Consider the following 71,519-nt stretch of genomic DNA (forward strand, 5'->3'; position numbering starts at 1 on the left):
AACCATCACAGAAATTCTAATGGTCTCCACTACAAATACCATTACAAACCATCAACTGTTAACCACTGTTAACCATTAAAACCATTACTGAATGGTTTCCATTATGTAGTAGGATGTGTTAAGGACTCAGGTTAATGGTATCCACTAAACATAAAATGCCACCAATATAAATTACCAGTAGAGACCCACAGGGTCCATTACAGTTCCCATTATAACCATTAAAACCATTACAAATTCTATGAGGTTTTCAGTTTTTTTTTCAGGGAACTTTAGTAATAGTGCCAGCTTCAAGACGAATCACAGGTTTATATCAGTGCACTCCTTCAAATAAATCATAATTTCTATAGTAACAACTTTTACAGGGACTTGGACTTAGATACGTAATCTAATGTTAATAATAAATGACAGAAAAACATTTGTTGATATGCTGTAGAAGCAGCCTCGGGTGACAGCGTTTTGTAACCGTCTGTAAGTTTTCCGCCACGGCAGAGACGTCAGGACAGAGGACTTTGTGCTTTCCAGTTAATCAGTAACATGACAAGCTGCAATTTTGTCTCTGTTTGTTTTATTACTTTCAAGAGAGAAAAAACACAAGATCTGTGAGGGAACAAAATTTTGTATCTGCTATGGCATAAGTGATAACAGGAACTAACTTTTTGCAGATGTTCCACATGTGACTGTAAATGGTTAAAATGTAGGATTTGTCATTTATTAATAATTTCACTTACTCACTCACTTTCAGTAACCGCTTGATCCTGATCAGGGTCATGGCAGATCCAGAGCCTATCCCAGGAACACTGGGCGTGAGGCAGGAATACACACTGGATGGGATGCCATTCCACCGCGGGATACCATGCACACACACACACACACACACACACACACACACACACATGTTCACACACTCATTCATAACTAGTGACAATTTATCTTAGCCAATCCACCAACTAGCATGTTTTTGGGAGATGGGAGGAAACCAGAGAACCCAGAGAAAACCCATGTAGGCACAGAGAGAACATGCAAGCACAGGATTGAACCTAGGAATCTGGAGCTATGAGGCAGCAATGCTACCACGCTGCCCTTGTTAATGAGTTAAAATTTGTAACTGTTGGCAAATTGCTGTGGTACAAGTAGAATAAAACACTTTGCAACATACTGTTATAGGATAATAATAAACTTCTGCGGTGGTAACAGTAGCTCTGCTTTGTGTTGGGCCGCATCACAACACCCCATTATTTTCCTCTCATGCCCACTCACATAGATCCACAGTGTTTTATTTCTCACGTATTGAGAGGTTATGTATGTAACTACACATGTCCGATTGCATGGAGGACAGCTAGAGTGGTTTTCTGTGGATCTAATGAATATTTTCCATTCGCTTGTTTCCCTGTGGAGTGCAAATAATAAAGTTGCCACCTTGTGACCGTGACCCCAAGTGGTAGTCTATGAAAGGTGCCTGCAATGTCATGTTTGTCTTCTGGACATTCTCATCAACCTGAGTGACCAAGGTGTCATGGCGGTCCATCACCATGTGTATAGACTGTTTTACTTTCAAGTCACCATAATGAACTAGTGAAGGTTGCATATCAAAGTTGTCATGAGGAATCCTGCCAGATAATAATGGACAGCACTTACAAAGAGTGACCATACTTTATTAAGGATGAGAATCATAGTGCTGATGTTGTTTGATTGATTTTAGGTGAGAATCACTGATACTCATCACAGAGTAGAGGTGTGCATGAGATTTTTAAAAAAAAATCCCACTTCCACCTGCTCCTGAAGGAATTCTGACCAATCTTGTCCACTCACGTAGATCCCCAGCTACTGAGAGTACTCTAAGGTCTCTGTATACAAGGCAGCTGTACTAAGCTTCCCTGAATTCTTCACTTAATTGCACTGCTGCATCATCGCCAACAGCTCATGCATTTATCTCATGCCTGCTGCCAACTTCCCTTCGTTCCAAATCCTCTCATTCCAGAGGGCTGAACAGCCAAGCCTTCTGCCCCTTTCTGCTCCTGCTGCGACTATGCAGTGAAGGAGCTTACCTTTTTTCCTCTGCCATGTTTACTGTTCACTTCACTCCCTTCAATATACACTCATTTGACTGTGCAGATTTAACAATTAGCAAGAAAAACAAAGGATTAGTGCACAATACTTAGCCTGTTTAAGGACTGTTGTTTCACACCCTGTGTAGCACAGTAGGGAATAATTTGCAATTTAACCAGCGTAACTTCTTTAAATTTATAAATCTGCAGCATATGTGCCTGAAATGCACGTGAACTGTTCTCCCAATTTATATTTTATTTAAATTCCTTAGCGCAGCAGCATTTTATGCACACTTAAAAGTACAATACAATCAAAAACAAACCTGTCAACATTCTGACTATCCATAATACTTTCAAGTGTATGCCAAACATGATACATTGTGGAGCAAAGACAAATATGTGGTCACTCATACATGTAAAACTCTCTAAATTCACAAGAGCCCATGCAGCCTGTCGTATTATTTCTTTTTTTTCTTTTTTTACACACACTTAAAAAATTACGGCTCCTTCTTTCAGCACCGTTCATAAAATATATTCACCTGTACAGTCTCACTAATGAGGATCTCAAAGCCATGTTGCCTTGTTCACTGATTTCCATCACACTTATTATGTCTAAAAGCATTTGCATGTTGTGTGAAATTTGAAGGCCTTCATTTGAACAAAAAAAGAAAAAAAAGAGCACAAATAAAAGATGAAAGATAATGTAATACAACAAACTGTGCTGGTGAGCAGAAAAAAGCAGAAAACAGATTTAGACATCAGAGGTGCGTATGTGCATGTCAATGTCCATGGCAAAGTGTGGGTCTGTGGCAGATTGTTGAGGCTGAGAGTGATGTCTCTGGCGTATCCTGGACTCCGAGCTTTCCCGTGCGTCTGAGAGAGAAGGCAGCGAGCAGAAAGTGCTCTCTCTTAACTCTTCGTCTACCGAATGAGTCGTTTTCTTTGGGACAGGGGTCCATGGCTGCCAGGACTGTGCTGTGGAGCAGGATTTTATCAGGGGTGGTTTCGACTGGCTTGAGCCGAAACGATAACTCTGTCAGAGAGACAGACAGAGAGAAGGTGAAAATGGAAAGGCTAATCAAGAGTCTTTCAAGAGTCACTGGCTCTTATTAATTAAAGTTAAATCAAAAAGCACAGATTCTGCAGTGCAGATAACAATGTGTGAACTGTCTCTCTATTATGTTACACAAAACCACATCCATCATTTCCTCATACACATATTTGTACGACACACCCCAACACCCTGTACTACATCCTGCAGGCTATGCATGATACACGAACCCCACCCTAATTTATGCTGGCATAGGGGTACTGAGCAACAGCATTTGTGCACTGTTTTAAAAATAAACACATATGAACAAAGTTGTAGTAGTACTAGAAAAAAATGCAGTGTTTCTTCTTCTTCTTATTTGTGAATTTCCCTCTGAGATAAATGAAGTGATATATCTATTATTATTAAGGAGGATGACAACCTATGGGTAGATATAAGATAAATCCTATAAACACAACTGTCTGTGAAGTTTCCCTTTACTTCTTTTTCTTCTTTTTTTTACTTTCTGCCTGAAGCCAATTTTGATGAATAAAAGCACCGCGTATACATGTACACATTACCTTTGACGGTCCTCTAAAGTCTTGAATTTTTGATGCAATGTCTTTTATCCAGCCATTCATTTCTTCAGGTGTGTCTGTCTGTAAAAAAAAAAAAAAAAAAAAAAAATACTTAATCATTCTGAGTGTAACTAAAACATTAAAATACATCATTATTATCTGTCCAAATTCAGCAATCACATCAATTTAAATTAATCCAAAAATTATCCTCAAAATGCTAAATTCGTTAATTCTTTAACCTCCAGTATTATCATTAAAGAAGCGAAATACCTACAATAAACATGAATAAAATCTGGCATACATTAGTTAGCTTTATGCATCATTAATCATGCAAAAACCCTTTAATGATAAATCTGCACAATGACATATGGCAAGATTTCACCTGTTTACTACAGCTTATTAAGCATGTTTACAAAATGGTTCACAGCTCAACTGAGTCATTGTATGATCTAAAAACAGGTGTTTACACCACGCTTGGGCAACAGTCCGTTTAGGCAGACATCATTCAAAAACAGTCACATTCAAAATGCGCACAGGTGCACAGAAAATGTACAGTCCGTTTTAGGAAGAACATGAGGAAACTTCAAACCAACCTGAATGTAGAAGGTTCTTGCATTTGTGATGATCTCAAAGAGGTTGTCACGTGACAGCAGATCCCTAACAATTTAACAGGAATGTCAGGAAAAATTAAATAAGCTGCAGAAAGGTGTGCTCTTAATCAGTCTCAATTATGATGATCCTTGGCAGGGTTGCCAGATCCCCAAAACAGCACAAAGTTCAATAAAACCATCTAATAGATACCAAACCTTACAACACAACATTGTAAGTCAGTCACTTCTAACACAGCAGTCTTCAGGACAGAGGACTTTGTGGTTTCTCGGCCACATGACAAGCTGTGTATTTTTATCTTATTAACTTCAAGAGAGAACAAAAAAGAGAGGTTGGTGAGGGAACTACTGTTTATAGCTGCTATTATGTAAATGATACCCAGAACTAACTTGCCTGCTGTACGTTCCTCACCAAGAAATGTAACTATAAACTGATAAAAAAGTATGACGTCTTTAATGAATAAAAACGTAACTGGTGGCAAATTGCTGCTGTATAAGAGGAATAAAGCACTTCGGGCTATGCTGTTTTAGGAAAATAATTAACTTCGGAGTGTTCATGTCAGGCTCCATTACACCATCCGGTCGTTGATTCTTTTTGTATCAGCACACCCTGTTGTATTTTATTCTTTACACAGCAACAGCTAATTCACAGGAATAGTTCGGCAGACTTAAAGTAAATTCTATAATTATGATAAATTAATTATTTTCCTTTAACTGCACACCCCAAAGTGCTTTACTCCTTACATACTGCACCATGTCTACTTACCCTGATTTTACAAGGCACTCATGAACCTTTTGTATGTCCCTCAACCGAATACTGCGTAATGGATCTTTATCCTACAAGCACAATGTTTTAATGGTTAATGTATTAATTTCATTTCAACTGTCTTAGTTGTTTAATAGCCAGGAAATGTTTACTGTGTCTCACCGTTTCATTTTTATAGTAACTCACAGTCTGGTCATCTAAAATGAAAAATCTTCTTTTCCAGCTTTTTCTCTGAAACAACATGTGGAAATGATCAGGAAAAGCAGAGCCTTGAGATAATTTACCTAATTTCATTAGTACCATAAAAGTCACATGACACATGTGGCATTACCACGTTGCCTTGTTTGACGCAGTAGCCTGATCTCAGAATGTTTGGCCGTAAACTCTGGCATCTTCTCAGAGTCACATGTGGAGCCACTTCATTAGTGAACACATCATCTGTTTCATTCTAGAAATACAGACAGCAACACAAATGTTCTGTGTTTTCTTGCACTACCACCTGATAATAAATCCTGTGAAAATGCGGAAAAACACAAAAGCAATAAAGAACCTGCTGGACCGGTGTCTGGACCACCACGCCTCCCACAATCTCTGTTTTGTAGGCCTGCCGAGTTGTTGACGGAGTCTGGCCCGTCACAGGGACAGCGTCTGTGCTCTGAGTAACCGGTGATGGGTTTTTGGGAACCTGAACATGGAATTAGAAAATGATGTTTTTCTGCCCTGGTGGGTTTTTTTTTTAAATCACAAAAATGCACCTAAAAATGTGCAAATAATTTAGCCTTCGAAAACCAGGAATTAGAAAGAGCATATTCAAATTTACAAATATTCTCCAAATACAATATGGTGAAGAGAGGAGCACTGTGGTCAGAGGGCAAAAGAGGAACGGTGCACATACGCGTGCGTACATGCACACACACACACACACACACACACACATAACATCCCCCAGTGCTAGGGAACCAAATTCAAATCAGCACTTTACTTCCTACTGTGCAGCCCTCACACACTGAGCCACTGCTGCGTCAGTATGTGTTCGTGTGTGTCATATCTAATGTAAAGTGCTATCTGTTTATTATAAATTATTATATGTTTACTGTAAATTACAATCTATCATGTAAATGAGTGAATATTGTGTATATTATCTATTTTGTTTTTGTTATATTGCATATTGTATATTGCGTGAATTGTGTGACTTGTGTTCTCTGTTGTTGACTCCAACTCCAAAACCAATTCTACAATCTTATAATCTTGTACTTGGCAAATAAAAGATTCTGATCCTGACTCTGATCCTGATCTGATTCTGGTATGTTTCTGATTTTAAACTGATTCTGGTTCTCACTCTGATCTGTTTCGGATTTTGAACTATCATGACTCTCATCCTGATCAGATTCTGACTCTGCCTCTTATCCTGATCAGATTCTGATTCTGGCCTGTTTCCGATTATGTGTTTCTGAAGGAATTGTGTTGCACCAATCAACAGCATACTGGACACATTTTAAAAGAAAACAAAGTATTGCATGCGTGTGTTTGTCTTACTGTAATTTTAGTGGCCTTATTCAGGGCAGTGACCCACTCCTTTAAGTCCAGAGCATCGTTGGCTTGCAGGAAGTACCGTCGAGACAAAGCATTTATCACTGCGTGTAACAACATGTGTTATTTATGTTAAATGAGTTCACACAAGAGACAGAACACAGAACTGGCACTCACCAAAGCAGAACTCCGTCTTGGGCTTCTGTTTGACGGAGACTTCGCCAACCTTTAAAAAGTGAAGAAGTTAAGAAGAAAGGAAAGATAGAAAGAAAGAAAAAGAAAGAATGTAAGGCTGCAAAACATTGTATATTAAATATTATGGACACATCTGATAACACACAGCGTAAAAAAGGCTTAACATTATGGAGTTTATGAGGTCATTCTTTGGAAGTAGACAGTATTTAAAGTGTAGGGTATTTTTTTGTTTCTTGGTCACTGTTTTAACACATTAAGCCACATCAAGCTGTTTATTATAATACATATATAATGGAAAAGGCTTAATGTGAAACTTGGTGCTTTATATTTATATCTTTTGATAGTATGCAGTAGTTATAATCAATCGTGGGTAAATGTGGTGTTTCTCATGATGTTTCTCACTAAACAGGTGTTAAACTGTTTCCTCACAGTGGGTTTCTACAGAGCTGAAAAAGCTTAAAGTGAAAATTATTAGGCTACTTTTTGATTACTATTTTGTCCTTTGGGTGGTGGATAGTTGTTAGCTATCACAAGGTAAGTGTGTGAGAGATTCGGTGTCTATCGGTTTCTGTTTTGGTATATTACGGCAGCTTTTTTTATTTATTTATTTATTTTTTAAAGTTAAGCCTTTTTGAACGTCCCATATTATCATAATTTTAACCATGGTCATGTGTAATGTGATGAATGCAAGTTGCATTCATTTCCATTTAGTAAAATTTTGCATGGATCAACATTAAGTCCAAGCAATAACCCCACTAGATGTTGAATATACAAATGAACCTATAGTTTTTTTGTTGCTGGTGCAGCTGTACAGTCTCATGAGAACAGCAACATCCTTGCTATGCATTCTTTTTTATATTGCACAGATAAATATAAATATTAATATTAATATTAATATTAATAATTACCTTTGAAATGTAACTGAGCCTCAAACTTCCAACACAGTCTGCTCCCTCTGGCAAATTCTGCTCTCAGGAAGACATGCAAAACAAGTAAAAAACTGTTTAGGAGCAACACAGAGTACACCTGTAGAGAAATCAGAAAACTTGCTGCATTATTAATAATACTGATGATTGGCGTTACCTGTGGATTATCCATGTACCAGAGGAGGGAGTTCCGCGGCGCGTCCAAGATGAAGTAGCGCCGGTAAAACTTGCCGCTGTTCTCATTTTCCTCTATGTCCAAGAATCCACAGATGCGATTGTGTCTGTCCAGGTAAGGCATGTCCCAGAACTACCGGAAGCACACAGAGCGAGCTGTTAACGCCTCCGCGCGCGTATATGCGTGCGCGCACGTGTGCATAAACACCTATACGTCACGCATGTACAGCGCGCGAGCTGCCACTCGAGGCCGTGCGTTCCAGGCTCGCGCCTGCCCAAAACCCCACTAACTAAGCGTCATGAACTCACTGGAACGCACGAGCTCGACTGGCTTATTGTTTTCATAACATGGCAACAAACAATATAACCAAATCCAGTGTTCAACAAATAATGTAATTTATTATTAATAATATTTGCAATAAACAATTCTTCCACCACGCGATAATATGTTGCTTAGCAACCAGAGTACGCTTGGTTGCCAAGCAACATAGCCTAACTATGGATAGAACATGGTTTAATGATTAGGATTAGAGTTTATTTCTAAAATAAGGAATAAAACACTGCAGGGAGTGATGTTATAGGAAAATAATCTACAGGGTGATGTGTCTTCTATCACAGCCAACTGCCAACAATTACAATTTTCAAATTTATTCATTTAATTTTAATTGGCTGTTACAAAGTGCTGAAACTGGAGACTCCTTCCCTAAAGGTTAAATAAACATTTCCTGACAGAAATCTTTATCATATTAGTGATACTTTTTCTTTACACTATATGGCCAAAGGTTTGTGGACACCTGACAATCACACTCATCCCTCCTGGGAAAAAAAAAAACAATAAACCTTCACAGAATTTGTAATTGTTTTAATGGTTATAATGGAAATTGTATTGGTTTTAATGGAAACTGTAATGGTCCCTGTGGGTCTCTACTGGTATTTTGTTGCCGTCTATTGGTGGCATGTTATGTCTAGTGGATACCATTAAGGACCAATAATGGTAATGGTTTTAATGGTTAGCTGATGGTTTGTAATGGTATTTGTAGTGGAAACCTTTAGAATTTCTGTGATGGTTTCTGTTTTTTTTTTTTTTTCCCAGTTGTAAGCACACAATTATATAGGATGTCTTTGTATGCTGTAGCATTACAATTTCCCTTCACTGTAACTAAGAGGCCCAAACCTGTTCCAGCATGACAATGCCCCTGTGCACAAACCGAGCTCCGTGAAGACATAGTGTGAAAAGTTTGGAGTGGAAGAACTCGAGTGTCCTGCACAGAGCCCTGACCTCAACCCCACTGAACACCTTTGGGATGAACTGGAACACTGACTGAACCCCAGACCTCCTCACCCAACATCAGTACCTGATCTCACTAATGCTCTTGTGGCTTAATGGGCATAAATCCCTACAGCCACACTCCAAAATTTAGCGGAAAGCTTTGATCAGAATCAGATCAGGATCAGAGAGGAGATTATTATAACAGCAAAGGGGGACTAACTCCACGTTAAGGCTATGGTTTTGGAATGGGCACATATGGGTGTGATGGTCAGGTGTCCACATACTGGCCTTTGCTTGTAGCCTGTCTATGGAGATTAAATCATGACAAAAATGTGAAGAACGTTTGATTCAAAATAGTAACTTCTTGCAGTTATGAACAGTAATTATATGCCTGCATTTCAGGCACTTTAATAGGAACAACTGTAGCCCTGCTCATTAATGCAATTATATAATCTTCAGGTAATCAGCTATGGAAATGAGGGGGAAAAAATGTGATCTCAGTGACCACGGCATGGTTGTTGGTGCCAGACAGGCTAGCTTGAGTTTATAGGCTTGATTTGCCAAACTAGAACTGGGTGGTCAGATTTTGGTGATTTGTCAGTTTGGGGATTAAAACACTATTTTAAAAAAATCTTTTGGCTCTTTTATTGTAAATGTTAATGATACAATAAAGCCTTTAATGAAGGCTTTAATGAACATGAATTTAACAATCTGTTACTTGTTAATTTAAAGATTAATATCTGTTAATTGGTTTGAAATTCTATTATATTGTCATTTTATAAATTCGATTATCACCAAATAATTGTAGCTGTGCTCAGCTTTGATTGCTGCTCATGTAAATGAAAAAGGTGAAAGCTGCAGGAGCACTGCTCCCTTGCACTCTGGCCCAAATTACCCTCTGGCTGTAAATAACTATTTGCACGTATGCAAACCATGCTTTGGAGGTAAGTGTTCAATACAGGGCACATAATGTTTTTTGCAGAACTTTATCACATACTTTCTGATCGAAGGTAGAAGAAATGTATTCGCAAATCTCTCATAAAATTCATAAAAAAATGCTTAGCATAAGAAGATGGAGGAAAAAAAAGAAAAAAATGTTTATAACATTTTTTATGTTAGGATTCTGGTGGGTTCCATAATAATGCCATGGTCACACAGACACTGTCTGAAATTGTCCACTATATATGCACCACTTTCTTGCAATATATACTAGGGATATACTGATCTATCACTGAATAATCATATTAGAGCCAATAATGTCCCGATGTGCTGGATTGATAATGTGTTTGATTTCATATATATTCCGATCCACTGACATATTTCATGCTGTACTGTTGACTGACACAACACAGAAGATGCACATGAACAGGACACAAGACGCCTTTAAGCACATCACCATTACACCTGAAAAGTTGTGCATAACTTACACATACGAGGTAGGTGTACCTAATAAAATGGCCACTAAGTGTACATTACTATTTAAATTCAACTATCCAAGCTTACATATTTTGTATAATACATAAGGAATACAATACTACAGGGCATGCTGTTATAGGAAAACAATCAACAACAAGGTGCTGTGAACATCGGTGATGTGTCAACCACAAAGATGATTATTTTCAAAGACCTGCACATGATCAAGAGTTTTATTCTTCTTACACCATAGCAATTTGCCAACAAGTACAATATTTAATCTATTAAGGAATGACGTGTCATACTTTCAACCGCTTATAGTTAATGTTGTGGAATGTTGTGTCTCGGTGAGACAAGTTCATACGTTCATGTCATGATTTATCTCCAGTGCTATACTTCCAAACAGTAGGCTGTTATAAATAGCACACTGCCATAGACTGCCATAGTTAGCACAGGTAGTGTGCGGTTTGGCACCCAGCCCGTGAAAGTGAGCGAGTGGTGAAGTATTTCTGCACGTCAACCAGGAAGCATCCTGAAATTTTCCTATCTGCTTACAGTCTATGCAAAACTGTTTGAGCTGCAGGTCTGTGAGCCTGTTGCAGAAACCAGACACAACTGCTGGATACATTTCTCTCAGAAAAATGGCTACTAAACTGTACCTTTCCTTGTCACTGCAGGGGTTACCCTCAAGTGTATACTTTTTGTACGTTTAGTATGTACTGTTTAACTAGAAATGCAAATGTAGTGTAAATTGAAACTCTGAAAACTAATTATGTTCTATTTCCATCCATCCATTCTCTGCACCACTTATCCTACACACGGTGACAAGGGAGCCTGGAGCCTATTGCAGGGGACTCGGAGCCACAAGGTGGGGGACTCCCTGGACAGGGTGCCAACCCATCACAGGGCACAATTGCATAATCGCACACACACCCCAGACAATTTGGAAATGCTAATTAGCCTGCAACGGTACCCGGAGGAAACCCCCAAATCACACGCGAACTCTGTGCACACAGGGCGGAGGTGGGATTCAAACCCCCAACCCCGGAGGTGTGAAGCAACAAGTCTAACCACTAAGCCATACAGTCTATTTGTGTACCTTAAATTAAATTACCTAAAATATATCCAAAGATACATATCCAATCTACAAAAGATGTACCCTTGAGTGTACCACCCCCATTGCAAGATTTAGTACTGTCTTTCAGAGAATGCACTCCGTAGGATACTGAGCTTGAAGAGACCAGTCTGCGGTTGATTGAGATACCTTCAACAAAGAAGCATACTGAAATTTCCTTATCTTCTTCCAAAACAATTTGACCTGATGTTTTATGAGTGTGTTGTTAGAAACTCTCTAACCTAATCTACTACATGGAAGCTGGCGGTTGAAGAGACCAGCAGTTGGTAGGGGCCACATCCAAAATGGCACACTACCATACTAAACAGTAAACAAGAGGTGCTTATATAATACAAGGAAGCATTCTACATGCTTGATTTGCTTGCTCTACTTACAGACTAAATATTTATGATTCATCTGTATTCAATTCCATGCAGTTTTATGTCAGATAACTTAGATTACCATACTAAATAGTAATGCATACTAATGCCATCTGGTAGATAGCTTGTGCCTTTTTTTTTTTTGTTCTTTTTTTAGGCTTAAGTTAAGCATCTATAGCCAAAAAAAGTGCCTGCAAACTACTAAGATTAAAGAGGAGGTGGATTTGTGACGTCACTAGTCAGGATTGGGAACAGGACTGAAGTTCCTCCTGAACCTCAACAAGTTCACGAGCGCAAAACTGCCACACCTTAATATCAGCTCGCTGCTTAGACACACACACACACACACACGGAGAGAGAGAGAGAGTCGGACTTACTGATTGTGCCCAGGTTTTTGAAGTCCTGGATCCTCCTGCTACACTGTTAGAAGTCGCGAGCGCCGCTGAATATCATGGTACTGAGGATTAAACACGAGTTTTGGAGCAAGACCCGGAGAGTTAGCGTTAGCACATGATAGCAGTGACATGGCTTTTTCCGGGTTGACTGCCGTTGAGTTAAAACCAAAACCGCGCATCCGGTTGTGTGCACTTCGTTTCTACACAGAAAGAGGAACACAAGCAGTGCCACAATGTGCAAACACACTGTAACCCCACACTGGACACACACTACAACTTAATGGCGACTTGAACAACAATCCAACAGTGTGGAATAAACAGAAACACATGGCCCAGTGCAGCCAGGCTTTCTCATGCATGTCATTTTACAGATGGAGATATCTAGATATCTAGGCTTTACTCCATCCCAATTACTTTATAGTCTCCTTTTCTGTGTTAACACTTGCTCGTGTAAAATTTCATATAAGATATGTAATATGCAAAAGCTGTCACATTGCATTGATGGATTTGCTTTGACATTGATGGATTTGCTTTGACTCAAACTTGGGAACATCTTTTACTTGAGATGTCTTTACAGCTTTTCTGGCACCAAACCAAACTTGTGTACACAATCTATCACAGCTAATAAGCCACCAAAATTTTCCTTTACCCTTTCATGCACAGTGTCCACATTTATGATGAGTCAGTTAATGGCTGTTTTTAGGGAAATATAAGATGTAAATCACCTCCAAATCACTTGAGACCATCACTGTAATTTAAAAAAAAAAAAATAAAAATCCTGATTTTTGTTTATCCTTAGACCACTTTTTCCCGTTTTCAGTCTCTGGGAAAAAAAAAAAAAAAAAAAAAAATATATATATATATATATATATATATATATATATACTGATCAGCCAAAACATTAAGACCAGCTGCCTAATATTGTGTAGGTCTCCCTTGTGCTGGCAACACAGATCTGACCCCTTGAGGCATGGACTCCACAAGACCTCTGGAGGTGTGCTGTTGTATCTGGCACCAAGACTTTAGCAGCAAATCCTTTAAGTCCTGTAAACTGCGAGGTGGGGCCTCCATAGACCGGACTTGTTTGTTCAGCACATCCCACAGATGCTCAATTGGATTGAGATCTGTGGAATTTGGAGGCCAAGTCAACACATTGAACCCTTTGTCATGTTCCTCAAACCATTCCTGAACAATTTTTGCAGTGTGGCAGCCCCATACACGGCAAGCTGTGATGCAATGTGTGTTCTGACGCCTTTCTATCATAGCCAGCATTAACGTTTTCAGCAATCTGTGCTACAGTAGCTTTTCTGTGTGCATCATTGAACCTTGGGTGCCCATGACCCGCTTTTGGTAGGTACTAACCACTGCATACCGGAACACCCCACAAGACCTGCCATGTTGGAGATGCTCTGACCCAGTTGTCTAGCCATCACAATTTGGCCCTATTCAAAGTCGCTCAGATCCTTACACTTGCCCATTTTTCCTGCTTTCAACACATCAACTTTGAGAACTGACTGTTCACTTGTTGCCTAATATATCCCACCCCTTGACAGATGCCACTGCAATGAGATGATCAATATTATTCACTTCACCTGTCAGTAGTTTTAATGTTATGGCTGATCAATATATATATATATAAAAACAAAAAACAAACATTGTAATCATGAAAATGTCAAGGATATTGCTCCGTTTTGTTCAACATTATATTTTCTATTATTGTGATCATCAGTTTTATACTGTATCTTTAAGACTTAACCATTTTTGTTAACATTATAAATATGTTTTATAAATACATTAGTTTGCACTCATGGTATACCTACACTCAGCAATCCACTTACTTTTTTAATATGACTGATTTAGAAAAAAAAAATCTAAATTCATATGAAATGAATCTAGATATGTTTTTTAAAAATAATGTCTGCATGAAAGGGTTAAAGAAACACCACAGTAGAAGGTAGATAAAAACAACGTCAGAAATCTCTCCATTACGAAACCACTTCCTCACTAGTGACGTGTAGAACGAGTCGGCTCTTTGTACCGACTCTTTTAGGTGAACGTTGAGAGCCGAGTCGCATATATGAGTCTTTTTTTATGTAGGCAATGCTGTTAGTCTTGGAGGGGTAATTTAATCAAGAAATTTCCAAGGAAACCTCTTAACACCATCTGAGCTGTTCATTATGTGAAAGGAGAGACGTGTGTTTGGCTCTCAGCTGGGTGTGTATGAGGAGTGTGTGATGGAGGATGCGCTGCACTAGTCACGTGTGTTTGGTGAGCCGAATGGAACCGAATCTTCTTAATGAAGCAGAGACACAAGCAGCACAGCTGCATTAATGCATGGATGTTTACTGCACACGTCACTGCACACATATAATACCCTCCTGATTTAATCATTATTTAAATAGTTTTTTTTTTTTAATAAAACGCAAATAATGGTGTTTGGTTAATTATATGGTAGAGTAAGATTTCATGAAACAATTTCATCCGTAGTTAAACGCTATCGCAGGTCATAAAATCGCAACCTTTGCCCGGTTTAAAAAAAAAAAAAGAGCCGTGTGGGAGCCGAAAGAGTCGACTCTTATCAGTGAGCCGAGTCAAATGATCTGACTCACTGAAAAGAGCCAGAATTCTTCCTCTGAGTACTGTGGTGGACGAATCGAACACGAATCGATTCCTAACCTATAAATGATTTCTTTCCAGATATGCAAATAAATATTATAAACATGCATTACGTTTATAATATACATTATATCCAATGTATACATATACATATATATTACATACACATTATATCCAATGTATACATATACATATATATTACATACACATTATATCCAATGTATTTGATAGGTAATGCATTTGATTTGATATATTTTCCCTTTCCGCTGTCATGTTTAATGCGTGTGATACCTGACACAACATAGGCAATGTACATGAACAGGACACAGCATGTCTTTATGCACGTCACCATTACTGAGATGTTTTGCATTACTTACATACTAGGTAGGTGGAGACTAAGTGTACATTACTATTTAATTTAATTACCAATCTAAGATGTTTTGTATAATACATAAGGAGTAAAACACTACAGGGCATGCTGTTATAGGAAAATAATCAACAACTGAGTGCTGTCATGTTCCACCCCTAAGTTGATTATTTGCCGATATCAGCCTATGCTGAAGTGGTTTATTCTTCTTACACCACAGCAATTTGCCAACAGTTAAGATATTTAATTTATTAAAGAACTTCAACCATTTATAGTTATGTTGTGGAATGTTGTGCTTCAGTGAATTAGTTCTCCACTACATTCATATCACGATTTATCTCCAGAGCTATACTTCCAAATAGTAGGCTGTTAAAAATAGCATTGTTTGCCTCTCAGCTGTGTGTATGAGGAATATGACGGAGAATCTGCTGCACTGTTTGCTTGTTGAAGATGCACTTTATGTACTCAAGTGTATTACATGAGCCGAAAGGAAAATGAATCTTCTTAATGAAGCACGGACACATAAACTGCATCTCAGGTGACTCTCTGTAATTGTTACGCTGCCATGGAGGAGACTCTGAAGATCACTCTTCCCCAAAGACACCCCTGTGCAGGTCTGGTTCACCTGTTCATGAGCTGTTCACAGGTCAGCAACACACCTGTAAAGATCCAGGAAGTCAAATTGTCACCTCTGAGCTTTACAGAATCTCCCCAGATGGCTCGTTAGCATGTGTTCATTAGAATTACATAAACTGCATCTCAGTAAGGGGATATACGTAAGTATTCAGACACTCTTGTTTCTGTTATTTAATATACTTCCAGTGCATATATCCACTTTAAATTTACACAGATAATCTTTTGATTTTTGATCAACAAACTTGATAGGGGAAAAATTATATAGACACTATATTAAAAACATGTGCAGGTTACATAAAAATTGAATCTGCAAATTGAACCTGGTATTATTATAAAAGACTTCGCCATTGGGAAGATTTCACGCAACAAGTAGCAATCATGGTGAAGGGGAAGGAACCTTGAAATTGTGAATCCATATACATACTAGAATACATACTTTTTTGTTGATATTTATAAGTACAATGTCAAAAGACATTGTGTGTATATTGGATGTTGAAGTATGTTAAATAACAAAACCAAAAGTATCTGAAGAATTATTTCCCCTCACTGTATATCAAGTCAACTCAAGTGGGGTTTTATTGTCATTCCTACATGTAGCTTGTATGCAATGGACTGAAATGTTGTTTCTCCAGGACCATGGGGCAACATATAACAGCATTCAAGACTACATAAAGTGCAAATACACAACAGAGTGAGATGAGTGCAGGACATTAAATACACAGAAGAGAATAATAAGTACACAGGACAATAAAAACACAGAACATGGGCTGTAAACTGTGAAGTGTTTGGTAGTGTAGCAGCAACAAATATAGTGTTCCATAAAGTGTCTGATGCAGCTTTGTAATGTGCGGTGAGCATTGGTACTGAGTCATGCTGGGTTAGGTGTTTGTCTAGCCCATTTAAGCATTGGGAGGCCGCAGGGTGTTGAGTAATCTGACTGCCTCAGGGAAGAAACTGTTACTGAGTCTACTGGTGCTGGCACGGATCCTGTACCTTCTGCCATCTGGTGAATATGCTTCTGTGATGTTATACTGTATATATTGTGGTTGATTTATGTGATAATTACATTGTGAACATTGTGATCACTCTGAGCAAGACTGCTAAACCTGAGACACAGCAGAAGTGAAAGACCTCTAAGGTTAGATTCCTCGAGCCAGTGGCGGATGTTTCAAATGTTGACCAAACTAAGCTTTCTGTGACTGAGGTTCTTCCTCACTCCGTTGTGAAGAAAGAAGAAATGGTGACCACATTGAGCAGGACCTCTGAGGACTGAAAGATCTCTAAGCACTGCAAAAAATGAAATCTTAGCAAGTGGAAATTTCTTGAATATATTCAAATTAATGTTATATTTCCTATTATAAGATTACAATAAACCAATATAAACCGTCCACTTTAACTGGAAAACCTGTACAGCTGCACATTCATGCACTTATCCAATCAGCCAATCATGTGGCAGTAGCACAACACATAAAATCATGCAGATACAGATCAAGAGCTTGGGAATGGAAAAAAAAAGTGTGATCTCTGTGACTTTGATCATTGCATGGTTGTTGGCACCAGATGGGCTGGTTTGAGTATTTCAGAAACTGCTGATCTCCTAGCATTTTCACACACAACAGTTTCTGGAGTTTTCACAGAATAGTGCGAAAAACAAAACACATTGAGTGAGTGACAGTTTTGCGGGTGGAAACGCCTTGCTGAAAAGAGTTTAGAGGAAACTGGCCAGATTGGTTCGAGCTGCCAGGAAGGTTATAGTAACTCATATATCAGTCTTTACAACCGTGGTGAGCAGAAAAGCATCTCAGCATGCACAAAATATCAAACCTTGAGGTGGATGGGCTGCAACAGCAGAAGACCACATTACGCTCCACTCCTATTAGCCAAGAACAGGAGTCGAGTATCTGAGGCTATCATGGGCACAGGCTCATCAAAACTGGACAGCTGAAGATCAGAAAAAAAAAAATTAAAAATCACCTGGTCTTTTTCCTGACTTCAGCTGTCCAGTTTTGGTGAATCTGTGCCCATGATAGCTGTTGCCATTCTCTTTCCCCATTCTGCTGTTTGATGGGAACATGCGTTGTGCTGCCACCACGATTGGCTGATTGGATAACTACATAAACGAGCATGTGTACAGTTGTTCCTAATAAAGTGGATGATGAGTGTATTTATATTTATTTTTTGAAACTATTTTCAACCTTTTTCCATTGGCAGATAATGTTTCTAATTTTAAGCATTTATTTCTAAAAAGAAGCAAAATTATCTGGCAACAGAGCTAGAAAATGAGTAAAAATGTCTAAAAAGAGGTCTTAATAGTCTTATATTCGATTTATTTATTGTAATCTTATAGAAAAAATTAAATAAAATGTGACTATATTCAAGATATTGCCGCTTGCTAAGCTGTACTTTTTTTGCAGTGAGGTTAAACTTGTCGAGACAGTGGTTGGCGTTTCAAATGCTGACCAAACTCTTCTTCCAGACGCTAATATCGGAATTGCCACCATCATGAAGAAAGAAGAAATGAGGACCACATTGAGAGGATCTTGGAGATGAATCAAATCAAAACCCCAAAGTCTGATGAGTTTGATTGACTTAAATAAGTTAAATCAGTACAGATCCCAGTGACCACCGATTTAATGAAAAACTGGCTTTCAGAGGATACTCTGCATTGAATTACATTTATTTATCTTTAGTAGCCACTTCATCCTGGTCAGCGTTGACGAATGCGGAGCAAATCTTTCGTACACTGGGTGCGAGGCGGGAAAACAGCCGGGATGGGATAAAAATGAGGATGTGAAGTTCTTGTGAAGTCCCAGATGTGCTGTACTGATATTTTCTCATCAGTGGAAAAAAATAGAAACAAACCACAATAAGTAATCAGCTGTTTTATTAAAATTGGTCAATATGATTTATAAAACCATATGAAAAACTGAGATACACTAAAATATCAGTGATTTTCTTTTACAGTATTTAAAATTAATACATATCAAACTTTGTACATAAAGCCTCCATGTGAAAGCTTTAATTGGGGATACAATATAAATAGTAACAGACATCAAGCAGAACATGTACATTGCAAAATAATTTACATTTATGAACAAAAGTGTACTCAACAACAGATAATTAGTAATTCAATTTGTACAAAAAGAAAATATGTAGGGTGTTCATTGTGCTACAACACCATTTTAGCCACCAGTTTATGAAACCGAGCACGTGTCATTTGAAAGAATCCGAGAGAACGTGTAAATATTCATAGTTAAAATCCCATTCTTCTCAAAAGAGTCATCCGGTGTGTCTAAACAGGGAAGACAGAGACAAACATATTAAATATTTAAAGTATGTATTTATTTGTAAAATCCTGAATGATCTAAAAAGAATCATAGACAATGCTGATACTATGAAACAAATCCTGATATTTTAATCTGGATTTTTTAACCAGTTAACCTAGCTCATGTAGAATCCTGTCCATGCAGGACAAGTGTAGCCATTATACCACGTTCCTGTTGAATACTTCATTCTGATTGGTCAGAATCAGACAACGCCTGCTGTATTTCAATCACAAGTTTATATAAATACACTTGTTCTAATGCGGGAAAAATGGGGAAAAATGATGCGTCATTCTTTAAAAAATAAAAACTTGTAATCGTTAGGATATTGCTGTGGTATAAGAGGAATAAAACACTTTGGGTGTGCTTTTATTGGAAATTAATCAACAATAACTCTGCTTTCTGTCAGGCTGCATCACTGATTATTTTACTTTCCTATGTTGTGTATTATTCCTAACATAATAAGGATAAAAATTTATATCAAAATAATAATGTTCAGACAAATAATATTATGCTTGAGTAAGGAACTAATGATTTCCTATTAAGCTACTAATTGTATTTTTTTTTTTTTTACATGATATAGATGTATGATGACTGACAATTTTTTTCTTTTTTCAATTTCCTGACATCAGAAAATGTATACATTCAAAATATATAATTCATAGAAAATACAACTTCAAAAACCTTAAGCAAGATAGTTAGAACAGAAACACACAAAACGTTTTACAAGGCACTACGTGCACTTTACTGTCTGTAAACTTTAACATCTGCATGCACAAAACAAGAACAAAAACTTCACCTGTAATGAAAACAGGGAACCGGGCAGAGACGTTTTGGATCTGGAGGCGAACTAGACAGCGAAGGTAGTCTGGTCTTTCCCGTGAAATGACATCACATTCATGATAAGGCAAGACCTCCACTATTCCTGCTTCCTGGCAGCAGTCGATGAACTGCTTCCTCCTCTGTGCCTCAGGACTGCACCTAAAGATAACAGCACTAGTTAGCTACTGCAGAATTGAGACTTAAATATTTATACTGTAGGCATTTACCATTTCAAACTGGACATTCATACTTCATCAACATGGACGCTAAACAAATGTATTTGTTTGGTGGTATTTTCTACTATATAAACTTCTGAAAATTACATGTTTTTTTTGGAACTGAAATATGATTCTTTTTCGCAGGTATTTAAATCACATGCTGGTTCGGTTACTTCTAAATGTGAAAAGGGAGAAAATTACCTAAAAACTAATATTCATCTATTTTATTTGCATTTCATTTAATGTGTAATAAATAAGACATACAAATTAGAAATAAATCCATGAAAACTATGTTGATCTTTACAGCATCCTTTTTTTTTTTTTTAAAGAATACAGACTAGAAGGCATTTCAGAAGTTCCCTCAATCCAGCAGCCAATTTCTTTTTAATAATAGCTCACTTTATATAAAAAAGGGGCAAACATACACTCACTGTCCACTTTAATAGGAACACTTGTGCATTTGTCCAATTAGCCGATCATGTGGCAGCAGCGCAATGCATAAAATCATGCAGATATCGGTCAAGAGCTTCAGTTAATGTTCATATCAAACATCAGAATGGGAAAAAAGTGTGATCTCTGTGACTTTGATCATGGCAGGGTTACTGGTACTAGATGGGCTGGTTTGAGTATTTTGTAACTGCTGATCTCCTGGGAATTTCACACAAGACAATCTCTAGAGTTTACACAGAATGGTGAGAAAAACAAAAAACATCCTGTGAGCAGAGGGTCTGCAGGTTGAAACACCTTGTTGATGAGAGAGAGAGCAGAGGAGAATAACCAGACTGGTTTGAGCTAACAGGAAGTCTATAGTAACTCAAATAAGCATTCTATATAACTGTGTTGAGCAGAAGAGCATCTCAGAACCACAACACATCAAACCTTGAGGTGGACGGGAACACCAGATCAGGTTCCACACCTGTCAACCAAGAACAAGAATCTGAGGCTATCATGGGCAGAGACTCAGTGAAATTGTACTGTTGAAGACAGTGTGGTTTTCTGCTGTTTCCTTTGACGTCTCTTATCAACAGAACTGTTGCTCACTCACTGTTTTTTGTTTTTCGCACCATTCTGTGTAAACTCTAGAAAGTGTTGTGTGTGAAAATCAGCAGTTTCTGAAATACTCAAACCAGCCCATCTGGTATCAACAATCATGCCACGATCAAAGTCACAGAGATCACACTTTTTCCCCTTTCTGATGGGAACATTAACTGAAGCTCTTGATCTGTATCTGCATGATCTTATGCGTTGTGCTGCTGCCACATGATTGGCTGATTGGATAAGTGCATGAATGTGCAGCTGTACAGGTTTTCCTATTAAAATGGATCATTAGTGTATATAGATTATTCAGAATCAATATACTTAAACCATGAACTGTTTTAAGAGTCCTTAATAACTCTGTTGTCATCTCTGTATTATGTCAGTTGGAAATATTAACCTAATGTAATATTATCCTGAGCTGACAGGCAAACAAACAACCTGCTCAAATCTACATTTGTAACCTAATCTACTTAGGGAAAAACTGCTGTCAACTTTTAAAGACATATAAGGTTACAATGAGAAATGAGAGTTCTCACTTTGATGATCAACATCTTCCACATCAGTCTCTGTTTCATCACCTGAGGTAAAAGTCACTCACAGTATTTAAACACGAACCTCATCGTCATGTCTTCACTCGACTGATCTCTTTTCATGCTAACATCAGTGGAGAAATAATCACTGATTTATTCTGATTATGTTTCTTGTCTTTTTATTCAGTCATTTAAATACATTTTCTGTACAGTAGCATGTAAGTGCTCTACTCTGTTTTGATGATGTTCAGGTGCATCATGAATAATTTGAGAGGTGGTATCTGAGGTCAAGGTTCATGCCTATTTCACTAACACACACAGCTGTCCAACAACTTGATCAAACCGTGATATTTACTGTGTGAGAAAATTTAACATTTTCGGTTGAATACAGCTACAGCTGAGTCATCTGACAGGTTTTCCCAAGCCGCCACACATTCTGCCAAGTTTAATCTAGTGATATGTTTCAGTTGCTGAACACGATTTGCTCAGGTTCTGCAGGACTAGATATAATAGGAAGGCTTGAACATAAACTGAGACCTTACCTTGCATTTTCCCGAAGCTTGCGGCTGTCTCTGTAGTGCAGAAACCATTTCCACTTCCCTTTTTTATCTAGTTCTTCCATAATGCCCACAACCTTTTTCATGTTTTCTTTTAATACATTTTGTAAAATAAAAAAAAGAAAAAGAGCATAATCAAAATCATACAAGTGATTTTTATAATAGATTACAAAGCAAAATTTCAATCTTTCTATTTTTTTTCAAAACTGTAATATTATTATACAAAAAAACCAATACCTAAATTCAGTGTGTCCAGTGCGGTTTCATCAAAAACCACAAACCCTCCCTTGGCAAAAAGCTCCTGGTGTGTGAGGTTTACAACATCGTCAGGCTGATCGATGCCCGCAAAAAGAACTCTGGATGACTTTTTTAACTCAAGCAAATGTGGGACCTGGGAAGACATGAAATTAGTACCTATCTACAGTTAGATATATATTTTTCTAGATGTCCACATGTGTGAAACCTCAAACTTACCTCAAATATGTGTTCTGCAATATCCTCGTTTCTCAAAATAATAAGTAGAGGAGTTTGCCCGTTGGCATCAATGTCAAACTGATAAGGCTCAACTGCGGTGTGGCCCTCAGCTTTCAACAGATCCTGGAGATCAGAACAATGTTAATGAGTTTTTTTCTTCCTACGATCACACTTTTAACTATGTTTAAGTAGGTCTATTAAGTATGTGTATAGTGAAATATTTAATAGACCTACTTAAACATAGTTAAAAGTAGGTCTATTAAATATTTCATGATACATATAGACTAGGTCTATTAAGTATGTGTATAGTGAAATATTTGTGAGGTGTTTAGTGATTCTGGTGTTAATTTGCTGGTTAGTGCTGCATTTTCGTTATTCCCATGAGAGGTTAGCAGCTGCTGCATGCTGATATCACAGGGGGACAATGCTAGTGCAGTTAAAGTCGATTTTAAAAGGAGATAAAATATAAGTGATAGTGGTCAGCTTCTGGAAACCAAAAAAACCTTCTTTTCTCACCATTATTTAGCAATGTCATATTAATGGGAAATCTAATGTGTAAGTAAACGTTGGGCTCAAAGTTCCAATGCAATTCAGCTATATTACGAGTTATGGCAAAGAACTGACAATAAAGAAATGAAGAGCGTGACGGTGTTGATGGCAGTATTAGCCGGGGAAAAAAAAAAAACAGCTTTGGAAGCTGATCTGTTTGAGTATACAGATAAAGAGGTGAGAGAGGACAGATTAAGGGACTAAAGCGCTGCTGCATCAATCTCTGTAGGTAGAGATGAAGAAAGTGCTAAATCATACTGGCACCACTATCAGCAGGTAGTCGACGGCACTGTGGTGATGTAGAATATGGACAGCCAAGTGAAAACAGACAAACATGTAGATGGAAAAAAAAAAAAGCTCAAACTAAAAAAATTGAAGATCATGTTAATTATAAATATTAATATGTAAGCTGTTCAGTGTGAAGTTTTTCCTTTAAGTACAACTTCTTAGCCAATATTTTCCTACCTTGGTTTCCTCAAAAAAGGGGTCCGATGATGTAACCAAGACGTAGAACTTGTACTTGGTCTTGCACGCTTGCCTCACAAGAGAGTTTAAATTATCATGCAGATGATCAAACATGTCCTTTTTGATGCGACCACAGAATCCAGACTGTTTGCTAGTTGTAGCGCGCTCAGTATCCCATTTTCTTTTCAACTCGTCTTTCTGATGAGGGACAGTCTTACCAATGCAAATGTCATTCATCATGGTGTGGTATGACTTTGAACATTCTTTGGTTATGTCTGATAACTTAGAGCAATTTGCTTGAGTACCTCTTTCACAGAAAAGGCTTTGGAGATGCAAGGGCTTACTGTAATTTGGAGTTTTCTTCAAGGCCTTCCTTTCAGACATATCCACGTTTATCTTAAACTTGGAAAGAGTTGGCCAGGTCTGATCAAGTGCAGAAAAACTGTTCTGCTCATCAAGTCTTGAAAAATGAATGGTCATAGGGTTTTCAACAGGGCTGATATTTAGTCTGTGTTGTTTCACTCTGGAGGTAGTCTTGCAGTTTTTGAGCAAATGAGTCATCTTCTCTGAAAAAATAAGATACTCAAGTTCCATTAAAGACTGGGTGTCAGATGTTGATCGCTGTTCTTCCACACTCTGACTCTTCCCATGTATGCCTGCTAATTGCTTTTGAGTGGAAGGACTTTCAAATATCACTCTATTACCTTTCTTGTCAAACATAGTGACGATAGAAGAAGGCGGATCATAAAATGGTCCTTCGTTCCCTTCATTTGACTCAAATATTCCCTCTCTCCTGAAATATCTGCGCCAGTCAAAAGGATGCTTGCTTTCTCCTTTATGCTGATATGGGCTCGACGTTCGTGTCCTTGATATGCTTGATCGATTTGAACTGCATGAAAAGGTCTTTTGTACGCTGTAGTCTACGGTCACATTAAAGTCTTCTTCGTCCCACTCATTTGGATGGAACTTTCTCTTGCGTTTCTTTTTACCGTAACACACAGGCTCTGATCCATGACTCTCAGACTCATCATTAGATTCAGATAAACCTGCTCGATGTCTGAAAGAAAGACCTCTTTCATTTGGCTCCTCCACATTGGGACTGGACTCTGAATAATGAATTCTTTGTGTCCAACAAGGGATGTCTGAGTTACTCACTGTAATCTCTCTTGGCCTATATGCAACTTCTCTGTGGACGGAAATGCTGCTTGTGTAACGTGTATCCTCATCGGGTGCATACCATTCACTGAGATCTTTTTGTCCCTCTGATTTGAAGCTAGCACTATGTGTCCATGAAGAAGGAAGCTCTTCATAGAAATCATCTTCATATTGCTCAGAAAAACTACCAAACTGGTCTTGTTGAGGTTCAATTTCTTTGGTATCTCTAGGTGTGGGAATCTCGTCGTAATCAAAATAAACCAAGTTCTCCTCGGGCACATGTTCATCGGTTAAAACTGACTTACTTTCATCAATCTCTTTGACTGTGGCATCGTATTGGTTATGAGACCAGCAAGGATCCTGAGGGAAGATTTGTTCTCTGTGAGCTGGAGACTTCTCTAATTCAGAATGCGAATCCTCAGAACTATCAAGTGCCAACCATGCATTGGTAGGGCTCTTCTTTACACAGTAGTGCTCGGTTTTAGAAATGTCCTGTAAATTCACTTCCTGAATGTTTGAAACCTCATCACTCCCTTGACTGTACACTGGTTCATCCAGAGTAGGGGTACAGCACCTGCTATTCATCTCAGCCTCAGTATCTATTTGCAGAGCTGGTGGAGATGCATCCATGCTGTCAAAATTGTCATGTATCTCAACCCTTTTAGCAGCAGACATCTCATAAATTGTGGGGACAAGAGGGTCCTGGTCAGCGTTTAACGTTGTAGGGTCTGTGTCTGAACGAACATTCGCATTTAAAATTGCTAAATCATCAGCTTCTTCGATTGTGTCCTGGATGCTAGAGTCTTTTATTTCATATGGTTCTGGTTTAACAACTCCAGTTAAGGGGAACACATCATCACACCCTTTTCTGGGTTTGTACTGATTGACCTCAGGGGTCTCATGTTGAACCACAAAGGTGTCATTAAGCATTATGCTTTCACTATCATTCTGTGATGGGATGCATGTGCCACCAACAGCAGTCGAGCTATGGCTTTCCTTCAACGTAATTAACTGATTGGAAGTTGAGCTCACATGACCTACAGATGTATAATCAGATATCCCTGGTTGAGGACCCTCTCTAGTGTGCTCTTTATAATTGCTTGCCACAAGTGCCTCAGTTTTTATTTCACCCTCTTGCAGCTTTACAGTGTCTTCCTCAAGAATTTCACCACCAGACACATTCACTTCATGCACCTTTTCTTGATTTTCATCTTCTGAATCCTTATCACTGATATCCATATCTACACAATCTGTCCAATCTTGAGACTCATCAATAGTGTTCTGCTCCTCAGAGTCTAATTCAATGTCGGCATCACAAATGGGCTCTTCTGCTACTTTTCTTTCACTTTCATTAGTTATTTCATCTGTATTACTCTCATCTTTCCCACACACATGTTCCTCCATGGCATACACTTCTTCATGGACTGCCATGTCTTCTGTCGTATCAACATCATGCTGTCTATCCACAGAGATGCAGTCTCTGACATCAGGCTGACATTTGGTTTCATCCTTTGTGCCATCGTTCACATCCTGTATGTTTGCAGGTGTGTCGTCTCTGACATCAAGCCCAGGTTTGGCTTCCTTATTTATGTTATTCACATCCTGTACATCTGCAGACATATCAGTTCTGACATCAAGCTCAGGTTTGGCTTCCTTGTTCGTATTATCCACATCCTGTACATCTACATGTATGTCATCTATGACACCAAGCTTATCACTGGCTTCACTATCTCCAGACGCATCTCTGATGTTCACCACAGAATTAACTTCATCTGAGGCATTATCATCCTCATCACGTACACCATGAAGAGTATTTTCTCCATCATACACTGACGTGGTATCACAGATATCAGGCATTGTTGGAACCTTGTTTGTCTCATCGTTAACAAGTGTGACCCCCACATGTGTGTCATTTCTGACATCATGTGAACTTGTGTTGTCTCTCACAGGTTTGACCACCTCATTTGACTTAATCACATCAGGTTCATTAATAGATGTGTCATCTCTAACAGACACAGATGTTACTTTGTCCTTTAACTCATCATTAACGAGCACTTCCTCAGGGGTGTCACTCCAGACATGACTTACAGGTTTAACTTCCTCCTTTGTTTTATGATTCTCATCAGGTATATCTATAGGAACTTCATCTCTGACATCAGGTACTGGTCCGACCTTCTCCGTTGCTTCGTCATTAACATGCATCTCCACAAGTATTTTATCATTTCTGACATCATTCGGTGTGTCAACTATTACAGATTTGACCTCCTGCTTTGGCTTGTTACTTACGTCAAGCACATCCTCTGGTGTGTCTCCTATTTCATTACACATTACCTTATTATTGCTTTCACCAGACATAGATTTCTCCTTTGTACTATCATTCACGTCAGGAATGACCGTAGGTGTTTCATCTCTGTTAAGAAGCACAGATTTAGCTTCAATCCTTGCATCATTTTCATCATTCTCAGGAACAGAAATGACAGAATAGCTTCCTGGCATGGTTTCAAGTACACACTCATTCTTATTACCAGAGTGCACACACACTGATGTACTTTCAGGTTTTTCCTCATCAACTGCTGCTTCACACTGCTCATCTTTGGATACACTCTCACTGTGCACTGATACAGGTGCTTCGTCTTTGTGCTTATCCTTAAAGCTCAATGACTTTAGTATGATTTTTCTTCCAGGTAAGGAATCATGCACTTTTGAAAGAATCACAGGCTTGACAGGCCTAACAACCTGGTGGAATACAGCAACATTTTTTGTCTCAGTGCCCATCATCCCAGCACTTTTTATGTTCATGGTCTTTGATGTAGACAGGTCTTTGCTAACAAGTTCATTATTTTGCACATTCAACAATTTCTTTTCATCTATTCTCATGTTGGATGCATGGTCACACAACTGACTGTATGCGCTATTGCTCTCCAAGAGTTTTGTGTAAGCGCTTTCAGTGACATCGGTCGCATCATCCTCTATGTCACTGCAGTCATTATAATCAGGTGTGGAATTTTCATCCAAGTCCTCCACAGTGGATCTGTAATCCTGCAATAGTTAACAAAAAAGATTCAGGTCTGTGCAGCAGCATAAAATGTGTATTTCCTGTCCTTAAGAAACAATCGCACATAACAATACAGTTGCATTAACACAGCTTGTTACTGGTGGCTGTGTGAACATTTTCAGTCATTAAACACCTAACAGACACAGTAATATTCATTATACCACAGTGCCACTGAATTCCTGAACCTGACTAGTTGATTAATCTGAATATGCTGATTAACTTTCTAACAGTAGTTCTGACTGTAGTTCCAGCTGTAATTCAAAGCACAGGTTTATACACTATATGCCAAAAAGTTTTTGGACACCTGACCATCACACCCATATGTGGTACTTCCACAAACTGTTTCCACAATGTTGGAAGCAGATAATTATATGGAATGTGTTTGCATGCTGTAAAATCACAATTTCCCTTCACTGGAACTAAGGGGCTCAAACCTGTTCCAGCATGACAGTGCCCCTGTGCACAATGCAATGTTCATGAAGACATGGTTTGGAGGGGGAGATCTCAGCTGGCCTGCACAGAGCCCTGAACTCAACCCCACAAACTTTTGGACATATAGTGTATTAATATGTTCACTTTAATACATTATTGTTTCTATAGTAATGTTTATTTAGCATTCATGGAAAGAGTCTCCAGAGACAGTGCTCTGTAACAGAGTTAAAGTTGTTCCTTTAAGATTTCAGACCTGGGAAAATCTTCAGGGAAGAGGGCTTTTGTGGATTCTTGGCAACATGACAAGCTGCATCGTTTTGTCTTATTACCTTCACAAGCAAGGCTGGTGAGGAAACAACTGTTTATAGCTGCTATAACTTAAGTGACAACAGGAACTTGCTTTGCAGACATTCCACAAGTATAACTACAAATGGATAAAAAGTATGTTATTCTTTATTAAATAAAAATGGCTAGCTATAGGAAAATAATCAATTTTGGGGTGGCTTCACACCTCCCTGGCATTGATTATTTTCCTGTATCATCACTTCCTTCAAGCGTTTTATTCCTTATTTAATGAATGCGCTAAGACAGGTCATAATAATCAGCCAAGACTTAAGCATTTACTGAACAGTAGTCAAAAATTTATATCACTTTTAACTGTTATGATAGCATCTTTTACTTGGTGTAAAGGACTTCTCTCGATTTTCCAGAAATAAATGATTTTGCCATTCCTATGTCCAGAAAGTGAAGTGTTAAGACCCTTTTCAGTTGAACACTCAGAACTACAATACTCATATAACTTGCATTTTTTGGTCATTCTATGCAGACATGGTTTATGTTGCCCTAGTGTTGCATACCTTAAGAATGGCTCCTGCTAGAACACTGGGAGGATAGTTTAAACCGGGTCTAATATCTGGCTCTTTATTTTCCCTCAGGTGTTCCAGTCTTGATTGTACACCAGAACTAGGTGTAGGATTCTCTCCAGCAGCGCAGTGATCCACAGCCCCAGATGCTTTCACTGAAAGGTCAAGAGCATCTGACACAGGATCTAAGGAAGTATTTTTGTCCTCCTTTGAGGCCAGATCAACATCAGGCAGCGGTGTAAAAGTCTGAATAGCACACTGTAACACCTTTGCAGGATTCTTTCTTTCCACTGTTGGACAGAGGTGATCGAAGTGAAAGAATCTGGAAGTGGGTTTACTGTAGAACAGGCCTATCCACATATGGAAGATCAGGTGCACCTGCTCATAGTTGTCTTCAATGCTGAAATCCCATTTGCTGAGGAAATAAGGAACAGACAGGAATGTGGTTAGTGGTAAATAAAATGGAGACCATTTACATTACTATTATTTAAAATTTCACTTATAAGCTAAATAACCTATGTACATTCAATTAGGTAATGACTTATTTCTAACAGTCCTCTTACAGAAACAGGTAAATATGACACTATAAAAACTATTTCTACTTTTTAATCTACTACAAATACAGCTTTTTATACATACTTTTTTATATGTGTATATTTAAATGTTCACAGTGTTACTACACTTTGATGATCTGACAACAAAAGTATATAGCACTTTATAACATTTTGACTTAATGCATTTTAGCTAAGATTACACACTCTTAAGTCACTGGATTTTATCCAGTTCTAGGTGGAAAAAAGGAAGTACATACCCATGCAGCGCTCTTGTCACACATTTGTCTAGCCTGTCATTTGTGAACTTGCTGTCAAATTTGAAATCATAGTTTTCTTTCCAATGTCTTGTCACTTGAATGGAGCCCTCCTTTTCATCGATGCTCCTACAGCGGAGAAACATAGAACTCCATACTTTGGCCTTGACAGCAGCTGGGGCTGATGCACTTAATGATGGCAGGAATCTCCATCCATTTTTGCCTCCTTTACTATGATAGTCTGGACAACTAGTGAAATCAGGGAACTTCAGCAGAAGGTCAGATTTCATGGACAGATGAGACTCAACACATCCAACTGGAGACTGAACCTGGGGGGATATGCCTGTCAAACCTGACAGCAGAGAGGTGGGCTGTGAGTAAGAATGCTCTTTTGATATTTCTAATATCAAATCCCCAGTCACAACAAGACCCTCTGGAAAAGGAGATTTAGGGGGTAATTTTAAACTGGGGGTGAGGTCCCGCAACAGGTGAATGACTGTTTGTGGAGAGCTACTGGTCTTGGCTCCAAGGTGTTTTTCTCCCAGGTTAGGCAACATTTCTTCACTATTTACACTGAGGGCCAAATCAGCCAGAAGATTAAGAGCATCTGAAGGTGCAGGCACACCAGCAGCCATTTCCTCTTTATCGCTTTGGCCATCAGAACTAATATGCTTTCCTTCTACCCTATTCTCTACTGGCTGAGATATGAGCTGTTGGTTGGCTTGTTTAACTATTTCATTAGGGGAAAAGTTGTCAAAATTGTTGCAACCTGTAAAAACAAAAAAGAACAAAAAACAGAGACAACAGAGAATGAAAAAGCAGCAAGAGAATGGACACAAAAAGCAGAATTTGTCACAGGCACAAACATACATTTACGACAGATGGCAGAAGCTGTAGAAGGAAAGAAGCTGTGACTGATGCTTTCCCGACTGAAAATGTAAAACTAATATTATAAATATATCTGCAATTAATAGTAATATTAGTATTACATTATGATGGACAGAAATAAAATGCATTTAAATTTGTAGGGGCAGCAAGAAAGAAGCTAAACAAAGGCAGGCAGAGACAACGGAGGTCCACATATGTTTTCAAGTAAGTCTGCTGATTCAAATATACATGACTTATATGATTATTTTAAAGAGGACTAAATTTGTCCACACAGAGTCTATTGTTATGAACTAGACTTAAGGAAAATACCCATTTTCCTTTTAGGATATATTTTAGGCGAAACACCAGAAAAGACCCAATAAAAAGTCACAGGAGCTCAGATACGAAGCTCGCAGGACAAAGAAAGGCCATGTTGGCTAACATGGGAGCGTATTGGACTTGGTGGGTTGCTTGTGCATTCCTGGGCCCCCGTTTACCGTTTTCTTTCATTCATCGTCATTAAATGCTTTATTCTGGTTGCAGTCACTGGGGCCTAAATTATTAATATGTTTATAGTTCAAGAAACTATTAAGTAAGTTTTAAGAATTAAGTAAGTGCACTGGAGTTTAAAAAAAATGCAGGCTTTATACAGTAATATGAAAAGATTCTACTTGTTTATGTGTGTTGACAAATAATGCAAGGTAAAAGAAAGAAAAAAAAAATCACAGTGGCTTTATTACATTCCTACCATTTTTTTTGGGGATCTTTGATATCCGCTTCTCCTGAGATGATGGGGTCCTCAGGGGTGGTTTAGATGGTGTATTTTCCACTGGCTCTTGGCTCCCAGCTGATTCAGGATTATGCGGTAATGTGTTGCCTTTTTTATCATCTGCATGAAGAGGCAATTTGCCATTGTCTGGCAACTCTGCGTCATTGTTTGGTTTGCCTCTTTTCAGTTCAGGCTCTGTATTATCTGATATTGATTTCCCATGATCCTGAGCACCAGGAGATTTAGTCCTTCTTGCTCTTTTGAGCACTGTTTTTAGTTTACTTATGGATATTGCCTTGTACACATGGTCTTTCACTGTGCTTTTATTTTTTTCAGGTGATTCGAGGACAGATGATTGATCTTTCTCAGTAATGTTCCCTGAGGATAGTGCCTTAGCTGGATTCACTGAATTGTTTTGTATGTGTTTTAGGGGCATATTATCACCTCTGTTTTCCATTTCTGATGACTGAGGTTTATCATGTATTGGTGTAGTTACTGGCCTCTCCCCTGAAGGACTGTTGGTTGTGACAAAGGATGATTCTTGAGCTTGCTTATTTTCGTTTGAATTTAAGTCTCCAGGAGGAACTTCGGAGCCATGGGGGACAAAGACAAAGCCACAATCTGTGATTATTGTCTTAAGGCCATATCGTTCTCTCATATTAATTCCTTCCATTTTTCGTTTTGGTGTACTGGGCATAATGTTTCCTGTAACAGTAAGTTCTGTAATGGTGGTATTTTTCTCAGTCTCACTGTTTTTACCAGATGGCATTTCAGTGTTTTTATAATCTGACCTTAACGTCCGCTTCATACTGGCATCAGCATTCCAGTGCCTCTTGCGCCTTGGGAGAGAACGCCAATCTTTTTTCAGTGTGCTGGGTGAGGAATGTATTGTGTCACTGTTACTACTCTGTTCAGGAGTAGCTTCTGTCGAAGGAGATAAGGATGAAGTAGTGTTTTGAAGTGGGGTAATTTGCCTGACTGTATTAGTCTTGCGTTTTAAAGCTTTCCTTCTTCTCCTTTTTCCACGCCGGTTTGGCACAGAATTCATCTCAGCAAGAACATTACTGCTTGCCTCTGGCTGTACTTCTTTACAACCTTTAATTAATGCTTCAGTCCGATTTACTGATGTAGTAGGAGGTGAAATGGATGTTGGAAGGTCGGCTTCCTGTAGGACTTTGTCTGCAACGGGTATCTGACCTCCAACTTTAGGGAGCACATCTGATAAACAGTCTATGTTCTTTGACTGATCATCCTCCATCTCAGCATTAGATGCCTGAGTTGAGGGATCATCTCCAATTTCTGTGGATGATAATGCCACACTGGTGGTCTGAAGAGTTTCTTTCAAAAATGCCCCAGAAAACTCCCCTCCACCGGATTTGTCATCAACTGAGACACACTCAGGTTTTTTCTCATTGTCCTGAGCAGTATTAACTGCATGAATGTTCAGTGCATAGTGTTCTGTGGGGAGGTCACCTGACGTGGGTGAAGGGTCTGTTCTTTCAGTTGGGTTATTATCAGATGTTGGAACCACTGCTGCAGCAGGTGTGTTGACTTCCTCTATCAAAGCACAATGGGGCAGTTCAGCAGCTACAGTCTTTTCTGTTTCAGCTTGCTGCTCAGCTGTCTTTTTCATGTCATCGGAAACATTCCTGCAAGTTAAATGATCAGTTTCATTAGGCAAATCTCTTTCCAAAACCATGTCAGCAGGAGTCTGAGGGGCCTCAGGTGATGATATATAGTAATAGACATCATCATCGTGATCATCACTGCGCTGCTGTTTGCCAGCAGCCAGGAGTTCCAATGCCCTAGCCACGGGAATTTGAAAACTGCGTGGACTTTCCAAGTATGTCCTGAGGCGATCCCCAGTCTGTTCTGTCCACTTAGGGGCAATCAGAGGAAAACCATCAGGTACATCATATTGATCAGGAAACATACTAGCCTCCCTACTAGGGCTGCTACTTAACCCTGGAAAAATAAGAGCAGCAAAGTTCTGTAAATGTTTCTCCATTATGCCAAGGGGCTCCTCACGCTGCTTTGGAGGACACTTCTCCATTTCTAATTCAGCATAATTCAGGGCGGGGAGAACTTGAAGAACCTCAGATGAAACTGTAGCCTTATGATATCCACTCTTGGTCTCTAAACCCCAAAAGAACCAATAATTAGAAATAAAGACACTATATGAACAATGTCCAAAACTTGCAACACCATATGCCACAAAATACTTTAGATAAATTTTACTCACCTCTTGGCACAGTTCTGGAGCCAGGATAAACAAACATTCCTTGAAGAGCAAAAGCTTTATCTGTACTTGCACCTACAGAAATGTTCCAAACATTTTATTAATCAGGAAGTAAAGCATTAAACATATTTAATCAGATTTAGAGTATTGCCTTTAGAGTATCATTACCTTCGTAGGAGAGGAAATTAGATGAATGTAAAAGTACAAGGAAACCACCATCGTCCAAACATATAACAAGGGCCTGCAAGATAAAAGAAAAAAAAAAAAAAAATTAAATCTGTCTTCTAGTTCCTACTCCACTGGCGCAAATGTCACCCACACCCGAGACTTACCATGTCCTTCTCCTTCAACTGTTGAGTTAAGAAAGCTATGTCATTTCTTGCTTCAAAGCAGATGACATCGTACATGCTAAACCATTTGCCATCTAATGAAACTAAAAGGAAAAAATAATGATAAAGATATATGTTCCACAAGAAATCAAAATATTCATGTACAACATCTCAATTCAAAAATCTATAAAATGACAAGTAATTGGCACTTTGTATTAAAGATGAGTCTTAAAATCTCGCTATTCTAAATAACATATGCTATGAATAATTAAAATAAATTTTAATACACCTTCACCAACAGGAGAAGTTTCAAAAACTGCTTGGGGCAATGTCTTCCTGAGTTCAGAGACTGCAATGGCATGGTCAACCTTAACTGTTTTTGGACTGAAAAAAACAAACAAAAACAAAACAAAACAAAAAACAAACAAACAAACAAAAAAGCCAGATCAGCATCAACTAAAAGAAGAATATATTTCAAATTCAAAGAAATAAATGGATTTCAATATGTTGCCACATTCAATGTGCACCAACAGTTACTATATCCATTTGCATAGTTTGACTCGATTGTGTACACTGTCAAAAATTATCCGACGTACAGATTTGCTGGGAACATTGCTCCATGGATGGACTTCAGTGCAATGTTGTACAAAACGGACTCAATCTTTAGCTGGCCACTCCAGGGTTGGTAATGAAACGCTGAAATTAAAGGTCTTCAATGAAATGCCAGACACTGAAGCATAATGGACAACAATCCAAAGAAACCTTTTTTGCATAATATGTTCAATAAAATTTAATACAAAGTGTTAATTTGTTCCAATAATGTAGGATGTTAAAATATTATTGCAATGCTTACATGATTTTTCTTGGCTGAAAAAGAAAGGAGAAAGAATAAACACTTTTAAACATTTGCAAGAGATTTACATAAGCAAAATATTTACATGAACAGCAGGTGTCGAGAAAAAAAGATGCAGATAAGCACTCAAATTTGTCACTTATTTCAATCATATTATCTTTATAAATCTGAAACGAGCAAGAGTGCATAGGCCAAAAAAAAGACACTACTTTTCCAGTAAAAATGATGCGTAAAAATTGTATAAACAATATGCAGCATTACGATTCTAAATTATATACAGAAAATCATGAAGATACAGGTCAAGCGCTTCAGTTAATGTTCACATTAAACATGATCTCATCGAAATGTGATCTAGGTGACTTTGTTGCATGGTTGTTGCTGCCAGACTGACTCATTTGAGTATTTAAGAAACTGCTGATCTCTTTATATTTTCATGTACAACAGTCTCTAGAGTTTACACAAAATGATAAGAAAAAAAAAACATCCAGTGAGCTGCAGCTGCAGGAAGAAATACATTGTTGGTGAGAGAGGTCAGAGGAGAATGGCCAGACTGTTTCAAGCTGACAGGAAGGCTAGGATAACTCAAATAACCACTCTTTACAACTTCTTTACAACTCTGGTGAGGTGAATATGCTATAATGGGGGGGTGGGGGGTTCAGACGCTATTTGAATAGTCGTACTAATCATGCTGACCTTTTCTCTTTCAGCTCTAAGGAGATGGCAGTTTTTCCATAGGAGAAAGCCACAATGGCGAATGGGTACACATGCCTTGGGCATGACTCAACCGATTCCCCTCCATCCAGCAGCTCGTACATATAATACTGAAAAACGAATAGTAACTTAGTAAGGCACAAAAATACATTGCATTTATTTTAATTCAAAGCTCTATTTAAACAGAGCACATTAACAGACAGATAACCCTCATTTTAAGTCTTGCTAAATAATAATAATAATAAAAAAAAAGAACCAAGACATTACAATAATGCTAAAAATTTTACAGGTGCAACATCACATTTCTTTCCCCAAGGAAACAAGACAAAAATCGATTTTTCTGGATGGCAGTTTGGTTGCATTAAATTTTTTATGCATAACATTTCTACAGATGTTTGAGATAAAATTCCATTAATAAATAAAGATGTTGTTATGAGAATGATTTTTAGTTTTCCCAGTCATTTGAGCAGAAAATTTGAAAATGTGAAAGTTGTATATATTATTTTTCCCCATTCTCAGCATTCTGAGAAAAAAAAAGCAACTTATCAACCCTTGGACTAAAGGCTTAAATAAAATGTCTATGTTAATTCTATATCTAGGATTTTACAAGTGCTAGATCAGCCATAAGTCCTGCCTATTGTATTTTTTCTGTCTATTTTTTACTCCCATCAATTTTCAAATTTGATTAGCTAATTTATCTATTGCAGAAAAGAGGTCTGAGAACAATAACTAAATTATTTGCTCCGTGTTCCCATTCATACCAATACGTCAGCTCAAGCCACTGGTTCCTCTAGAGTTGGCAAAAATAACCTAGTGTAAATGGATACACCAAACCCTCACAACTTATTGCGGTTTTAAATTTACTGTCATTTCTTATCTGGCTAACTATTCTAAAGAGAATATAGAGCAGACTGAGACTTTAAAACATGCGAGACAGGTTTGGGGGTGGGGTTGGGGTTAGGTGGTGTGGTTTAGTCCTCATAGCTGTGGTGGCTAACAGCATTTAGTGATCTACACATGCGAGAGTCCTGTTTATGTTGAGTAATGAGAAATTTAGTGTACACAATATTGGATTTGGAATAAAAAGTTGGATTCTACTTTTTAGAGATCTGGTAACGGCATGCGTGTCAAAGCTGAATTGGACAAAACAATGAGCTGTGTGTCACCTGAGTCCTTTCAAATGCTAGAAAGGAGCTGGTGGTGGCACACACTGCTCTGAGCTGCTCTGATACATGGCAGTCAAACCCGGCAGTTGGAGGTGTGAAGTTTTGTGTGTAGTTTTCTGTCACCTCCTTCACTCGACCCTATTGACAAAAGAAAGTTTTTTTGTTTTTTTTTTAAATAATGCAGGCATTACAAGGTATCTGCTGCATAAAAAGCAACTCACATGTATGTACATATTTAGACATTTTACTTTTTGCAAAACATATACAGCTTTTTTTTTACCTTCGTCAACTTTAGCAGAACAATGTAGCCTGTCTTGCCATCATACCAGCGCTTTAGGTCAAGGCAGTCAGAGTACTTTGAGATATACACACCTGTTTCAAAGATAGATTACAGACATTTAAATTCAATGACACCAGACCTTCTATACACTCCTATAAAGCCTCCTATACACTCAATATATACAATCAGTTTAATGTTTCAGATACCTTGCACAAGTCAGCTCTGCATGCAAAAATCTGATCTAATGGGGGCTTGTTAGTACTGAGTCTTTTTTTTGCTTCACCTCTTCTGAGAACCAGAGGGCTTCTGCTCAAGTTTTAAGCCATTTTACAACTTGAATATTTTGAAAGTGAAAGTTCTTGGACTTATCAAGGCATGTGTCCTCAGCTTTAAGCACAACATGCTGTATATATTTATATTTTTGACTAAAAGCCTAGTTGCTTTGTCTTTTCAAGCCCCAACATGTCATGTACCCACGCAAACGGCCATAACATTCAGGAAAAACCAGTTCAATGACATTAGCATGGGTGAGCCAAACCACAAGTTCGGCAAGAAAAACTGAGAAATGGTTTATACAGCACAGTAATACTCCTCACAGACAAACAATACCCTCCTTTAAGAAAAATGTGTAAAAGCTACATGAACATTTCCTATTATTTCACTACAATCCACTGACATGAAACAATGCTCCATTTTTGTGTGCATTCTGATGTTGCGTGCTCTGACTACTTAACAGATAACACTGACAAGTGGGGGATAATTTCAGTTGCTTTTCTGAAGAAAGAACCGGTCTGGACCAATCAGATTACGCCAACACTACGTTATAGCGTACTGAAGGGAAAAAAAAAAGCGTAGAACGTTATCTCTGTTCAAAAGGAAATAAAAAGCAGAGGTGGGGAAGTGCAGTGAGAAATTGTGCAAGAAAGAGAGAGTGAGAGCCATTGAGAAAGCACAGCATATTCGCCGGTGAACTTTGACTAATAAGTCACTAATTTTCAGACCAGTCACAATCCTTTCTTAAAACTATCTTTCTAGGAAACCATAAGGGAAAACTGTGGTGGTAATTTAACAGACAAGTCTGATCAGTGTGTCGCATGCTCACCTAATACAACCTAAGGAAAAAGTAGTATAGTGTTTGCCATACACTAGCACAGCTGATTCAAGTAATACAAAAAAACAGAAAAAAACTAGACATATTTTTTCCACTAGCTTCTTACTGATTATAGAAGTAAATGTATCTGAAACATGCATGAACAATTCATGTGTAACATCTATAAAATATCTTCATGGATTCTGTGTGTTTCAATTTCATTTTGGCTAATGTAAGCTGGATTGCCCTTTGAGCTGGTCCCACTAACACTTTCTGTTTCTATTTCTCACTATCACATGCATATAAAGCTATACATTCATGCTTTCACTTTCAGAACTGAATGACTGCCTGATCTCTACACACTGCATGGTGAGAGAACATTTTCAGCTTTATTTATAAGTACTAATGGCATGACTATGCTTCATTTTAAAGATGCAGTGTCTCATTATTTATAGGCTGTGAGTTGGGCAGTTTTCAGGCTGTTCCACTGAGGTTAATGTGTTTCATAGGCTTTTATTTGCATATTTTTAATGGTGGCCTGTTTTTATGTTGGGAATTGTATACATACATAGGTACAGTATATATGAAACAGTCTATAACCTATTAGATTTGCTTAAATGTACCACAAGGTCGGTTTGCTTTACCATGAAGCGGTCCTGGTACAGTAGAAACTGAAACCAACTTCTCTCAATGCCCCGATTTCAATTTCTATTCTATTGTTGAGAAATGACTCAACGTACTATATGACAAAATTATTCATGTTGGACAGAAGTTGTGTGTGTTGAGCCTTTGAGTGTCTTGGTTTGATGTTTAAAAAAAGAAAGGTACTACAGCACCTTCAAGGTTATATTTAATTACAGTTCTTTGCTTTGTGCTAGTTGTGGATCAAGCTGAAAAACTACATTCCAAGTAGCAAAAGGATTGAGAAAAAAAAAAAGTCACACCCATCCATAGCCACACCCACAATATTCTCAGATAATTCTTCCACAGCTGTGATGATAGTTACCCTTTGAACAATCTCCGAGAGTGGTGCACGTCCCTTGCCCAACAACTAGGCCTGAATCCGCAAGTCTATTTGCCTTTAAATAAAGGTGAACAGGTGGTCAGGAAATTCAATCACTTATAAACTGGATTTAAATACAGGTCCATGATGGTGCTCGGTGTTGCATGCATGTACCCTGGATTTGTCATCAAGCAACAAGAAGCCGAACGACTCCTCGAGTTCCTCTTCAGAGTAACCCTTTTCATGTTTTTCAGCACGGAAAGCAGAATACTGTGAGAAACATGAAGCAGCAAGAAATATTAGTCTGGATAAATTTGTTCTGAAAAATTATGCAAAAAAAAAAAAAAAATTCCAGTGTCTACTTACTCTTTTTTGTAAATCTGCATTATTGATCAACTGTGCTGAATTGTAGGTAAAAGACTCTTTGGACTCCTCATACAAATAGTTGTTACGAAGAGGTGCTAAAATACTGCATTCAAAGGTTACTGAGCCAGGAAGCACTGGCTCAAGAAGACCTGCAAACACAGAGGAAACTTAAAATATGCTTCAGATTATACCAACCCAATTTTACAATCTATTTATAATTTCTTTTATTGCAACCTTAATGTTTTAACACTGCACTAAAATACAACTGGTCAGCTAACTGTTTGGAACTAAAAAGCTCAAAAACAAACAAAAAAAAACCCAATACATGTCAAATCGTTACATTTTAGTAATGTAAATTATTTTCTTTCCTTTTTTGTCTAATTCAGAGGTTATACTATGATATTTTCTTTATGTTTTATATTTAGTATTTACAAAACTACAAAAACCAAAAAAGATTTTACTAAGATTTTAACTGTTTACTTCCAACCTACCATTCAAGAGTACTCTTAATATCTTCGTGTACTAAAGATTGCAGAATATTTATATATTAAATACAGGCTATATTTACTTTTTAATGCCTGTAACCTGAGGATCCTGTGTATAAAAGTGTTTGATGATACTTTTGCCTCTTATACTATGACTGCTAAGTCAACATTATAAGCTAAACTTGGCTTCATCTGCTTTTCTGACTACAATGAAATTGGTACAAAGTTCTAGCATAAATACAGAATTTTATTGGTTTTGAAATGGCAAGAACTGAAAAGGCAAGAATTGGTTATGAGAATATAAATGAAATATATAAATGCAATCTTATTATGGATATGTAGAACTACAAATATTAGAGAATATCATGTTTCAGGTATCTGGAAAATGGCATTTAGGGACTAATCTGGGCTAATTTTTATTAATGGCACACTTCTGTATGTATGTATGAAGTATGCAAACACCAATATGGGCTTTCAGGGGTCTGGTATATATTAAAAGCAAAATATTGTCCAGATTTTTGGTATGTATAAGAAGCAGGAGTGTAGTTACTGTGCATCTCTCGCACTATGCCACATTTCTGCAATGTGGATCTGGCTTCTTTTGGCTGTGGCCCTGGTTAAAGTGTCTATTTATAAATTCTGGATTCAGTTTCATGGAATAAAAAAAAAAAGGGGGACCTTTCTCAAACAGAACAAAATGTTCTGCATCAATACAGGGTAATATATGAGAAGTACACGGTGTACTTTTGTTTGAAAAACACAAAGACACTGTTTTGGAAAAGACTAAAGAAAATCTTTTAAGCTGAGTTTTAGCATTCATTGCTTTGCTACACATGAACACACATGAAGCACGCGCGTTAAAGCAAATGCATTTATAACCGTTAATACAGATATTATTATTGTTTTTATTCTTTTCATTTCCTAAATTGACTTCGAAACAGATTTCATCTTGCTGTCAAAACTCGAATTATCATCACTTTTGGGTTAGAAATTCATTTTTGGTGTTGAGATAGCTATATAAACACGCAGACGCAGGTTTAGCCAGTTAGCTTGCTAAACACAACGGCGTTTCAACGATTCTATTAAACAATTACCTGCCATGTAGTCTTAACATACCTACAAGAACAGGCAGAAAAGGTATATATTATCTATCTGAATCTTAACAACCAGGTACTTTCATGAGGGGAAAAGAGGAAGACGTTCACCTTCTTTCGATATAGTAGTGTCATTCTCCATGAAGGCGAGGCATTGGCTGGCGTTTCTGCGTTCCTCTTGATATAAGATCACTTCGATTTTCGTCTCATTGCTTCACTGCTCTTCATCGAAATATACAATTATTTTGATTCCAAGGAAACTCATCAAAGATTTCAGTTATTCCACTCAGCCTAAGGAAACATACTTTCTGCAGCTATCTATTTTTTCTTCTCTAGCTCGCCTGAAAACTGATTTCGTCTCAGCTTTCAAGGATACTGTTGTGCAACCAGGAAGTGAGACTAGCACAGCTAGCTTACTGCTAAACCGTCTGAGGTTGGGCGTAACTAGAAAATTAGCGGCTTACAAGCAAACTGTCACTACTGGTTTATCTGCGCTTTACATTGTATTGGTCAGGGAAACTTGTATCCACGCTTATTTTGCTCGAAAGTGGGCCGAATGCTGTAATGCTAAGCGCTTCTCGTCTAACAGGCAGACGGCTGCTTGCTGTCGAAGCGTCGAGAATCGAAAAAGAAACAGAAAGTTAAACAGAACTGCGCCTCCATTTTGTGTCGCATTCAAACCTCGCCGTTTCAGTTTCATGTCGCTGGTAGTCGCCCTAGAGCATTTAACCCACTCTGTAGACACTGTATACCTATAGTTATCTACTCACATATCCCTATCAGTGCAGTACAAAATAACAGAGTTCACATCAACATTAACATTTGTTTATATTTCAATATAAGACATTATAATGGTCATGGCTGTCAATCATGTTTGCTTGATCACTAACTGTTGATCCATAACGGTCATGATTTGAATCTTAGACTGATCTCAACTGTTAAAAGAGAATCTGTATGATGATAACATACTCACTCATCTTACACAGCATTGTAAATCATCAAACCATGATTATCCTGTCCTCCTGAAAATACAATGCACTGAGATCTAACTTCATACTTCCTATATTGTTTTCTCATTAATTATGGAAACATTCTTCCTGTATTTAAATTATGCAGAGTCAGGAGTTCTGTATGAATCCATCCATGAAGACAGGCTGGATAAAATTAGCCAATATATAGCTGAAAGGCTTTATGTATTTTGGTTACTCTGGGTTCTCCAGTTTCCTCCCACTTCATAAAAAACCTTATAGTAATTGGATTGGCTATGATAAATTGCCCCATGTCCATAACGGTCATGATCTGAATCTTTGGTCATTAATCTTAGACCCATATGTATCTCAGCTGTTTCAAGAGAATCTGTATGATGATAACATACACATCTTACACAGCCTTGGTCAAGCATTGGTCAAGCCAAGATAATCTTGTCCCCCTGAAGATGCAATTCACTGAGAATCAACTTCATACTTCCTATATTGTTTTCTCATCAATTATGGAAACATTCTTCCTTTACTTAAAATATGCAGAGTCAGGAGTTCTGTATGAATCCATTTATGTATTTTGGTTAATTTTGGTTCTGTAGTTTCTGCCCACCTTCCAAAAACCTGATGGTAAGTGGATTGGCTATGATAAATTGCCCCATGTCCATAACGGTCATGAATTGAATCTTAGACTGATCCATGACTCAGCTTTTTCAAGAGAATCTGTATGATGATAACATACTTGCACATCTTATACAGCTTCATATTTCCTATATTGTTTCCTCATTAATTATGCAAACATTGTTCCTTTACTTACAACATGAGGAGTCAGGAGTTCTATATGAATCCATCCACAAAGACAAATTAGATAAAATTATGATAAGTGGATCTATGATAAATTGGCCATAGGTGTGACTGTGTGTGTGTGTGTGTATAAAATAATTTGCATTTTGGTTCAGGATAGATTCAAACCATTTATCCAGTTTTGTGAGATCACAAACCGAGCCTACTGATGCAGTTTGTCCCAAGTATTCATGAATACAAAGACTTTATTGTGACTGACACAGTTACTGAGTACCAGATGAAAGAGCAAAACAGCTCAATGAAAGCTTGTCAATCAGCAGTGCCCCTGCATCACCATGGTGTAAATATAAGCTCTTGTAGTCTAGCATATCTCTCTGGATCTCATTAATAAAAGACTGGAAGATCAAGGGCATTAGCCAGGCTATATGATATAACTAAATATTCAAAATGGCAAAAGCTTGTGATGAAATCTGTCTTCCACTTGTTTTCCACTTGTTATAGGTGCTGCATAAATCAAGTTTTGTAAAATAACAGGCTCTTCTAAGTGGTTCTAAAATGAGAACATCAAGGGGCTTCATGGTAATCTTATTCACATGTAATCAATACGGAGGTGATGACCCTGCTCCCTTCTTCTCCACGGAAAAATCCCTGCTGGTGCCGGTGAATTGGAGGGCCTGGTGCAACCTTAAGCAAGAGGTTCTTGAGTATACTCTCTAAAGTCTAGATATACAAGGTACAGCATCTTCTACTGAATCTACAGCATAGTTGTTTGATTGGCATGAAGGAAAAGCTGATACTTTTTTTTTTTAGAATAGCAAGTGTAAGATGTAGGTGATTACACTAAGCTTGACTTGCAAAGTGCATATAATTTAATCAGAATTTGAGAAAAGGGTGGACAGAAATTTGCCTTTCATCTGGTGATGCTGTTTGTGATCTAGGTAACAATTCTTAGTACTCCAAGCATTTCTGGACAACAACAACAAGATTGTCACAGTATCCACAGACAGCACTGTAGACCTGAGTCCAAAGCCCTGTATCCAAACATTACAATATGTGTTAGTTCACTATATTAGTAGTGATGTGCCGGAGGTGGTCATGCTGAACTTGTCGACTCTACGTCATTAAGGCTCATCATTTTCGACAGGGCGTCCTGTGCCAACAGTACAGTCTCCTAAGAGGGACAGAATAACTGTTTATAGTCAAGTCAGATCCATTGCCAAATGGTATATGGGACAATACGTTGAAAAATATTCCTGTTACAAACCGTGATGGACTCATATTGTTGCAATATCTGCTCCAATTCTTCCTGTACATTTTCAGCAAGCAATTCAGGAATGATAGCATCTGAGATCCAAATACATTAATGTCAACAGATATACTGTATATACAGATATATTGTCCTTCGATATTTTAACATAAGCATATTATAAAGAAATGTACTTTCCTATTAACATACAACTGAAAGGGCAATGCAACAGCAGTGCATATACAGACAGGTGACAAATTAAAAGAAAAAGCCTTTTGCTGGCATGGTTTGGCTACACTTGCTTTGAACCGTTACTGCAAATCAATACAAAATTTTATAGACTGATCACCTTTAATGAAACATTTCTATCCTGATGGGAGTGGGCTTGAGGGCTCACTGAATGGTAAACCATATGTTATGGCCTTAACAGTAACCAGATCTCAACCTAGCTGAACACCTACAGGAGATTTTGGACTGATGTGTTAGACAGAGCTCTCCACCACCATCATCAAAACATCAACATATGAGGTAATATCTTTTGGAATAACGGTGTTCATTGATGCAGTACAGTTCCAGAGACCTGTACACTATGCATAAAGCTAAGACACTTTATGTATGTTTTTCCTTTAATTTGTCACTCATCTGCATATACAGTTATTTTATTGTATCTAAACATATCTATTCTAAATTAATTACTTCTTATTTCCAAACAAGCAAATATACCTTTACTTCACTGATCTTTTTTAACCAAAGTACCAACTCAGCATGTTTTTGCACTCACCATGTTGGACCAGCTGCTTCAGAAGATTGCAAAAGTTCTCTGTGACTTTTGGGCAATCCGAATGATGTCTTCGCGTGGCTATGATGTGATAAACACCATTCCTTTCATCTAGTACATGGAGAAGCTGTAAAGCAGCAGTCTCTGAGGTGGACAGATAGGGAGAATGTCTTTGAGAATGTATAGAATATTTTTAATTAGTTTGTTGGACATGACTTTGGCTATGAAATCACTATCTGACATCTAGCACACTAACTAGGATGACATGCCACTATAATTCATTAGATTAGACAATATCACTGAATGTACCTATGTCATTAGTACTTAGTTATTAGATAGATCACAGGTTCTCTGACCTGAGGTTTTGATTAAACCGGCCATGGCGACAAACACATGGTTCACTATAGTAGCTTCATTTGGATGACTTTTGAGTTCATGCATCAAGACACAAGTAGCCTTTTCAATATCTTTCTCTTCATGTAGAGCTATACGGATAAAAATGAAAGTGAAAGAAAATTCAGCTTTAGGTCTGACAGGTGTTTTGTTTACGCAGTAGAAATGAATGTGTGTCCTTGGTTCTTATACTTGAACTGCACTATTTTACCTTGACTAATCAGAAACTGTAGTGCAGCACACAAGCATTCTGTCACAACTGCATCTTGCAGATGCATTTCACCCACAATGCACAAAGTCTCAACAGCATCTGGAAATGATTCTGGAGCACCATAGCCTTAAGAGAACAGATGGACTGAAGTGAACTTTACATACTAACATGTATAATAAAAAAAATCACTGCAGTACTCTATTAGCAAGCCTTAAATTCTTTTTAACTATGAAGTCATTTGGTCAGGCTTTATTGGTGATTTAACTGTTATTACAATAACCTTTTTCCAGTGTACACTGTATGATTTTGCAGCAAGGGATGATGATATCCTTCTCCTGCGGGTAGTCCTTCAATGTATTCAATACTTGACGAACACTGTCCAGTTTCACAATCAGTTCACAGGCTTTCTCTAGCAAAGAACAAGCATATAGATCTTAAAACAAAGCTGTAGAAATTGCACATCACATCAATAATCATCAACTAATACATGGTGAAATTTCTATTTTCTACTGTATATATAATTCTGAAAACGAGAGACTTCTCTGAACTGAAATGTGTGTCTCTTTATCTCAACAGCAAGGAAAGTTATTCCATTTTAGCCTGATATCTCCCAGAAGTGAAAATGAGAAAGACTCTCTTTTCTGACTGCGGCACAGGAGCATCGCAAACATTTTGACAGAGAGTATTTGATTACATACTGAATTGACTAAGCTTATGTTCATTTCATGTCCAACAACTTGATGAAAGTGTGACATTCACAGTGTGAGAAAATCACACGTAGCTAGCAAGGTTTTAGGCATCTTTAGGCAGGCTGAATACTACATTCATTAAACTGGCTCCTTACCCAGTGTGATCTTTGCAGAAAGCTAGCCTAGGTAAGATTAAAAAGTAAATAAACACTTTTCCATTTTATGGTGAAATATATTTATGATTTCTTTAAGGTGTGCTGTCAAAATATGTTATAGATATAATTGATTTTTTGTGTTTTTTGGCCGTTTGCCAGAAATCAGATATAGTGACATCCAACAGGTTTTCCCAAATCACCACAAAAGAGTTGATAGAATCCATATTACAGTGGAGGAATACAGATGTTTACGGTAGATATAGAGACATCAAATACACACCATTTACTGAAATGAGCAAGAGCACTTGAAAGGCATTAGCTAGCAGATCTGTGTTCTTTGGATTGTTCTGCACAGCTTCCAGGACACAGGAAATAACTTTTTCTCCACACAGGCAACAGTCCTTGTCAATATACTGTCCTAAAATAACAGAAAAGCTGTCTTATACACCAGACTTGGAACAAACATAACTGTTATGTCTTTAAGGAAAGTATATATAGATGGCTTATTGACTAACCTGCAGATAGAAGCAGTTGTAGGAGCTGGAATGATTTCAGCTGAATGCAAGCTGACTCAGAGTGGCTGAGCATAGCAGAAGTCACAGCCTCTACCACATCACCAATTCTGCCCAAGGCTATTATATCAAAAATGCACTCTTGATGTAAGTTAAAGTTAGAGAATTTATATTCCTATCCATACTCTTAGTATTCCTTCTATAAATAAAAAAAAAATCAAGTGAGAAGATGTACCATTTCTTTCCACCTTCAGTAGGTGTGACAGAACAGAAAGTTGAATGGCCTCCACATCGGTATAAGTCATCATAAAATCTATAAAATAGAACAAACTCTGTAAGTAAGGAATAAAACTCCTTAGCTCATTTAAGGAAAATAATCAACGACAGGGTTGTGTGATGATGTTAACATCCTCAAATTGATTATTGTCCTATAGCAGAATGTCCCAAAGTGTTTTATTCCTTTTATACCACTCCAGCTGTACTGTGGTATGATGTGTTGTACTTTTTATCCATTTATAGTTACATTTAATGTTGTGGAACAAGTTAGTTCGTGTTAGCACTTTTGTTATAGCAGGTATAAACAGTCATTTCTGCACCAGCCTCTCTCTATTTTTTTTTCTATGCTTAGAGCTAATAAGAAGAGAAAAACATGTAGCTCATCACATAACTGAAAAAGTGTAAAGTGTAAATTCCTGAAGAGTTTCCCACCACCAGAAATCTCAAAGGAACATTCTATCATAAATGATAAATAAACATCTCCTTACAAAAACCTTTACCAGAAACACACGTCTAACGTTTTTGTAGTAACAACACTTTTTTTTTTTTTTTTTTTTTTTTTATTTTCCCCCTAGGTTTAGTCTTGGTCAATTCCCACCCACCAGTCAGGTGCCCCCTGTCATACGACAGCTAGCAACTGGTGAGGGCGAAGGCTATCACATGCTTCCTCTGAGACATATGAAGTCATCCTTCTGCATGCATGAGCTCACAGATGCCCAAGATTGGCTAGTGTCACTGTAACTGACAGGGGAGATAGTGTGACACCCCTCTGTAATTTGACTTAATTTGACTTGACTATTGTCCAAGCATGTCGACAGTTTTCTAAATTAGTGTAGATCTGTAGATTGAGGAGATTCTGGGTTAGAGTACATACCCAAAACACTGTCAATCCCTTCATGGAATGGCGGCCCAGTGACTCCTTGAGGAAGAGTCCGCTTAATTGAATGTGGTGAAGAACCACAGAGAATCAGACATTGTTTCACAAGAGCTTCATTTGCCAGCACCCTGTATTAACAGAAAACTCAACTTTTCCTATGTCAATTTTCACTGAAAAATAATTAAAGTAATGCATTATACATTGTTCTGTACAAGAGGGTGAAAAATGTCACTGAGGTTAAAAACATTGTGTTTCATTCTGACAGACACTAATCTGTAAAATCACTGTAAGAAATATCTTCAGCAGATATTTGATATTTTTTAAAGCTTTGGACTTAAACTGACCAGACATTGGCTCTAGTTTTCAGATTGTGGCTTAACATCCTGGTGAGGAGCTTGCGAAGGTCTTTGCATATGATGAAATCCAAAGGACTGAGGTCTTGCCTCAATTGACTCAACTGTGACAAAGAGGCCTCCTCCTGCAAATGCAGAATTAATAATGATTTATTGTGAAACTGTTTATGACTAAGACAAAGCTGTCATGAGATACAATACACAACAGCAGAACATTTGTAAAACCTCAAATCTATTTGAAATTCAAGGTCTTTCATTTCAAAAAGCAGAGTTTTTTGGGGGGGAAGAAGAAAAGAAGCATCACTTTTCATTGAATAAAGAATTATGCAAATATCTCAATTAAAAATTGAGCCAGAACGTACGGTCATTCATTATTTGACAGTATAATTAACAAAAGACAAAAAAGAGTAATGTACATTGAGTATGTGACATATCAGCATATCCAGGAGGACACAGCCGAGTGACCAGATGTCAGACTTGTCACTCCACTGGAGCAGTCTCACGCTCTCAGGGGCCATCCAGCACTTCTCACCTAGAAATAGACATTAACAGTTATGCATGTCAACATGTTACAGTTTAAAATCTGTCTAGTTTACTTCAAGACAGTCTAAGCAGTGATTAAATGTTTCTAAACTAAATTATTTATGTCTGACACTCCAATGCCTTTGTGAGAACCAGCACAAGCTGGTAACCTCGAGAACAGTCATCTACTTTTGTCCACTAGATGGCACTGCATATCTAAACCAGTGGTTCATATCCATTTCTCAAAAAGGTGAATGAGGAGACTTTTTTTCACCTGAGAAACATTCAGGTCATTACTGGTGATAAGGTCATATATTTAAGTACCCAACTGCCTGGCTCAAGGTTCAAGAGCACTGCTTCCTCTCAATACATATAAGTTTCAGTGCCTTGTTTAAGGGCACACTGGCATCAATAATCCGGACAGAGCCTGGAATCCTTTAAATGTCACCAAATCTGCAGTACATACTATTATTTTGTTATCTAACTGCCACCATTTGGGGATAAACAACATGATTAAATGATTATTTCAAATATTCTTTGTATAAATGTAGTTATTGTGAGACATTTTAATTTTGTTAATGTATAAGAGCAAGCAGAAATTCCAAAACATTGATTAAGTGCAAGAATAGATTTGGATGAATTGTATATAGTTAAACAAAACAAAACAAAACAAAAACAACAACCAATGGTGTGCCGGTGTCAAATTAATCTGCATGGCAACAGGAAAATGATTGGATGTTAGCCCATTCCTTCATTGTATCATTGTTTTTATTAATCCTAACCCTACCTCCTTTGTTAGTGTTCATTTCCTTAATAAAATTAAGCTTATATATTTTTACTGACAGTTTTAAAAATGGCACTGTTGTTTTGCTAGTGTATTGCCTCTGTTCCAACTTGCTAGTGAACCCCAGAAAACAAATTAACAGGTTTTAAAACATTGTAATGTATATTGAGTATTGTGAACATACTGTAATCATTACAATTATAATGAGATCTGTCACATTGTTATTGAGTGCTTTTACAGCTGTATACAGTGCAGGTTAAACTTACTCTCTTTGATTCTTATATGAATCTTTGCTCGATCTTGTGTGATAGTTGCTGTTCCAAAATCACATATGCGAAAGACAGAGTCACTGCTCATCAAAATGTTGGATGGTTTCAGATTTCTAAAAGTCACACACAATGTCACACACAAAGCGGATTTTTCACACCACAATTTTAAAAATAAATGACAATACACTATAGTGAAAGCTATAAAAAAGATATATTGACACATGTATAAGATGATGTAATTTGTAAATACATCCGTTAACCTGTGTAAAATGTTTCTGTTGTGAAGGTAGGCCAGTGCATCCACCATTTGTCCCAAGAACATCTGAATACACTGTACAAAGTATGCATTTCTAGAGTAAATACCTCAGACATTGATGACACAGAAAGATAAAGAGAAGCCAGTTGAATAAATTACATTTTTTTAGTTAATAAATTAATATACAGGGTGTCTAAAAAAGTCTCCATACATAGGGGAAATTAACACCTTTTAGCAAAATGTCTTCCAAAATTTTTCATACTTATATATGTATATTTCAGATTCTCAGAAAGAATGCCATTGACAAAAGAAGAACGTATTGAAATCATTCTCATGGCTGGATCGGGAAGCTGTCGCAAGGTTGCGATGGACTTTAACAGGAACCACGGCAAGCGCATCACACATGACACTGTTGCCAAACTTATTAACAAACACAAAAAGACCGGTAGTGTTGCGGACCAACTGAGAAGTAGACGTCCACGAACATCCACTGACAAAGGCACAACCGACATGATGATGGCAAACACAGTCCCCTATGTATGGAGACTTTTGAGACACACTATAGATGAGATAGATGATACCTTGTCTTCAAACTTCTCTTTTTGCTCCCTTTGAGATGAGATGACTATTTTGAGGGTGGTCATATATGGACAGTCCATCACCATTGAAAGCATGGACGATGTTATCTATGATAGAATGACAAATACAACAACAAAAACAACAACGAAAAGCCTTAAAGACCAAAAAACAAACAAACTTGTATTTCTGTGAGCAAATTCACAAGGTCTTACATGTTTATCCCACAATACGAATAACTCTCTGTATCTGACGATGTTTGGGTGATTCACATTGAGGAGACACAAAGCCTAGGAAGAGCACACAGCTAACTTATTACAAATCAAAACAAAAAATATAACCAAAATTATTTGTCACACAGTCTCTGGTATAGGGATGCTAGTTAAGGGTTGAATAAGTTGGTTGTCTACCTCCTGTAGGCTTCGATTGGCTCTAGTTTCATCCAAACATTCCACCTAAAAATGTAATGCTGGAATTATTCAGGTGCAGGAATGACTACAACTCAACTAACTAGTTCACTGTCTTCTTTAATACCTTCTTCAATGTGTATTCCAAGCCAGAATTTCTGTCTTCTACTAAAAAGGTCATACCAAAGGACCCTGGACACATCACATCTACAACCTGAAAACAGATGGACAAGTGAACCACTAGCCAGTTACCTTTCCAAACCTGTTAGAAGGTTACAATTCTGTACTTTTCACAAAAAACTATTCTATCATTAAGTCAAATACACATTCCTAGAATAACTTTACCACATAATTCTCCATAATAGAAAAGCTTTTAGCTCTCTAGCTAAGTCTTTCAGCGCCACATTACTGAGGAGACGGTTGTGTGTTGTTCTGTTTATTTTTGAGCGCTTGGAGACGTCAAACATGCCGGCACACAACTGCGCATGCGTCCTGCATCACCCCGCGCGAGCGCGCGGACGCGCGCGCGGTCACCTCATTATTTATTCAAAGATGAAATAATCGTGGTTTCTGAAGTCATCATGAAGCAACATAAGCAACATATGGATTGCTTCACGTAAAACACCCAGGCCAGGGTCGCTAATCCGTATTTTGGTAACTGCTTCCTCATTTCTTCTTGCTCTTATCCTTGACATGAAAAAGTCCAAGATTTCAACCACAGACGCATAGTCTCGGGTTTAGTCTATAACATAAAGCTGAAGATAGCAAGTTAGTCAGATAGTGAGGACACAGAGGAAGCAATGGCATCAGAAAGGAACGAAGCAACTCCATTACTACAGAAGAAAAAGAATGACCGGAAAAAAATAAGGTAACATTCTCTCTCTGTCTCTGTCTCTCTCTCCACTTTTCATCATCTCCACTTTTTCTACCCAAATTCTATAATAATGTAGACTCTACACTTTATAGACAATTGTTTAAACTGCTTTCTTCTGTCTACTGTGCACTGCCCTGAGCAGTTGTTGCCCTGAGTAGGCCTATCTATTACCATGTTTATTTACTGTCCAAATTATATATTATTCTGTATGTACATTGTCCTGAGTATTTACTGTCCTCTGGATTTATTGTAAACTTTCCACTCATCTCATGCTGTTGTCTATGCAGTTCTGTGCTACGGCATTGTTGCGTGTTGTATCTGGTTTGGACAAAACAACATTTTGTTCCAGTGTATACGATTTATATGGTGGAATGACGATTAAAAAAAACAAACAAAATTTGGTGACCATTGGTGCCCTTTCACACTGTGTGATTTATTTTATACATCTCTTCTGTATAGCTCTGTAACCTGACACTTAATATTTAACATTGAATTTGTGCTGTAAACTTGTTTTCCAATAGAAATAGCTGGCTCTTTGTTGCAGCCTTTTCGGCTGTTTTGGGCAATTTCATTTTTGGATACGCCATGGTATTTCCCTCAGCAGTGATTCCACAGCTTCAGATGGACAAAGATCCAAGTATGCACATGGATGTCCATCAGATGTCCTGGTTTGGGGTAAGAGCAGCTTGTTTGTTTCTCACTGAATATCACATTATCCTAAACTGCATTGAGAATGAATCTATAAGCAATATAAATCTTATAGAAGGGATATAAGATTTATTTATTATATAGGATATGATGTGAAATCTGGTAAAGTTGCTTATTTAACCTCCAGATCTAACCAGAATTCAGTTTTTGCACGTATGTGTGTACTTGTCCAATAAATTTGACTCTGATTCTGTTCTATTTGTTGAATAGTCTGTTTTTGCGATTGGAGCGATAGTAGGAGGGTTGAGTGCCATGGTGATGAATGACAAAATTGGAAGGAAACACAGCATCATGATATCTGTAATTCCCTCCACGGCGGGGTTTCTCATGATGGCGGCAGCGAATAAAGTGTGGTTGCTTCTCCTGGGCAGATTGCTCACAGGCATCGCTGGTGGCATTACAGCCAGCTCCATTCCTGTAGGTACATTCCCAGGCATGATGAATCAGGTTTTATATCTCCAATTCCTGTGTGTGTATGCTTTATTTTTTTGAAACACAAAACAAACAAAAGAAACACAGAGGCTCCATGTTGAATACTGACATACAGTTCCTTGTAAAAGTCTTAATCCAGTCTGATAGAGCTTGAACAATTTTGCCAGGACGAATGGGCAAAATATGAGAATCTATACATGCAAACTGCAGTCAAAGGTGGTTCTACCTAAGTATTACTAAGTACTACTAAGTATAGACCCAAGGGAGTGAATACTTTTGCAACCAGCAAATATCTGATTTTTTGTTTAATTAAACTTTATGCATCTTCAATTTAGAAATATTATGTAAATCAAATAGTAAAAATCTCAATAAAGTCCTTTTCAATTCTAGCTTGTAACACTACAAAATGTTCAAGGGGGTGAAATCTTACGTAAACCATTGCACAACTCTGAGTGAGTGATAGAAGAGTGCATTAAGACAGAAAGGGTGTTGTGTCATGTGTTCTAAGTTTACAGCAAAAGTAAATGTACTTTAATCATAAAAAAATAAGATCCAACTCAGGTACTACAATAAACGTGCATATAAACTGATACACTTCCTCTCTGTGGGTGTGATTAGCACATAATGCCAAAGATAAAATGACGCCTGAACTTTGATTAACACCTTTATTTTGGGAGTATTTTTAGACATTCATTATGCTTTACTATCCCAGGTCTATGTGTCAGAGATTTCACATCCACGTGTCAGAGGAGCCCTGGGATCTGGTCCACAGATAATGGCTGTCTTTGGAAGTCTGGCACTCTATCTTCTGGGTAAGTGAGACACTTTCGGCCTTTTCTCATTTCACATAGCAACACATTTGAATTGTTTGTTCTGAAGACACCCAGTTGAATTCATGCTGTAGGTTTTATTTTAGAAATCCATCTGGCCATTAAGATTTAGATGATTATGGGAAGTGAAAGAGAAATGCATGGCATGGGAACAAACTACACTATCTATGTGGGATTTCCTTTCTTGCCCACAGGCTTGATTCTGCCGTGGCGGTGGCTGGCTGTAGCTGGGGAAGTTCCTGTTCTGATTATGCTATTGCTCTTGTGCTTCATGCCAAACTCTCCACGTTACCTCATCACCAACAACAAACGGGACGAGGCCTCCAGAGCCCTCCAATGGCTCAGGGGCCCTGATTCAAACTACATCACTGAACTAAATCAAATTGAGCGCAGTGTCAATTCCCAGGTAAAATGAAACAGCAGCATTACATTTGCATGGATAATCTATGGAACAAGACCTTTTATATCAAAAAGCCCAAAACTAAAAAACTAACTTTTTAAATGAACCTACTGCAAGATGCAAAAGTCATCAACTGGTTGATCGTGGTCCAGATGTAGAGCCAGCAAAGTATTACATAGATCGAACTGAGCATTTGAAAAATACTGTAGCTCAATGGAGCGGTGTATGAAAAAAAACTGGCTGTAGTTTAGCATCTCCACAGCAGCTTCTGTAACAGATCCTCTGTTGTGGCTTGTTGTGGCCGGTCACATGCATTTATGTCAAGGCAGCTCATTGAGAAACATTTTACAGATGTTCATAGATTTTTTAAATTTTCCTCCCTGGTCTGATTAGTCAAGTGATGATGTGCCTTGTTTAAAGCCATATACCAGTCACTAATGTTTATGGCATCTGTTGTCACCATTTATTCATGTTCATTATTCAGACCTTTGTAAGCAAGGATTTTATGTAGCTGCACCTTTCAGCATTTTTGGTTGTGTACCACTGGCATAGTGTACCTAAAAAAGCTCCAATTTAACCTTTCCAACAGGTTGGAATACAGTGGTCGGATCTTAGGAGTCCTTTCTTCTACAAGCCGATCTTGATCTCTGTGTTTATGAGATTCTTGCAGCAGATGACGGGTATTACACCCATCTTGGTTTATCTTCAGCCTATTTTTGAGAAAACATCCATTTCACTGGTAAGTGGCTTCGAACAACGTATTAAATCAGGGTTGAGTATTGTATGTTCATATGAATTTGCCCATGGAATGTGTCTAAGGCTGTCACATTATGTTTTCTTAATGATATTCAGAAGCCCGAGTTCGATGCAGCAATAGTAGGAGGTGTTAGACTGTGCTCTGTTGTAATCGCAGCTGCTTTAATGGACAAAGCTGGCAGGAAAGCTCTGCTTTACACATCAGGTTTGTGTTGTGCATCAAGTATGGTTCTGTTGAATATTTTGTTGGATGCTTAGCACTTACCATAATGTTGCAGTTCTGCCATATAATTTCTGTGGAAGTCAGTTATAATAAAGTTATCAACATATGATAGTAACTGTCCAAAATGATAAATTTGTACCTTTACCTTTTCAGCATTTATAATGTATCTGGCCACACTGACAATGACCATATCCACCCACCAACTGTCATGTGATAGTAGGAACATTACTGCTGAGGTCCCATCTGCAGCAGATGCTTATGGAGCCATGGCAGGTCATGCTGTAAGCTCCGGCACAATTATCCCCCTCATCAGCATCATGTTTATAGTATTTGGTAAGTGCCGATTTAAAGTTATCCATGTATTCTTTAGTTCATAAAGAAGTGCGCACAATAGAGGTGAAACAGTTTAATAAACAGTATGACAACCATACAACCCAATATCAAGGTTTTATATTGTTAAAAGACTTGCAGAATATTTCAAGCAACATAAACCAGTGCAACAGAACATTAACAGTCCACCTATTTATGCAAAAGTCCTGTTGAATTTTAAATTTTTACTGGTCAGAAGGTGTTGAGTAATAGCAGCTCCGGCCGAAAGGTTTATATTAATGCACTTGTTGTAATATATTTATTTAGCATTTTTGGAAGGAGTCTCCAATGTCAGCACCTTGTAACAGTCAGAGGTAAAGCTGTAAATGTAAATGTTCTGATACTGGAGAGTCTTTTGGAGTTCATGGATTTATTTCATAACAACATAAAAAACTGCAATTTTTGTCTTATTAACTTCACAAGAGAAGAAAAAGAGAGTCTGGTGAGGGAACGACAGTTCATAACTGTCATAGTGCAAGTGAAAACAGGAACCTGTTTTAAGAATGTTCCAGATTATTAAATGCAACTTTTAACAGATAAAAAAAAATGTGATGATATATGTAGAAATGGAAATTGTTGTGGTATAAGAGGAATGGAACACCTTAGGACATACTATTATAAAAAAGGAAAATAATCCACTTTCTAGTGGTGACAGTTATTTTCCTATAACAGCACATGCCATTGTCTATTATTCGTTACGTAATAATTGTTAACTTACCTTAATAAATCATAAGTAGTGTTGACAAAGTAAATTAACATGTATTGACATTTGTTTGCATGTTGATGCAAATACAACTGTACTGACTAATATTTATTGATTCAATTTAATCAGTAAGTCCAGATAAATTAGCAAAACTTAAAATACAGCGTGTTGATACTACTGAACATCGGTCTCCAGGCGTAAAGATTGGATGTTTCTTTCAAGTCTCAATTGTGAACGTTGTCATTTAACAAGGTGTTGCTTATGTTGGTCATTGTGAACTTCATTCTACTCAGTGATGGTATGAAATGAAAACCTTCTTCGTTTCATCATTTGGAAGTATTCTATAAACTATAAAGTAATCATACTTTATAGTTTAACATATAAGTTATTTTTAGTTATGTTAGTTTATGTGCAGCAGACCATTTTCCTCACTTTCTGAATAACCACCTATTTCTCAGCCTGGACTGGCCTTTCCGAAACAGCCAGCTTCCACATTGTTGCCTTGATCTGGTTTCAGTTTGATGCATGCAGACATCAGCATTTGTCCATAGGTTTGACTTTTAAATTCTAGTTCCTGCCTTTGAATGGAGGATAAGTTTGTTTTTCAGAAGAATTTTTAAAATCTGCAAAATTATAGTGATGGATAGCCAACGCTTTATATAATTTTATTACTCATACTTCTGATGTGTTTTCACATTGCACTCAAAACTTTACTGAAAAGAATGGATACAGAAGTTAGTTTGTACAGCAGCCTGCTAAGTGACAGTGTGAAACCAAAGAAAGGAACAATAATGTCTTTTAAAGGATTTAACACAGCACTAATTTCTTTTCAATCAGTGTAAAGTGCAAGATTTATATGATTAGCATGGAAGGAAAAGCTTTAGCAGGTCTGTCATGTAGTTCTTTTTTAAGGTTACTGTCTTGCTCCTTATCCTTTCCTACAAACCCTGAATTTTGTAACCAAAAAGTGAATAAATTTGTGTGGGACCTGAAGAATAAGCTACAGTATGTGTGCAAAAAAGTGCAGATAATGACAAAAAAAACATATGCATAACACTTATGCCTTACATGTTCTTTTAAACTTACCATTATTATGCAGTTTCTTTCTTCATTCTTTTAAGCCTCTAATGCATGCTTGCATTTCCATGCCTAAAAGGTGTTGTATAAATAAGGACTAAAACATTATAGAACATTATAGCTGTTATAGAGAAACAGTCAACGACAGGGTTGTGGATTAGTTTCCAATAACAGCATGTCCGAAAGTGTTTTATTTCTTTTATACCACAGCAATTTTCATACGATTATTTTAATAAGTTTTTTTTTATTTTTAAAGATGACACATCTTACTTTTTTGTTTATAGTTACATTTATTGTTGTAAAACATCTGTAAAACAAGTGAGTTCCTGTGATCCTGTTATTATTGTTTCACTTTCTGAGCAGGTTATGCAATGGGCTGGGGTCCGATCACATGGCTGCTGATGTCGGAGATCCTGCCAATGACAGCACGCGGCGTTGCTTCAGGCCTGTGTGTGGTGGTCAGCTGGGCCACTGCTTTTGCGCTGACACAAATCTTCATGCACGCAGTGGTAAATTCCATGGCACTGTTTTATGGTTTATGAAGCAAGAAGGAATATTAAAACTACTAAATTTAATTTTTGCATCAAGTATAACATTAAAAACTATGTAAACTTCCATTTTAAAATAGGATTGCAATGCAGGCTAATCTGATATAAGGTCAAACGACGGATTGGAAATTTCTCAATTCCACCAGACTGTTGCAACCACTCAGTGTGAAACATTCCAAACAGTAGAAGCAATGATAATTTGTGCTGTTACATAATGTGTCATAGGTTGTACTTTCCAGTATTGTGCAAAGAATAGGATACAGTTCCCCCTTTACTTTTTTTCTCCCTTACAGGAGGCGTATGGACTTTATGCACCGTTTCTGTTCTTCTGTGTAATCTGCGTGCTGAACATCATATTCACTGCCAAGTGTGTGCCTGAAACTAAAGGGAGAACACTGGAGGAAATTGAGAACTATTTCAGAACTGGACGCACCTTCACCATTGCTGAGAGTTAGTCTTTTCTGCAATAAGGGAAACTTGAAAAAGAATTTCCATTTTGTAAAATGAAAAAGTATTGAATTGAGTAGATTAGTTGAGTATTGACAGTTGATAACTGAGTAGATAGTTTTCAAACACAGTTGTGCACTTTGCTGTTTCTGTCTATTTTGATGATACAGCTCTTTTCTGCTTTACATATGTCACTGAGTAAATAAGTACTGTAAAAATACATAATATACTGTATATATTGTATATCAATATTATACAAGGATAATATTGTACAACCACTTTTTGTGGTTCTCGGGGGAAATTTACATGCCATTTATATGAGTTTTACTTTTAAATATATCATTTATATTTTATTGATTTTAGCTGAGAAAAAAATGGAAATCCATTGTGCAATATCTGTTGACTGAAGCAATACAACACTTCTCCTTTTATTATTGCTGTGGGTTTGGTTGAATTGTCGAGTACACCCTGAATGACCACAAATTGCACAAGATGCTGGAAACCAATGAAGAAAAGATCATTCTGAGCACAGTCATCCTCAAGGGTGTGTCATTGTGACTCACTATTTATTGGATAGCATCTCTTTGGTTATTTAAGAAATCAAAGATATCTTCTGAATGCTTTCTACTCTTTCACAACTGACAACTGACTTACATTTCCTTGTTAAATGTTGACCAAAAACTCAGTTTTTTTTTGTTCCCTCACTGCAAAAATGTATATCGTATTGAATAAAGGAACAGTTGTCTAACGTTTCTCATTATGAGATTATTACATAACAAATATAACACCATGAACAATATTCGAATCCCGCCTCCACCGTATGTGTGTGGAGTTTGCGTGTTCTCCTTGTGCTACGGGAGTTTCCTCCGGGTACCTCCGGGGTTTCCTCCGGGTACATCCCCCAGTCCAAAGACGCGTTGTAGGCTAACTGGCATTTCCAAATTGTCCGTAGTGTGTGAATGTGTGTGATTGTGCCCTGTGATGGGCTGGCCCCCTGTCCAGGGTGTCCCCTGCCTTGTGCCCCGGGTTCCCTGGGATAGACTCCAGGCTACCTTGTGTAGGATAAGTGGTACAGAAAATGGATGGATGGATGGATGGAACACTACTGCAACTCTGAGCACTACGAGACTGTCTGCTGATGATATGTTGAAGTTTGAGATGCCAGCCATGTTTCAATGATTATATGGTTTAGACCCTCTTTAAGGGGTCTCCCAGTCATGGAAAAGTTGTGTGTCCGGGCAGGACATTTACAAAGAGCGCACTGCCGAATAGCCATTTAGATATTTTTTTTCTATGCAAAACCAACCTGCCCACACTCTCACTGACTCCCAGTGAAGCCGTGTGTCCTGGTGGGAACCCAAAATGTCATATTAAAAGCTTGCTGTCCAATGAGCATTTAATTTTTTTCTCCCATTAAAACAGTGTACTTGAATCTGCCAAAGGATCCCATTTAAGCCATGCATCACTGGAGTTTTATGGGTGGGTGCTTACAGATTTCACTGGATATTTTCAAGCTGACTGCACTGTAAAACAAAAAACAGTTTGCATTCAGTGAAGGAACATTCCTATATTACAGTGAAATACTTAAATAATATCACACAAGCAAGAGTGCGGTTATACTGATTATCGGCATGGCTGTGAAAGGCAAGAAATCAATAACAAGTAACTAAAATTTCAGACACAATATGGCCAAATGTTTTTGTTTACTTTTGCTCCGCTAGTGGAAACACTCACACACGCTTACAGACAGCCTGTCAGCTAGCTGGCTAGCTTGCTGCTCATTGGTCCCACATTGATTCACACATTCCCATTAAAGATGCATCCAGTGAAATTGGCTTCACTGTTTTCTTTTCATCTTCATCTGATGAGCTTTCATATTTCAATCAAAAGTTATATTCATGAAAAATGTATCATTTGCCATATCTGGATACACAGTGAAACATCCCATGTACGGTTATACCAAATATAAGCACTCTTGGAACACCAGCTGTCCAATCAAATCAGCGATCTGGAACTAACTGTTGTATAAATGATATTTTGATTTACTAAAATATTGAATTTCACCTAAAGTGTTCAATAATATACACGTTGACACATTGGTAAACATTTCATTGCCACATTTTAATGAAATTTTAGGCCATGCTTCCCCTGTAGTCTTAAAGTCTTAGTCCTGACGCACAAAGTTAAATGCCTATAAGAAGTGGTAAACCATTATCACTAACTTTTTCTCTGTTTCTGTGAACCAGGTCTCAGTAAATACGTCAGACTCGAAACCACTGTGCTGTGCTCCATTCTGCAGTCGCCTACTTGTGGTCTACTTCCTGTAAAGGCTACGAGATCTATAGTGTAAAATATGGTGGGACTCAGTTTTTAACAGGCCTTGAAATTATGCCTTATTTGTGAGTTTGTAGTGGTATGTGTTGTATCTTTTGCTATGTAGGGTATATGACCATTGAATTTCCACTCACTACATACACTCACTGGCCACTTTAATAGGAACTCCTGTACACCTGCTCATTTATGCAGTTATATAATCAGCCAATCAAGTGGCAGCAGCACAATGCATAAAATCATCCAGAAACAGGTCAAGAGCTTAAGTTAATGTTCACATCAGATAGAAATCAGAATGGGGGAAAAGTATGATCTCTGTGACTTTAACTTTGGCATGGATGTTGGTACCAGATGGGCTGGTTTGAGCATTTTAGAAACCGCTGATCTCCTGGGATCTTCACACACAACAATCTCTAGAGTTTACAGTGGAGGGTCTGCAGGCTGAAACACCTTGATGATGAGAGAGATCAGAGGAGAATGAGCAGACCGGGTTGAGCTGACAGTAAGTCTATTGTAACTCCAATAAACACTCTTTCAAGCAGTGTGCTGAGCACTGTGGCAAGCAGGAAAGCATCTCAGAATGCACAACACACCAAGCCTTGAGGTGGATGAGCTACAACAGCAGAAGACCACATCAGGTTCCACTCCTGTCAGCCAAGAACAAGAATCTGAGGCTATCATGGGCACAGCCTCACCCAGACTGGACAGTTGAAGAGTGGAAAGCACCAGGTCTAATCTGGCAGCTCGAATCAATCTGGCCATTTTCCTTTGACCTCTCTTATCAACAAGGCGTTTCCACTCACAGAACTGTCGCTCACTCAATGCTTTTTCACACCATTCTGTGTAAACTCTAGAGACTGTTGTGTGTGAAATTCCAAGGAGATCATCAGTTTCTGAAATACTCAATCCAGCCCATCTGGTACCAACAACCATGTCACGGTTAACGTCACATAGATCACAATTTTTCCCCATTCTGATGTTTGATGTGAGCATTAACTGAAACTGTTGAACTGTATTTGCATGATTTTATGCTTCGTGCTGCTGCCACATGATTGACTGATTGGATAACTGCATAAAGGAACAGCTGGACAGGTGTTCCTATTAAAGTGGACGGTGAGTGTATTTATGAGTAATAAAACAGTTATCTTTTATTTACAGAAAACATGTCATAGAAAAATCTCAAACAATACATTATAGGGTTAGAGCTGACACACTGTAAATCAGCAACAATGTGTGTGTACATGATCCTAGTTTATCCTAAGAGATGGCACAATATCCTCTTCACCAGAGGATGGCACCCATGTGCACTGTGAAAGAAGCTTCAAGTTTTTTCCAACAGAACAATTTTTAAAAAAAATGAATTTACATGTTTTTTTTTTAAACGATCTGTACTTGAGTTTTTATTTCACCTAATACTCTTGACTAATACTTCTGCTGTTGGGTACACTTTGTATTTCTCAAGGCAGTTTGTATTGTGACAACTAACCAATGACATTCAGCTAGGTTGTATCGTCAGAGTTATTATCATGCTAGCTAACATTTAAGAGATTAGGAATAAAGCTATTGTTCATTAGCCTTAGCTATTGTTTTACTATGTTCCTTGGTGAAAGGGGCACTAATTTCCCATCAGTAAGTAAAGTCAGTGCGTGATTTGAGGCAGACGTCTTGTTTTTTTCTTGTACTTTTAAGAGATTATATTTTTCTAATTTAACTTCAGTAAAGAATTTGTGGACTTTCACCACCTCTAAATTACAATATAATGAAAACCTGTTTTCAATTTTCAAAACCAAATGGTTTAAAAAGGTTCAAAGCTTTAAAAAACCCTGTTTTGCCATCACTAGGTTTTATTATGGTAGCTAAATATTATCTGCACAACTGCATAACACTGTAACTAACATGGCGAGTTATGATGCTGAAAAGGACCTGCTCACTGGTGGGAACCAAATTAGTCGTGACATCTGTAGGAGTGTTCTGAATATAATAGGCAGCTTTAACTACCTGGAAATAACTGAGTTACTGTTGTGACATGATAGAAAATTCAAAGATTAACAATACCATTCTGCCATCCTTGAAAGCATCCTCCTTTGCAACATTATAGAGAGAATAGCCTAGTCCATGCTCATAAAGGGAACAATGATATTTGCTTCAGTTCTGTTTTATGTTTTTTTTCTATCATAAATGAACAGTAGAGCTTTTTTTTCGGAGAGAAGGTCGTCAAACAACCTTCAAAACTACAATCATCCACTTTTCTCTTTTTGCCCATTTCTTCTCGCAGTTTGTGGTGAGTGACCTCTGCCCTCTCGATCAGTAACTACAGCATAAGAGTAACCATCTCAAATAGCAGTTTCAAGCCAAAATCAAGGACTTCTGAAGTGGAAGCCTTTCTAAATGACAGAAGAAAAGGGTTGGTAGCAGCTTCTACTCCATTACCCAGACAGAGCCCTGGCCAGGAAAAATTGGCTTCTTGTAGCAGAGCCAAATTAAAAGGGTCTAAAAAATGTACATATAGTATTTTTTTAGATGGTTTGCTAACATTGGTTGGTTTGTGCAAAGATGTATAAGAAATAAACCTGACAGTGTGTGATGTTATAGGATAATAATCACAGATGAGTTGGTTTTATACAGCCTGATGTGAAACAGGGTAACTATTAGCACCATGAAGATAATTTCCCGTTAACAGCATGTCCAGAAGTGTTTAATTTCTATTATACCACAGCAATTTGCTAAATCTAGCAATTTATTAATAGCCTCTCTTTTTTCTTTCTCTTAAAGGTAATAAGATAAAAAACACAGCTTGTCCTGTTACTAAAGTGTAAAGCCTAAAGTACTGTAGACTCCTGTATTTTAAAACCTACATTTACAGCTTTATTTTTGGCTGTTACAAAGTCCTGACACTGGAGACTTCTTCCAAAAATGCTAAATAAACACCTTCTCTCAGAAAACGTCACCATAAGCAATCACAAATGTTTTTTAATCCATTAATGTGGAACATCCGCCATACAAGTCCCTGTGTCAGTTGTTACTATAGAATCAATAACATATTAAAATGAGCACATTAAAATAAACCTATGGTTTGACTTGCAGCTGGAACTACTGTGAGGGCTGCTGTTGCAGAAAATTAATCAACACTTTCTGACCAATGAGAATAGAGATTTCAACATCACTGTGATATAAAACATGCTAGTTAATTTCTGATTTTGAAATTACCAGAGATGTATACTTGAACAAAAGAGGAAACTATGTATACACATGCTTTTTCTATTCAAAACATCACATCAGATAATGGTATGTTGATGCAACTGTACATATAGTACTGCCGTTTTTACTTCTCTCTAGAAAGCAGGTTGGTTGTTGTACTGTAAAATCACAGCCTGTACAACACAAGACTTTTTCATTTTATCCTTTTCACTTTCTTCATTTGATATTTCTAGGATGTTTCTAGGATTATTCAAAGTTATGCTTTTCTCCAGATCATGGAGATGTATATATATTTACATTTACTTGTACCTGTAAAAGCAGCTCCATATCATTTAAATGTACATTTTAAAGAAAGAAAAAGATTGCAGATTTTTGTTAGCATCACATTAGTATGATTATGTAATGCCACATAAATGCTGTTAAATCCTGTAAATAGATGGAGCAGTTACCAGTGATGTAGATTGGATAGGTCTAAGATTAAAGGTCTACATGATAGTTGCTTTGCTACAAATGGTGAGTAAAACAGTAGAAACACCTACCACAATATTAACAACCATTTTCTGAATTTCTTTAGAATTTTGTATGACATTATCTCTTAGAATATGGGTAAATCATAAGAACACAGTGGTTGCACATTGGACCTGCCAAATGGCTGCTCTTATCCTTATGAATTGAGCAATTTTGTAGCACAAGATACTCAGAGTGATATTGAGGATCCATGTGCATGAGCTTTAATGTCCAATGTCCACAATCCACAATAGCCAATGTCCACAATGTCCACAATCCACAATGTCCAATGTCCACAATCCACAATGTCCAGTGTCTACAATGTCCACAATCCAAATAGCCAAAACAGAAGTAAACAATAGTCATAAATAAAATGGAGATTAGGGCAAACAGGGCTAAGAAAATCAAACTAATGCATACTATAGTATCTGTTCTCTACAAGCAAGTGAGAAACGTTAGTGAGATAAAAACATTGTGTTTGATTTTGACTGTAAAATCACTGTATAATATCTTGAGCAGATATTTTTACTTACAGACACACCTTTTCACAAATTAATCTTCAGATTTAACCTCACCATACATTGCTGTTTTTTTGTTATATTGTGGTTAAACAGTATGTATGGTGAGGAGCTTGTATTTTTTCTCAGTACCAAATTGATTTTTTCAGAACTTTTCACATACCTCTCTGCAGAAACACAGTTTCTTCATTTTATGCCCAAAATGTGGTATAGCGATCAAAACACTACAAACACACACATTCCACACCAATTCCACTAAAATACTAGTGTTCTCGTAACAAGAATATTATTTGAACTGTATAGATCAACCAAATAATAATGAACTAAATACAATTCTAATCAAACAACAGAGCAAATACAGTAATTGTTTACTACTTCATTGATGCATGTAAAACAGTTGTTAGTGTTTCTGAGGTGACTGTGCTCTGACTGACAAAGTATTCTTGTTACAAGAACACTAGTATTTTAGTGGAATTGGTGTGGAATGTGTGTGTTTGTAGTGTTTTGATCGCTATACCACATTTTGGGCATAAAATGAAGACTTTATATAATATCTAATTAAATATTTTAAACTTTCAATTTCATTTACAAACAAAATCTGAATTTTACAGAACATACAAAATACAAATAAAAATAAAGTGCTAGAAACATATCTTGAATATAGTCATATTAATCTAATAAAGAATCAAATAAAGAAATATAATTAACAAAATATATAATTATTAAACCTATTTCTAGACATTTTTTCTTTATTAATTTCATAGTCTTTTTCTATGGGCAGAAAAATCAGAAAATTTCAAGCATTTATTTCTAGAAAGAAGCAGAATTATCTGCCATCATAATAAGAATAAAGCTTGAAATGAGTAAAAGTGTGTGTGTGTGTGTGTGTGTGCATGTGCAAAAGATGTACCAAAAAGATGCACTGATATGATATACTGTTTACTTGCTAATAAAGGTTCTTCCTCATTAGTGTTAGGTTGTAGTGGTAAAAATATAAAATTGATTTCTTCTAACTCTAACAAAGCAAACATGATAACTTCTATCCCTGATAACTTTTAAAAACAATCAAATAAAGAAAATACATTATGAAATAAAATCAATTTTGTTGTTTACATAACAATATATTTTAAGGTGGGCAACACTGAAAAAATGAAGGGTCATTTGACAGCTTTCTGTTGTAATATAGTATTATTTAACTAACAAATCTCTCTTTTGGAAATTATTAGTGGTATATATGTTTGTACAGTATTTGTCTATGAAACTTCCACTGATTTCCAAAGTAAAGTCTGTATGTGTAACAGTCTGGGCATGTAAAACTGATGGTAAAAGTTTGGCTTAGGTTTGCCAATTGTCACAGTAAAAAAAAACTGGATTGGTTTGTATTACTATTAACAGTGTTTTGATGTTTTGGAATTTTTCCCCCCAATTTTTCCATTTACAGTTTGTTGCTATTGCTATTTAACAGTATTTGACCATACATTACATAGGCATTTTTTCTTTTACAGTGTACTGACTGGATGTTTAGTGTGTTTAGATCTCAGCTATGGCTCTGTAGCTTTTTCCACTCAAGTCTTGTTTAATATTTTTCACCAGACCTTAACCCAATTGAGCGTGCATTTCACCTCCCGAAGAGGAGACTGAAAGGAGAAACCTCCCAAAACAAACAACATCTGAAAGAGGCTGCAGTCACTGGCTTGATGCAGTTATTGCAAGCATGGGATATATAACCAAATATTAAATGTTATTTGCTTTAATTTACTTTAAGGCTATCTGTTCCAATATTTCTGGAACAAAAATTGGGTGGTCTGCCCCCAAAGGTGACATGGTCTAAGTTATATAACACATCAGAAAATGAAAGTCTGATCTATCGTCTCGTATTCATCTTTTGATCTCAAACCCAAATGTCTTCAGTGTATAGAAAAACTGGTCTTGCCCTTCCAATATTTTCGGAGGGGACAATATATTAAAGTTATACAGACAAACACATAAGCTAGTGTAATTAATATTTAGAGGCCTGTGTAAAATGTTTCTGTTAGGGAGATGGGCCAGTGCATAGACCATCTGTCCCATGAACATCTGTGTGAACTGCGTGACAAAGTATGCATTTCCACAGTAACTATCACATACGTTGATGACAGGGAAAGATAAGAGACCTGCCTAGACAAAATACTGTCATACACAAGCAGTAAAAACCACAGAAACTGCTGATGCCTGATAAAAAAGAAACAGTAGCTTATCTTATGTTGTGAATAGCCATACACCTGGCTGATATTAAAAAAAAAATTACAGTATGTCTTATTGTATAAAGTGATGGTAATGAATTAAAGTTTTAGAGCTGGTTACAAGCATGTGCTTTTACTAAACAGAAGGCACAGCACATATAGCGCACAAATGTAGATGCTTTGCTACAAAAGTTAAAAAAAGAATATTTTTATCAGTCGTTTATAACCAACCAAGAAAAAAAGCAATTTAAATGCTTAACTTAGATGAATATCTTAACCACATAATCTTCCATAATAGGCAAACTTTTAACTTTCCAACCAAGGCTTTCAATGCCGCATTCATGAAAAGAGATGTGGGTGTTTTTCTGAAAGCATTGAAGACATCAAACATGCCAGTATGCAACTGCGCATGCACCCTGTATCACCGTGTGTGGTCGCCTCCTAAACAATCAACTGTCAACTGTCAGTAAACATGTAAACACTTAAACAATGAATTATTGTGGCTTATGAAGTTACACCACATTTGCTTAACATAAAAAAACAAAGGCCAATGTAACTTAGTCTGTATTTAAGTCTCTGCTTCCTGACCTGCTCTCACTCTTGATGTACATGAGGTCAAACACAGACGCATAGTCTCAGTTTCACTTTAGTTCATTCTATAGCATTAAGCTGGCATATAGACTGAAAGTCTGAGCCTGAGGGCACACAGGAAGCAATGGCATCAGAAGACAATGAAGCAACTCCATTATTACTGAATAATCAGAATACACAGGGACAAATAAGGTAACTTTTAATTAATGATGTAATTTTATGCTCGTTACTGTTATTCTCTCTCTCTAGCATGTTTATTCTCTCTCATTAAAAAATATATATTTCATAAAAGTTTATCTTTTACACAAATTTTTATAATAATGCAGAGTCTACTACAGTTTATAGACAATTGTTTGCACTAGTTTATTCACTGAGTATTCATTGTTCTGAGTATTTATTTATTTTGTGTTTTTATGCTATTTACTGTTACTCTCTCATACTCTTTTGTCTGCTAGACTTTTCTGCATCTGGTTTCTACACAAATTGCATGATAGGGTAGAGTCTGCATTATTGAAAAAAAAAGATTCAGTGGTTCAGTAAATATGACAAAAACAAATCTGTGATTTTTACATAAAAAAGCAAATGATCAGAATTACTTTACTGCTTTAACGTCTGTACTAAATTAATTCATGTATATATGTAGCTAAAACCCAAAGTAAATAAAATATACACTTTGGGTTTTAGTCACATATTTACATGAATTAATTTAGTACAGAAGTTAAAGTTTAATTTAATGTTTAATAATGTTAAAGTAAAATTTTGCAAGTGCTCACAAAATTGAAAAAAAAGAAGCTTGAAAGATTACAAAGAGGGGGTGTGGTTTTTGAACTGAACAATTTGCATATGCATTTGCAGAACTTCAGACTGATTTGAGTTTGATGGAAGGGTTGTTTCCAATATTTCTTGTTTTGTGCTGGCTTTAAGGCTAAGGCTATTGTATTGGGAAACGTTTTGAAAGATCAAGTGTTTTGGTAAAGTCTTGGTTCACACTCTTTTTCTCAATCAGGTGTATGGTTTGTGTGTGCGCTAATCAGTTATGGAATCAGTTTGGGGTTTGTTAATTCAAGCTTTGCGAAGGCTGGTATTGGTACATTTACCCAATGGTATGCAACGTCTGCTGGGATCCATTACTTCTATGCTACTTCAGGTGTTAATGGCCATTAAATAGTAATGATAACCTTTAAATGATGTGTGCTTTTTCTCTTGCATGAAATAAATAACTTTACTAAAAATGAAGGAACAAAATTTTGCTTTACTTGTTTTATTTGTGCAAAAGTTAACCATTTAACTCAAGTTTGAGTAAAATGTACCAATAAAAAAAGAAATTTTCTAGTTAAATTGAATTTTTTTTTAATGAGAATAATCCTTGGTGCCTTGTAAACCTTACTATGTTTAAATATGCTTAGTTAAATTGACTAAGACTTCATGTTTGGAAATTGTTACCACGCTTTTCTTGAGTAAATCTCTCTTTTTCAGTGCAGTTTATAGACAATCGTTATTCTGTCACATTAGTGTGCACACAGTCCTGAGTATTTATTGTCCTGAGTGTTTTTGTTCATTGTTTTTATTCTTCTAAACATTTATTGCAAAGAGTATTTAATGTATTTATTGTCCTGAGTATTTTTCCTGAGTGTTTATTGTTCTGTGTATTTACTGTCCTGAGAATTTTTTTGTTCTACATATTTATTTGCATTACATTTACAGCATTTTGCAGATGTTGTTATTATGAGTGACTTACAGACGTGCTTTGTAGTCTCTGAAACTCAAAAACACATCCTCATGCTAGTTCTCTAACTAAAAGCTACAGTCCTGTTGGAGGAGGATAAAACAACATGAAATTAAAAACACAAGCCATGGGATTTAAAAAATTACTGACTATATGATAGCTTAATTTGTAGCTTAATGCTATAAATTAAACTAAAGCAAACCTGAGACTGTACTTGATATCAACTAGGGATACGGACAAATACGGATTGAGCTGCACTGGCCTTTGTTTTTTATGTTAAACAATCCATGTGGTGCAACTTCACAAGACACAATTATTTATTCTTTGCGTGTTTACACTTTCATAACTAATCAGTGATTGATTGAGGGGGATTGCCTCTTCAAGCTAAAACAAAGATTCTATAAAAAAAAATTAACTGGGGTGTTTTAGGTCTTTAGATTGCTTTTGAAGACTGCCAGTGACACAGCTTTTCAGACAGCCAAGGGAAGGTCATTCCACCACTTGCCAGGAGAAAGAATATATGTGATACATGTGCTTTTTGTATCCAGCTGAGCTGTGCTAGAGGCTTGAAGGGAGCAGAGCGGGTGTGATAAGTGTAGTATCTCAGTTTATTATGTCTTATTTTTTTAAATTCTGGTTGAAGTGTTAATGATTTTTCTGTGTGCAAAATGATGTGCTTCTTTTAAATTATAAGAAAAGAGTATGCCGAAAGGTGACAGACCGGATGTCTTCTCTTTGACATTGAGAATTCAGTACTAGAAAGTGATTTATGCTGAGGAAGTGTTGCTGCACTGAAGTAGCCCTTCAGCAGACTTCCTGACCCTGTGGTTTGCAACAACCTCACTGTGTTTTTCCTGTTTGTGATTAGAACCTGTACTCTTCCATCCCATATTAGGTAACAATGTTATATGTGAATTAGGGGTGGTCCTATGTATCTGTTCCACTTCAGTAACCTTTTTTCATAAAATCTGTTGTATCAGTAACCAGAAGAGACCCTCCCCATACTGAGTCTATATTCACTGTGATTCTGTTCTGTTCTCTGGAGATGATCTGAGGTGTTGGTGTGAGAGCAGCCTCCCTGGCTGTAAGCACTGCATTAAAGAATTTTGTTAAACACAAAAGAGCCTCTGTTCATTCTTAGGTGAATTTTCACCACATAAGCCCCTTAAGGTAGGTAGGTGCTGGTGTGTTTTTGGCTTTGTTTTGCGAGCATCGTTGTTTTAAATCTTTAAGTATGTGGGCATGTGTATTGTTCTGTGTATTTATTTTCTTGTGTATTTACTGTCATGTGTATGTTTTGTCCTGAACATTTATATTCCTATGTATTTACTGTCCTGCTTATTCATTAATCCTGTGTATTTAATGTCCTGAGTATTCAGTAATCCTGTGT

The 71,519-nt window shown here is 37.3% G+C and overlaps 5 protein-coding genes and 1 long non-coding RNA gene across 7 annotated transcripts in view; 2 read left to right on the top strand and 4 right to left on the bottom strand.

Moving 5' to 3' along the window:
- Positions 1-2,281: 2,281 nt before the first annotated feature.
- Positions 2,282-12,703, bottom strand: plekha2 (pleckstrin homology domain containing A2). Its single transcript, XM_026927818.3, has 12 exons — positions 12,407-12,703; positions 7,836-7,985; positions 7,661-7,717; positions 6,735-6,783; positions 6,564-6,661; positions 5,578-5,712; positions 5,359-5,475; positions 5,190-5,258; positions 5,028-5,098; positions 4,247-4,310; positions 3,657-3,734; positions 2,282-3,078 (listed from the first exon to the last, which is right to left on the bottom strand). The coding sequence occupies exons 2-12, from the start codon at positions 7,974-7,976 to the stop codon at positions 2,797-2,799; spliced, it is 1,161 nt and encodes a 386-aa protein (XP_026783619.3). The 5' UTR covers positions 7,977-7,985; positions 12,407-12,703; the 3' UTR covers positions 2,282-2,796.
- Positions 12,704-14,751: 2,048 nt separating this feature from the next.
- LOC128318685 (uncharacterized) lies at positions 14,752-18,292 on the bottom strand. Its single transcript, XR_008302120.1, has 2 exons — positions 18,018-18,292; positions 14,752-16,066 (listed from the first exon to the last, which is right to left on the bottom strand). It is a non-coding gene; the product is annotated as an uncharacterized LOC128318685 (long non-coding RNA).
- A 620-nt stretch (positions 18,293-18,912) lies between these two features.
- tasor2 (transcription activation suppressor family member 2) lies at positions 18,913-42,267 on the bottom strand. The gene is made up of 22 exons (XM_026928324.3): positions 41,696-42,267; positions 40,006-40,154; positions 39,814-39,909; positions 39,643-39,715; positions 37,547-37,638; positions 37,267-37,404; positions 36,083-36,210; positions 35,390-35,403; positions 35,133-35,232; positions 34,826-34,920; positions 34,540-34,640; positions 34,376-34,448; positions 34,211-34,282; positions 31,948-34,104; positions 30,336-31,101; positions 29,519-29,939; positions 24,020-28,213; positions 23,006-23,128; positions 22,769-22,922; positions 22,517-22,622; positions 20,166-20,347; positions 18,913-19,335 (listed from the first exon to the last, which is right to left on the bottom strand). Exons 1-22 carry the CDS (start codon positions 41,724-41,726, stop codon positions 19,238-19,240), a joined length of 9,363 nt encoding a protein of 3,120 aa, XP_026784125.3. The 5' UTR covers positions 41,727-42,267; the 3' UTR covers positions 18,913-19,237.
- A 1,268-nt stretch (positions 42,268-43,535) lies between these two features.
- LOC113535258 (serine/threonine kinase-like domain-containing protein STKLD1) lies at positions 43,536-52,099 on the bottom strand. Its single transcript, XM_026928499.3, has 19 exons — positions 52,015-52,099; positions 51,797-51,883; positions 51,673-51,717; positions 51,478-51,552; positions 51,268-51,372; positions 50,691-50,761; positions 50,428-50,543; positions 49,272-49,387; positions 48,847-48,980; positions 48,500-48,630; positions 47,585-47,662; positions 47,353-47,469; positions 47,118-47,255; positions 46,274-46,402; positions 45,994-46,119; positions 45,746-45,874; positions 45,393-45,533; positions 44,630-44,709; positions 43,536-44,536 (listed from the first exon to the last, which is right to left on the bottom strand). Exons 1-19 carry the CDS (start codon positions 52,027-52,029, stop codon positions 44,459-44,461), a joined length of 1,911 nt encoding a protein of 636 aa, XP_026784300.3. The 5' UTR covers positions 52,030-52,099; the 3' UTR covers positions 43,536-44,458.
- A 154-nt stretch (positions 52,100-52,253) lies between these two features.
- On the top strand, positions 52,254-59,784 carry LOC113534927 (solute carrier family 2, facilitated glucose transporter member 6). Its single transcript, XM_026927928.3, has 10 exons — positions 52,254-52,537; positions 53,065-53,218; positions 53,462-53,668; positions 54,396-54,495; positions 54,708-54,919; positions 55,503-55,652; positions 55,766-55,874; positions 56,046-56,225; positions 58,405-58,550; positions 58,883-59,784. Exons 1-10 carry the CDS (start codon positions 52,470-52,472, stop codon positions 59,042-59,044), a joined length of 1,488 nt encoding a protein of 495 aa, XP_026783729.1. The 5' UTR covers positions 52,254-52,469; the 3' UTR covers positions 59,045-59,784.
- An 8,595-nt stretch (positions 59,785-68,379) lies between these two features.
- Positions 68,380-71,519, top strand: part of LOC113534899 (solute carrier family 2, facilitated glucose transporter member 6) — a 9,094-nt gene continuing 5,954 nt past the window's right edge. Inside the window, exon 1 of one of the 2 annotated variants that reach the window (XM_026927885.3) lies at positions 68,380-68,595. In XM_026927885.3, the coding sequence (XP_026783686.2) occupies positions 68,528-68,595 (68 nt within the window). In that variant the 5' untranslated portion in view covers positions 68,380-68,527. Of the gene's footprint in view, positions 68,596-71,142; positions 71,300-71,519 lie in introns of those variants that run through there. The other variant, XM_026927886.3, reaches the window with a different exon arrangement.

Source organism: Pangasianodon hypophthalmus, chromosome 8 (genome assembly GCF_027358585.1).
Source record: "Pangasianodon hypophthalmus isolate fPanHyp1 chromosome 8, fPanHyp1.pri, whole genome shotgun sequence".
NCBI lineage: Eukaryota > Metazoa > Chordata > Actinopteri > Siluriformes > Pangasiidae > Pangasianodon > Pangasianodon hypophthalmus.

Coding starts and splice junctions, on each gene's coding strand:
- LOC113534927 (XM_026927928.3), top strand. CDS start 52,470: ATGGCATCAGAAAGGAACGAAGCAACTCCATTACTACAGAAGAAAAAG. Junction 54,496..54,707: donor TCTGGCACTCTATCTTCTGG/GTAAGTGAGACA, acceptor TCTTGCCCACAG/GCTTGATTCTGCCGTGGCGG. Junction 55,875..56,045: donor AGCTCTGCTTTACACATCAG/GTTTGTGTTGTG, acceptor TTACCTTTTCAG/CATTTATAATGTATCTGGCC.
- tasor2 (XM_026928324.3), bottom strand. CDS start 41,726: ATGGAGAATGACACTACTATATCGAAAGAAG. Junction 36,211..37,266: donor TAGCATTTGAAAGGACTCAG/GTGACACACAGC, acceptor TTCGTTTTTCAG/TATTATATGTACGAGCTGCT. Junction 34,641..34,825: donor AACTTCTCCTGTTGGTGAAG/GTGTATTAAAAT, acceptor TTTTCCTTTTAG/TTTCATTAGATGGCAAATGG.
- plekha2 (XM_026927818.3), bottom strand. CDS start 7,976: ATGCCTTACCTGGACAGACACAATCGCATCTGTGGATTCTTGGACATA. Junction 6,784..7,660: donor GGCTCAGTTACATTTCAAAG/GTAATTATTAAT, acceptor CACTTTTTAAAG/GTTGGCGAAGTCTCCGTCAA. Junction 5,099..5,189: donor GTTACTATAAAAATGAAACG/GTGAGACACAGT, acceptor TTGTGCTTGTAG/GATAAAGATCCATTACGCAG.
- LOC113535258 (XM_026928499.3), bottom strand. Junction 47,470..47,584: donor ACTGAAGGTGGAAAGAAATG/GTACATCTTCTC, acceptor TTGATATAATAG/CCTTGGGCAGAATTGGTGAT. Junction 47,256..47,352: donor ACAACTGCTTCTATCTGCAG/GTTAGTCAATAA, acceptor CTGTTATTTTAG/GACAGTATATTGACAAGGAC.